This window comes from Elaeis guineensis, chromosome 6 (assembly GCF_000442705.2).
Source record: "Elaeis guineensis isolate ETL-2024a chromosome 6, EG11, whole genome shotgun sequence".
NCBI lineage: Eukaryota > Viridiplantae > Streptophyta > Magnoliopsida > Arecales > Arecaceae > Elaeis > Elaeis guineensis.
The window spans coordinates 68,208,565-68,280,653 of NC_025998.2; the positions used below are offsets into that span (position 1 = coordinate 68,208,565).

The 72,089-nt window shown below is 32.4% G+C and overlaps 1 protein-coding gene across 3 annotated transcripts; it reads left to right on the forward strand.

The window, feature by feature from the left end:
- The first annotated feature begins 29,132 nt into the window (after window positions 1-29,132).
- On the forward strand, window positions 29,133-34,490 carry LOC105035495 (uncharacterized). Of its 3 annotated transcripts, none has more exons than XM_010911066.4 (4): window positions 29,135-29,297; window positions 32,662-33,240; window positions 33,502-33,635; window positions 34,282-34,490. In XM_010911066.4, exons 2-3 carry the CDS (start codon window positions 32,846-32,848, stop codon window positions 33,632-33,634), a joined length of 528 nt encoding a protein of 175 aa, XP_010909368.1. In that variant the 5' UTR covers window positions 29,135-29,297; window positions 32,662-32,845; the 3' UTR covers window position 33,635; window positions 34,282-34,490. The 3 variants fall into 3 exon arrangements, with proteins under 3 accessions (XP_010909369.1, XP_010909368.1, XP_029117798.1); XM_029261965.2 differs by lacking the exon at window positions 29,135-29,297 and adding an exon at window positions 32,213-32,575; XM_010911067.4 differs by lacking the exon at window positions 33,502-33,635 and having other exon boundaries at window positions 29,133-29,297.
- The last annotated feature ends 37,599 nt before the right edge of the window (window positions 34,491-72,089 follow it).

Below are 72,089 nucleotides of genomic sequence, written 5' to 3' on the forward strand. Positions count from 1 at the left end.
ATTGTCTTCGATCATCTTCTTCGACATTTTCTCCTTCTTCTTCTGCCAGATCTCCACCTGATGCCTCCCCGAAAGGCATCTACCAGGCGATCCACGGCCTCCGCAGCCAGATCTCAGCGAGACCCGCAAGCTCCGACTTCGTCTTCAGTTTCCCAGGCTCCTCCTCCTCCGACAAAGACAGTCGGCATGGAGCAGTTTGACTTGCTGGTTCAGCAGGTCAGGGGCCTCACCGAAGTAGTGCAGGCCATGCAACAGTAGCCGCAACAGCCGCAGGCATCAGTGCGGCTGGAAAGAGCAACGTTGGAGTTCCAAAATTTGGTGATCGGACGGGCCACTTGGGCCAGTCGCCCTGTCTTCTCCGAAAAGGGGAAGCAGAAGGTGGAGAGCCCTCCGTCCGATCACGATTCCATCCCTGGAGGGTCTCTACCTCCATTTCACTAGAAGACCCTCGAGACTCACGATCGAGAGGACCTCCTAGATCAAAGATTCTAGAAGATGAACAGATGGATCGAAGAGCTCCATCATGCTCCTACTGCTTACGGTGAGGATATCTGTACTGACCCTCCTTTCTCTCAAATGATCATGCAGGAACCAATCCTGCCGAACTTCAAGCTCCCCCAATTCGAAAGCTATGACGGGACCTCGGATCCGATTGACCACCTGGAGGCCTCTCGAATCGAGGAGCTCATCAGATGAGGTCGGCTTGACAGATTCATTCGATGCCGGCCTGAAGGTAGAAAAGATCGGTCGAGGGCCCAGCCACAATCGAGCCGCCAAGGAGGGAGGAATAGCCTGAAGATCGGACTCCAATCGGGATCATCAACACCATCTCTAGAGGACCCCGACGGGAGAGCAGACCTTCCTCGACTATGGGATTCGAAAAATCTACGAATGTATTACCAATAACTTTGTCTTAAATAAAAATTTCTTTCATATTCACATATCTTTTCTTTTGGCATTAAGCATGTCAGGAATAGGAGGAAAATCTCATCCTGACACGAATGAAGGTCCGGTTATTTAGAGACCGGATGGGGGGAGAGGCCCTTGCAACGGCCCTTATGTGCCCCCACAGCTATGTTAGGAACAGGAGGAGAACCTCATCCTAACATGAGCAAAGTCGATGGCCCGATTATTTAGAGACCGGATGGGAGAAGAGGCCCTTGCAACGGCCCTTATGTGCCCCCACAGCCATGTTAGGAATAGGAGGAGAACCTCGTCCTAACATGAGCAAAGTCGAAGGCCCGATTATTTAGAGACCGGATGGGGGGAGAGGCCCTTGCAACGGCTCTTATGTGCCCCCACAGCCATGCTAGGAACAGGAGGAGAACCTCATCCTAACATGAGCAAAGTCGAAGGCTCGGTTATTTAGAGATCGGATGGGGGGAGAGGTCCTTGCAACGGCCCTTATGTGCCCCCATAGTCCTGTCAGGAACAGGAGGAGAACCTCATCCTAACATGAGCAAAATTGAAGGCCCGATTATTTAGAGATCGGATGGGGGGGAGAGGCCCTTACAACGGCCCTTATGTGCCCCCGCAGCCCAAACATGAGCTGAAATTGGTTGTGTTAGGAACAGGAGGAGAACCTCGTCCTGATACAAATGAAGACCTGGTCAGTCAAGACCGGATGAGGAGGGAAGTCTCTTCAATGGCTCCTCTACACCCCTACAACCCCATTAAGAGCAGAGGAAAAACCCTCACTCGAACACAAAAAAAAAAGGAGAAGAGAAAAGGGGAAAGCGACGAGCTACGTCGGTGATAAAGAAAAAATAAACTACATCAAAGACACAAGAAACCTCATCTCAACGAGGAAGGAGACCCTTGTCAAAAACCCTCAGTCTCTAAGAGGAAACTCGACACTGGCAGGAGAAAATCGACTTCCTCAAGATAACGAGAAGTTTGGGCTCCTAAGCTTGAGCACCGAGAGAAAGCGTCAAACTCGAGTGGCCTCGAAAAGATCTTCGGTTATGAACAAAAAAGGGCAAATCAACGTGGCGATGACCAGAAACCTTCAAACAATGTCAACATCGAACAAGACAAAAAATGAAAGAAGCTCGATAAACAACAACTCAAAGCAAGAATAGACAAGGTAATGAGAAAATTCCTTCTCATTTTATTAGTAAAGTGTGCATTGCAAAGCCTTTGAAGGCCAAAAAAGAAAAACGACAAGAAAAGAAAAGGAAGCTCTCGGTTCCAGTCATTGTCAGGGATTGCTTTAAGTTTTTGACTTCTTCTTCCAGTTCCTTCTTTCTTAAAAGCATCTCCCGATACATCTGGTGGAACCGCCGACTTTCACCCTCCAACTCCCGAAGCCTCTTCCTCTGAACCTCGGACTCCGCCTCGGCATCCTTGACCGCCTGCTGCTCGTAGGCCAGCTGAATCTTCAGTTGCTGCAGTTTGGCCTTCTCTTGCCCAAGGGCCACGGACAGTTCTTCCATGGTCTCCCTCAAGGAGCAGAGCTCGTTGGAGCCTTGTGCAGAGACGGCCTGGACTCTCTCAGACAACTACCTCTGAAGACGGACAACTTCGTCGGTCACCGTCCTGAGCTTCCTTCAGTAGTCATTTATTTGCCCGCACTAGCCCACTCAGTAGGTATTGTAGTTTGTCTCGACGTCCTGCAGCTGCTTCTGAAGGTCGGAGATTTTTTTCGACCAGTCTCGATCGTGGTCGGCTTGAGTTGCGAGCTAGGACGAGCTCCCTTCTAACTGCTGATCTTCTCCTGTGCAGCCGCCAGCTCGACTTCAAGGGAGCTGATCTTGGAGGCCTGAGTCCAAGATCGGTCGCTGGCACGTTTTCGGAGTTTCTCAAGCTCCGTCATGAAGTCAGCCTTCTTTCGGATGTAGTCCATGAAACCCTTTTTGTGGAGGTCCCGAAAGCGAGTAGCCTCCGCAGTGACTTCGAATGGCTCTTCCTCAGCTGGTGAAGTTCATCATCCAGCTTCTCCGGCATCGATGAAATTCTGCACCAACACTGACGATAATCTTTGGCAACCAAATAGGCTTTACAGGTCTCCACCTTCCCATCTGCGCCTCTCTTCCTCTTGAAGACCCACTTACACCTTATGGACTTTATCCCTTCAGGTGGGTCAACTAATATCCATACATCGCTGACCTTCATGGACTCTATTTCGGATCTCCTGACTTCAAGCTATTTATCAGAGTCGGATCTCTGCATTGCATCCATGTAGGTGATCGGATCCTCATCATTCTCATCGAGTTCGATAGGATCTCCATCTCGGATTAAGAAACCTAAGTATTTGTTCGACTGACGCAGTACTCTACTAGATTGCCTTAAAGATGTTTGTTCATTAGGCTCCAGGTTTGATCTCATCAAATTCGATTCAGATTCAATCATTGGTGTCGGTTCTTCTACCTGTCGAACTTCGTCAAGCTTGATTTTAGAGGCACTTATTCCTTCACTAAGGAATTTTTTTTTCAAAAAATGTGCCTTACTGCTGACAAACATCTTTTGTTCAGCAGACAGGTAAAAGTAATATCCTCTCATTTTCTTAGGGTACCCTATGAAATTATACTTATTGGACTTAGGACTGAGCTTGTTAGTTTGTAATCGTTTAACATAAGCTGGATACCCCCAGACCCTAAAGTAAGAGAGGTTCGGCCTACGTCCTGATCATATCTCATATGATGTCTTACTAACTGACTTGCTCGGAACATTATTGAGCACAAGATAGACTGTTTCAAGTGCATATCTCTAAAAAGAGATCGACAGAGTTACAAACTCCATCATGGATCGAGCCATGTCTAACAAGGTTCGATTCTTCCTTTCTAAGATGTCATTATACTGTGGTGTCCCTGGAGGGGTCCATTGGGAGAGAATCCCATTCTCTCTTAGATATGTCAGAAATTCACTAGAAAGGTATTCACCTCCTCGATCAGATTGAAGAATTTTAATATTTTTTTAGTTTGTTTCTTTACTTCATTACGAAACCATTTGAACATTTCAAACGATTTGGACTTGTGTTTCATTAAGTAGACGTACCCATATCTAGGTAGGTCGTCTGTGAATGTGATGAAATAGCTATACCCTTCTCTAGTACATGTGCTCATGGGTCCACATACATTGGTATGTATCAGACCCAGCACATCACTGTCTTGTTCACCTTTTCTAATAAAAGATAACTTGATCATCTTTCTAAGCAAACAAGACTCATAGGTAGGTAATGATTCATAATCATGTTTATCAAGAATTTCTTCTGTTCTTATTGATATGACCTAGCTTACAATACCAAAGGTAGGCATATGTGACATCATCTATTCTAGGATGTTTATTTGAAATATACATTACATTAGGTCTAGATACAATATAGATACCATTGTTCAACTGTCCTTGTAAAATTGTAACACCATTTAAAATGATATCACAAATTTTTTTTTTATTGATATTTCATAATTTGAATTGGCCAAAAGACCTACAGAAATAATATTTAAAAGAAAACTAGGATAGTAATGATACTCATTAAAAATTATATACTGAGACTCGAATACAAGCTTGATGATTCCTAAAGCTAGAACTGGAATTGATTTTCCATCTCCAACATTCAGAAATCTCTCACCTTCTCTAAATCTCTTAGTAACCTGAAGACCCTGCAACGAATTGCAAATATGAATAGAGCTTCAGTATCTAATACCGAGGTCATTGTATCTATAAGAGAGAAGTTACAAAGTGTAATCACATAAGTACCTTATCCAGCAACTGATCGCTTCTTCTTCTTTGGCCTGTTCAGATCAAGAGAAGCGATATACTGAGGATAATTCCTCTTTCAGTGATCCTATTTTTTGTAAAAGAAGCACTCTGCCTGACTTTGATCAGCTTTGAACTTGAATTTCTGAGACTGACTCCCAGCACCAGGCACCTTCTTATTCTTCTTCTTTTTTTCTTTCTTAAAGGGATGATGACTATCCGAAGAAGATCCTCCCACTAGATTTACTGTCTCCTTATGGAGCTAGTGATCTTTTTCAAAATTCTGTAGCAATCCCAACATTCCATGGTAGTTGACTATAGGCTTCGTCATTCTGAAATGACTGAGGAACGACAGGTAGGACTTGGGAAGAGAGTTCAGGATCGCATCTTTCCCCAGCTGTTCATGCAAAGGGAAGCCGAGTTTGCTCAATTTTCTAATATGCTCAATCATGTACAATACATGATCGATAACAGATGCACCCTCCCTCATCCGGGCATTAAAAATGATACAACTAGTCTTGTGCCGCTCAATGCCGTCAGGAGTACCAAAAGAATCCCTCAACACTTGAAGCATTTTCTCTGACTGAGCTTCTTCAAACTTTTAGCTAAACTCATTGTTTATGGAAGCCCGTATGAAGTAACAAACCATGGTGCGGTCATTGAGCCACTTCAAATAAGTATCTCGGACCGCTCCTCGAGCATTAGGAGCAGGCTTCTCAGGTGTCGAATGCGTTATCACATAAAGGATCAACTCGTGCTCTACGACAATCTTTAATTTTTGATATCAATTATCAAAATTCGATCCGATAAGCTTCTCACTATCCAACAGTGATCAGAGTGATAAGTTTGAGGCCATATCTGCACACACAAAGAAAGAATAAAGCCTAATTAGTATATAAATTTATTAATCATAAAGATTTGTACTTTAGTCTAAAAGTTCTCCTACTATTTTATATGAATTGATAGCCTCTACCTCTAATTCGAAGAATTATCTTAATTTTTTAGCAGGTACTAGAATCCACACAAACTACATATAAGCCTGAGGATGGCTCGGTCAACCCATATGCACCTATGGGTAGGTTCTCAATCAATTATTTCTCGAAACAACTTCTAATATTTAATTTAACTCCAGATTTTATTTCAGTAGGTGATGGGCCTCCACTGAAAGTTTTGGTTAGGTCAAACTATTAATATGAACCTACTCAGTGATTCTATCTAATGAGTGATCAGGTTCGAAGATGGTTCGGTCAACCTAACCATCATCAGATAGTTCATCAGAGTCATCATATAATGAATGATAATTTTATCATTTAGAGAGAACATCAGACAGATGGCGCCTGCAATGTCAATTAGAAATAATGGACCCATTATCACTCACCTTAATGGGAGGCTATGATCTAGTTATCACCATAACTAGCTCATTTTAAGGACCTAATAATTTAGAGGATTTAATCGATTTAGAGAAGAGAGAAGAGAAGAAAAGATCAATTAGTAGACTATAATCCTTCTACTGACTTCATCGAGTCACTGAATCTGATTAGGTCATGCTGATTGAACTAGCACGTAGATCAGTCACATTGATCAACTTTAATAGTATGGGCTAACTTGAATCACTTAGTGATCTAATCAAAATCTAGTTCACCAAATTGACCAGGTAAGTGAGATCGGTGGGAGGATCTACTAAGCTTGTCTTAGACACCATCGAAATGGTCAGGCAAGCCGCTTCCAATTAAAAACTACCAATCGAAATGCCAAACTTACCTTAGATACTAATTGGTTAACTAGTTTTGATTTGGTCAACTTAATAATTTGGGTTCAACCACTGAATCATAATCAAGGTCCATTTGGTCTAATCAAAGACATAAACTTGATCATCTATAACTATTGTACTAGAGAAACTCTGATTAATCTAATTCAATATTTGGTTAGACTTAATCAATTTCTCTGCATGATCAATCAATTCTTTGATTCTAACCTTTGGTCTAACCCAATTAAAGAGAAGGATCTAATTTGAGCTAACCCATGCCCCATATTTTATATAATGTCATTAGATCTAAATCACAATTCTAGATCCAATCAGCTTGATATTTAATTCTCAATTAAGTTTTACATCAACATGGTTAAGGTTTCGAAAATAATTTTCTATGTAAACTTTTTACATCAAGTCATAAAATCTTTTAGATCAAATCTAAATTTTTTATGATTTTAGATCAAAATAATTTTGACTAAACAAGATTAGATGTAACTAACTATCTTCGCAACTTGCATCACATACAACAATACCTAGGATTTCAAGATCTAAAATTTTGCAAGAAAGTAAGATTTCTCTTTTCACTTTCTTCTTCATGGGACCTCACAGTAGTACCTCTACATGCTATAAAGAGCACCCCATTGAATGGGAGGAGAGGGTCATGAAATCCTACTTGCTCCTATGATCGGACGCTTGGTGATTATCCAATCCGAGTACTTTGCTGCTCAAAATATCTAATCTAAATAAATAATAATTAGATCTGAAAATAAACTAATTTAGATCTAATTTAAATCATAAATAATCAGATCTAATAATAAAAAATCAGACCTACAGTCATATTAATTCATATCAAAACAACTTCGCTTGGATACAGTTGAAGAAAAATTTGCGGTAGTGTAGTACATGCAATTAAAAAATTTTATGCAGCAAAAATAATAGATTAAATAATTTAATCCTAATCATATGTATAAGATCTAATCTTAGACTACCACATCAGGATCTTTGATATGAAAAATATATACTTTAGAACTGAAAATAAAAATCACATCGATCTCATCGATGCTGAAATTTTAGATCTAACTATTAGATCTACCATAGGAATCAAAATAAGTTAGAGATCATTTTCAAATAAATTTTGATCTTGATCTCCTCTGATCCAATGGTTGGAGAGGATGTTCCTCAGGTCACTCGTAGCCACACAAAGTTGTCTAGTATGTATAGAAAAATTCATGCAAAGACTAGCGTAGATCAGAGGCTCGGAGATGCTAGTCTGCGAACAACTTCGACAGCTTATCTCTTCCTTCTTCTACAAGCACCTTAGACACTCCAAAGTGATAGGAGATTTGGAGGAGGAAGAGAGGAGGAAAAGAGGCTCTGGAAATAAAAAATCTATAAGAGAATTATGAGACATCCAAGAGAGGGGTCTCTTTTTTATAGACTAGGAATTAGGACTTTCCAAGAAAGGATGCCATGAATCAACACCAAAACCCCTTTTTGGCATCTCCAAAAATTCTAAAAAAATCATTAAGGTGTGGAGAAGAAGTCTAGAGTCTCACACACTAAAGAATTCCTTAAGAAAAATAAGAAAAAAAAATAATATGACTCCAACAATATACTATATATGAAAAATTCTTTTCTCAGTCTGCATCTTATTGCTAATTTGAATCGTATTCGAATTAGGTAAGAGATAATATTGTGACTCATTAGCTATAGCTAACCACCCTTATTAGATCCTCTCTCATGATGCCAAAAATCATAACCCAAATCCAATTAGATGTGGAGAACTTGGTATGGATCCAGATGTCGTGCAAAAGATAAGAACAGAGTCCTAGTCTGACTTGGACTCTTCATTTCTAATTCAATTTTAATCCAAATCAAATTTAGATTAAAACCACTAATAGAAATGAACCTTATATAATTAAAAATTTAAATATCTCATCAAATTTCTAACCTAATTAGAAATTAGCCGAGTTCAAATCCTGATCGAATTAGGATCAAATTTTTCTCGTAATCGGGTTTGATCATATCAATCCCAATCTGAGTCGAACTGAATCTAATTTAATTAGATTTATTCTAAAGTACTGTACTCAATCAAATTGAGTCAATTAGTAATCTAATTGCTAATTAATTCTCTATAAATGATAGAGTCTCAATCCCAATGGGACTCTCCCACAGAGTCCTAGTCCAAGTAGGACTCTTCACTAGAGTCACAATCCAATTGGACTTTTTAGCCATCAGATCTGATCAAATTTTCTAATACGTGTGACCCCATAGATTCAAACCTAAGTCAGTGGTATAGAAATAACTTTGTATACCAATCGATGTAACCATCTAGTAATGAGGATCCGACGACTGGATGGGTCGAAGTGTTGCAAAGCAACCTTCTAAAACCTACTAGTATATGGTTACTGTATAATTCATCCCTTTGACCCAAATGCTCAAGGTGACTTAGGGTTTAACTGACAACCCTGGTTTAACTGACAACCCTAATTAAGTTGACCACATTGTATTTCAATATTTCAAATCCATCTCATGGATTATCCTGGCCAAATTTTGCTAAATTAAAATACACTGATGCATATCTCGTACCAATTCAGAGGGGTCAATTCTATCTTGACCACACACTGACTTGATAAGTATTTGACTGCACCTAGTATCCTTTTATCACTAAGTTAGAAACTCAGATAGTCTGATACTAAAGTACAGTGAGTTGCATACAAGTCATCGTGGTGGTCTCAAGTCGGAGGGATACTTATACCCTTACCCTTCACAAGCTACTTTTGACAGTAGAGTGATCGGCACATGATCACGTTCGATGCAAATGTACTCCTACATTTCATCTACATGCCATAATAGTGTCTCCACACTCCTTGGTTAAGAGGGCAACCAACTCATATGGCACACAATGACCTACACTTGATATCGCTATTGTCATAGTAATGACGTATCATTTGATCGCGAACAATTTTAAGGACTTAACGATAAATCTTCCTTTGTCGATTAATATATATACAGAAATTCATTATAACATAGGAGTTCAAAGATGGTTAATTTGTAATGAAAATACCAAATAGCTTTTATTAATAAAAATTCATATACAATTTATAAGATGAGCACAATCATCTAACGATTGATTTTGGTACACATTTCCCAACAAAAGGACCCAGTGATGACTTTGCACCTGCTTATGAATGGTGGATCTAGCTTAACCAAAGAGTGAGGGCAATAACTGTTTAGTGAGCTCACATGACTTAGAGATCAAGTGGCTACAACATGCTTAGAGAAGCATCTGAACAAAGAGTTGTCTATGCATTGGTGTTTATTCATATTACCAATAACTATTAGGTGAGGTGCATGGCATCGATGGGACCGCATCACCTACTAGAAACCCAATTGTCACGTTAGAATTTTTGTTTCTCCATCTGAAGAGCGTGGGAGGTCTGATAAAATAGTAGGAGTCTCTTTTTGCATCTAAAAGTTCCTAGAGCAAATTATAATTTTAGTGTTAATCATTAGAAGTTTAATTTATCTTAATCAGTTAAAGTTTGTAGTTTATTAATTTATGTTCTAGTTTAGCTTGTGTAGCCTTCTGTTAGCTTATGTTTCAGTTTGTATTTTCTTATTTTAGTTTAGCTTGTGCTTTTTTAGTTCGTCTTAACCTTTCATTAGCTTGAGCCTTTGTTTAGATTTGTTTTCAACAGGTTGATAGTTTGCTTCCCTCAAACTGTTCATCGTGTCTGAGTTTATCCTTCTTCTCCCTTTCGTATGTCTATCTGTTCATCCTTTACCTTTGTTTCTTGTGTCTAAGTAAAATACTATCAGTAGATTTGACCTCATCTACTCAATTATAATCATTTTGCTGTCTTACTCCTGGTTTCAGGTTGTTTGTTATACGGTGCTATCAAAAAAGAACCTGATGGAACTCCTTCTGTGGGAAACCCTTCTGATGTGGTAGTTACTTAAATTTTAAATATCATTTTATCATTTTGTTGGAGACTGTGTGGACATATATGAAAAGACTAGGAAACAATTGATTAATCTTAAGTGCAAAACTATGTCTGATTTTAGATGGTACAAGGATACCTATTTTTCTAAACTTTATCAAGTTCTTGACCCAAATCAAGAGTTTTGGAAAGAAAACTTCATATCAGGGTTACCTCCTTTGTTTGCTGAAAAAGTTAGAAACAGATTAAGAAATGAAGGAGATGGTAGTATCAATTATAAGCAATTAGATATGAGAAAAATAGCTCAAAAGGTACAATTAGTAGGAGCAGAATTATATAATGATTTAAAGATTAGAGTTCAATTAAAGAAACAAAAATTACTTAGGAAAAAAGAATTAGAAAATTTTTGTTATCAGTTCGGATTTCAACTAGATCAATCATATAACAAGAAAACTAAAAAATTAAAAGAATATAAAAAGAAGTATTATGATAAAAAATCTTCAAAGAAATAGAAAAGTTCTTCTAAACCATATTCTAAAAGGAACAAAGTAAAGACTGAATACCCAAAAAGAAAACTTCTAGTTTGTTATAAATGCAATCAAGAAGGACACCTAGCAAATCGATGCTATAAAAATACTAAAGCAAAAATTAGAGAAATATCTGAAGAAAAAACTTTGAAAGATATGAAAGAAAAGTGAAAAGATTTGATCAACAACCTAGATCTAGAATCAGAATCTGAAACCAATAACTCTGAAGAATGTTCCTGTTGCGAAGAAACTCTCCATGATCATACCAGTGATAAAACTATTTTAGTGTTATCCAATGAAAAATAATTTATAACTGATATGTTCGATTTCTTTAAAAATCCTGAAGATAGACAGAATCAATTGGAGAAGTTTTTTACCTTAATCAAAACTCAAAAACCCAAGATCTCCAAAACCCCTGTAGAAATTGAAAATCTTTATACCATGGATGAAGTTTTTCAAAGACTCTGGCAAATCAAACAACAAGCTCAGAAACCTAGTCTAGATGAATTAAGTAAAGAACAAATCCTTATAAAGAATGAATTAGCCTTGCTTAAAGAAGAATTGAAAACCATTAAGAAAATTTTTATTGAAGAAATAACTGAAAGAGAAGCTCTATCTGAAATAAATAGAAAATTAAAAACTCCAATAATAGCGAAGAAAATATATCTGAAGACTTTTTAGGATCAATGGATAGATACATAAAACAGAAATGGTACTATGAAATCCTTTTCAAATTAAAAGGGGGCTATAGCTTTAAACATAAAGCTTTAATTGACTCTGGAGCTGATGTTAACTGTATAAAAGAAGATGTAATTCCTCTCATCTATTCTGAAAAATCAACTCAAAAAATTTAGACAGCGAATGGGATAAACTTGAGTGTACATTATAAGATTCCTGAAGTACATATTTGTGTAAAAAAGACTTGCGTCAAAACCTCTTTCTTATTAATTAAATCCTTAAAATAAGAAGTAATATTAGGAAATCCCTTTTTAACTCAAATCAAACCTTTCACAGTTACGAATGAAGGCATATCTACCTTTATAAAAGAAAAAAATATTATGTTTAAATGGTTAGGCTACGTGCGTACACATAGAAGTAATGAATGAATGGATATGCAAACTATGAGCTATACGATACTGCCCACATGCACCGTATAACAAACAGCCTAGAATCCAGGAGAATGATAGCAAAATGATTATAATTGAGGAGTAAAGGTCAAACCTATAGATAATACCTAAACAGATAATAGACAGACTACAGAAGGCAAAGGAGCGTATAGAGAAGAGGTAAAGGACAGACCTACAAACACTTAGATACTAGATGAATAGGTTAACAAAATAAAGGACTAACAAAACTCAAGCATATGGTCAATAGACTAACGAAAGTCTAAAGGCAGTCTAAGAAAATAAAAATTTGAACTAAGATAAACTCAAGCTAAACTAATTATAAACTGGAAAGTAAATTAATAAAATACAAATCTTAACCGATTAAGATAAACTAAACTTCTAATAGCTAAAACTATTCAGATTACAAGTAAGCATGCTAATATAAAAGCAAAGAACATAAATACTATAAATAAACTATAGAATAACTTATTAAATTACTGATAAAGTAAACTACAAACTATAAATTATGACCAAAAAGATAAACTAACTATAGTAAGGCTAACCAAAGAAACAAACTAGTTGTTAACTAACTGCAGTAAATAAAATAAAATAAGAGTAGAGCAAATCAAAATGGAAAAGACTGCTACCAGAAAAAAATAAGACTTAACTAAGAACAAAATAAAAGATAAAAAAAATCAAAATGAAATAAAGTACAATACAGTACTTAAACAATGAAGCAAAGAAATAAACAAAAGTTTAAAATAAAAGTATAACAGAGTACTCTAACTAATTAGATAGCATATAGTCGTTCCGTTGTTTACTTTATGACTGCACGATGGATTGTACTATGATTTTAGTACAACTTTATAACATATTACAAGTGGTATTTGGATTGTTTATCCTGATTGATCCGTTGTTTACTTCATAATCTCTTCCAACCTTAGGGTTGTTTATCCTTAAGAGACTGATTTATTGTTTACTTCACAGCCTCGGTAGCATTCTAATTATTTACCATCATGCTACGTAACATATTACAGTGTGTAACAGTACTGTACAGTGTTTCTGCTACAGTACTGCACAGTGCATATGCTATAATAATTAGCTACAGTACTAAACAGTAATTATGAATACTAATGAACATTAATGAATAGTAAACAAGCTTAAATGTAAAGAAAGCTTAAAATATAACTAACAATAGTAAAACAGAAAGAAAAATAGGCTTTATTTACAAAAGCACACTTACATAAAGTCTGATAAAATTGAAATGCACACCTTACAAGCTTTATGTACACTAATCAAACTTGAGCAAACTTAAATACAAACTATAAGTGCTAATATATGCTAATACATGACTAATCACATCATAAACACATTTATTTACAAAAAACTCACATGGATTAGCAGAGCTAAGACAGAGCTAGTGGGATATTTGTGGAGGAAATGATGGAAGAAGATGGAATGGAATTGTTTGAAGGAAAATGATGAGTGGAGAAGTAATGGAGATGGATTAGTAGATGATGAAGGAATAAAACTTCTCAAAAAATGAAAGAAAGCTTTTCTAGGAAGAAAGGCTCTCTTTACATACGAAAGAAGTCTCCCCTTAACCAAAGTAGTGAAGGATATTTATAGTGGAGGTTTAGTGGAAGGGAGAATAGAGTCTAATGGATGAAAATAAAAGAAGGTGTATGATGGAAGACTAACCAAAGAAAGTGGATGAGGTGATGGATGTAAATGATGGTGGAAGGAAAGAGGAAAAGAGACTTCACATTATGTGGTCTCTGATGAAAGAAGCAAGAGATTAAGAAGGAAGAAGACTAAGAGAAGAAGATTAGAAGAAGAGAAAAGAAGGATGGAGATAACTTAAGAGAGGAAAGAACTCTGCCACAGCACCGAACCCCTCTCTTGTTCTTGCCTCTCCGCGCTCGGCCTCCTCTTGAGTGAATGCCTTTCCCTTTATTTATAGACAAGGGAAGGAACTATGCGGACTTTAACTTGTTTGGAATCCAAACGGACTTCACTTGTTTTGAAATCCGAAAGCCTCTGGAAGTCAGATCCGAAGTTGAAACTTAATTGATTTTAAGTCTGATTTCTTATAGCGTACAGTATCAGAAATCTTCCTGTCGATGAATAGTGATAGGAGTCTTCCTGTAGCTTTTTTGTCGTTTCTGGATTTCGATGTAGACCAATTTTTGAAGTTGAACTGGCTTCAGGAATTGTAGTAGTAGTTTTTACAAAAAATAGTGATAATTATCTGGTTGTAGAAGTGGCTAAAAGAAATACCATTGGGTTGTACCTGCAAAAAAATTTCTCTACCAAGAGTCTAGTAGAAGGGTTAGTGAAAAATATTTTTCTTTTTCTTCTTCTTCTTCCTTTTTTTTTTTTTATTCTTCGATGTCGAAGAGTAAGGCAAGATTGAAGGAGTCATCAAATCCTTGGATAGTTTTATCTTCTTCTTTGTCTTGATGAGAGAGAATCATTCTATTTTAGGGATATTCTAGTTCATTCTTTATCTTTTCAGGATAATTTTCTAGATTCAGTAGAATATCTTAACTTTTTTCTTTCTTTGGTACTACTATGGGTAGGTCTGTGGTAACCCATATCCTTCCATCTGTCCAGTATTTTTCTGCTCGAAGACTCTTGCTCTTGGCTGTCCAATATACTTCTTTGTAGTTAGAGAGTATATAATCTTTCATATCAGTATTTTTTATAAATTCTTTCACTTCTATTCTGTTGATGAACTTGAATTGGTCACATCTGGAGAGATATTCAGTTTCTCTTTTTGAGAGTAGAGTAATATGATAAATCTGGAAAGGATATATAATTTTTTCAAATTTTTTTTCTTCAATATTGTTGCATATCAATATGTCTAATCTTCTTCTGCCTTTCTGAGCTTGCTTCAGAATAGTAGTAACAACATCTGGAAATGTGTCCATAGGATAGGAGTAGTCGACGATAACTCTTCTGACTAATTCTTTGTATAATGCTCTGATCATAGTTTGAGTGGCTTTGATGTTGAAGTTTGGTATGATAAGTATTGGCCAGTACCACTCCATTACAAGATAATGATATAATTCTCTGAATATTTCTTTAGCTTCATGAGGTTGCATTATTTTGTCAAAAATAATGCTTTGAAGATTAGGAGTTAAATCTTCTTCTTTCACTTCTTTTAAATAGCTCATCCTTTTTTTTTGGCTCATTGTATATTTTTTCTTTTGATTGCCCTTTTACAGAGATAAAGGATGAACGATGAGGAATTTTAGAATTAAGAATTTTACTTTCTTCAGATTTGTTCAAGCTAGATAGGTGTTCTCCTTCATTAATATTCCTATTAAAATAAAGAGGTGAATGTAATGATTTTAAATCTTTTTCTCTTGAAGTGGATACTACTTTCTTCCTGTCAAAAAAAAAATTATTAGATAATACATTTACAATTTCTACTTCTGCAGATCTTTTTAAAAGATCTAAAAAAGATTCTTTTGATTTTGAATAGAATCTAAACATAATATTTTTTTCTTTTATAAAGGTAGATATGCTTTCATTCGTAACTGTGAAAGGTTTGATTTGAGCTAAAAAGAAATTTCCTAATATTACTCCTTGTTTTAAGGATTTAATTATTAAGAAAGAGGTTTTGACGCAAGTCTTTTTTACACAAATATGTACTTCAGAAATCTTATAATGTACACTCAAGTTTCCCCCATTGCCCGTCTGAATTTTTTGAGTTGATTTTTCACAATAGATGAGAGGAATTAGATCTTCTCTTATACAGTTAACATCAGCTCCAGAGTCAATTAAAGCTTTATGTTTAAAGCTATAGCCCTCTTTTAGTTTGAAAAGGATTTCACAGTACCATTTCTGTTTTATGTATCTATCCATTGATCCTAAAAAGTCTTCAGATATATTTTCTTCACTGATTATTGGAGTTTTTAATTTTCTATTTATTTCAAATAGAGCTTCTCTTTCAGTTATTTCTTCAACAGGGATTTCCTTAATGGTTTTCAATTCTTCTTTAAGCAAGGCTAATTCATTCTTTATAAGGATTTGTTCTTTAATTAATTCGTCTAGACTAGGTTTCTAAGCTTTTTGTTTAATTTGCCTTAGTCTTCGAAAAACTTCATCCATGGTATAAAGATTTTCAATTTCTACAGGGGTTTTGGAGATCTTGGGTTTTTGAGTTTTGACTAAGGTAAAAAACTTCTCCAATTGATTCTGTCTATCTTCAGGATTTTTAAGGAAATCGATCATATCAGCTATAAATTGTTCTTCATTGGATAGCACTGAAATAGTTTTATCACTGGTATGATCATGGAGAGTTTCTTCACAACAAGAACATTCTTTAGAGTTATTGGTTTCAGATTCTGATTCTAGATCTAGGTTGTTGATCAAATCTTTTAGCTTTTCTTTCATATCTTTCAGAGTTTTTTCTTTAGATATTTCTCTAATTTTTGCTCTAGTATTTTTATAGCATTGATTTGCTAGGTGTCCTTCTTGATTGCATTTATATCAGACTAGAGGTTTTTTTTTTGGGTATTTAGTCTTTACTTTGTTCCTTTTAGAATATGGTTTAGAAGAACTTTTTTGTTTCTTTGAAGATTTTTTATCATAATACTTCTTTTTATATTATTTTAATTTTTTCATTTTCTTCTTATATGGTTGATCTAGTTGAAACCCGAACTGATAACAAAAATTTCCTAATTCTTTTTTCCCAAGTAATTTTTGTTTCTTTAATTGATCTCTAATCTTTAAATCATTACATAATTCAGCTCCTACTAATTGTACCTTTTGAGCTATTTTTTCCATATCTAATTGCTTATAATTGATACTACCATCTCCTTCATTTCTTAATCTATTTCTAACTTTTTTAGCAAACAAAAGAGGTAACCCTGATATGAAGTTTTCTTTCCAAAACTCTTGATTTGGGTCAGGAAGTTGATAAAATTTAGAAAAATATGTATCCTTATACCATCTAAAATCAGACATAGTTTTGCACTTAAGATTAATCAGTTGTTCCCTAGTCTTTTCATATATGTCCATATAGTCTCCTACAAAATGATAAAGGATATTTAAAATTAAAGTAACTACCGCATCAAAAGGGTTTCCTACCGAAGGAGTTCCATCAGGTTCTCTTTTGATAGCACCATATAACAAATAGCCCAGAACCCAAGAGTATAATAGCAAAATGATTATAATTGAGTAGATTAGGTCAAACCTATAGATAGTATTTTACTTGGACACAAGAAACAAAGGTAAAGGATAAACAAATAGACATACAAAAGGGAGAAGAAGGATAGACTCAGACATGATGAACAGTTTGAGGGAAGCAAACTATCAAACTGTTGAAAACAAATCTAAACTAAGGCTTAAGCTAATGAAAGGTTAAGACGAACTAAAGCACAAGCTAAGCTAAAATAAGAAAATACAAACTGAAACATAAGCTAACAGAAGGCTACAAGCAGAACACAAGCTAAACTAGAACATAAATTAATAAACTACAAACTTTAACTGATTAAGATAAATTAAACTTCTAATGATTAACACTAAAATGATAATTTGCTCTAAGGACTTTTAGATACAAAAAGAGACTCCCACTATTTTATCAGATCTTCCACACTCTTCGGATGGAGAAACAAAAATTCTAACGTGACAATTAGGTTTCTAGTGGATGCTGCGGTCCCACTGATGCCGTGCACCTCACCTAACAGTTATTGGTAATACGAATAAACATTGATGCATGGACAACTCTTTATCCAGATGCTTCTCTAAGTATATTGCAGCCACTTGATTTTTAAGTCATGTGAGCTCACCAAAGAGTTATTGTCCGCACTCCTTAGAAGCTAGACACAAGCAGGTGCAAAGCCGTCATTGGATCCTTCGGTTGGAAAATGTATCCCAAAATCAATCGTTAGATGATTGTGCTCATCTTGTAAACTATATATGAATTTTTATTAATAAAAGTTATTTGACATTTTCATTACAAATTGACCATCTTTGAACTTCTGTGTTGTAATGAACTCCTGTATATATATATTAATCGACACCAATGCTAATATATGCTAATACCAACCACAAGTGCTAATATATGCTAATACATTACTAATCACACCATAAACATACTTATTTACAAAAAACTCACATGGGTTAACGGAGCTAAGATAGAGCTTGTGGGATATCTGTGGAGGAAATGATGGACAAAGATGGAATGGAATTGTTTGAAGGAGAAATGATGAATGGAGAAGTAATGGAGATGGATTAGTAGATGATGAAGGAAGAAAACTTCTCAAAAAATGAAAGAAAGCTTTTTCAGGAAGAAATGCTCTCTTTGCATATGAAAGAAGTCTCTCCTTAATCAAAATAGTGAAGGATATTTATAGTGGAGGTTTAGTGGAAGGGAGAATGAAGTCTGGTGGATGACAATAAAAGAAGGTGTATGAAGTGGTTTTTGATGGAGGAAAGCAACCCAAGATGAGATTAAACAAAGATAAGTGGAAGAAGAAAAGAGACTTCACATTGTGTGGTCTCTGATGAAAGAAGAAGAAGACTAAGAAGGAAGAAGACTAAGAGAAGAAGATTAAAAGAGGAGAAAAGAAGGATAGAGATAACTTAAGAGAGGAAAGAACTCTGCCATAGCACCGAACCCCTCTCTTGGCCTTGCCTCTCCGTGCTCGGCCCTCTCTTGAGCGGATGCCTTCTCCTTTATTTATAGGCAAGGGAAAGAACTATGCAGACTTCAACTTGTTTGGAATCCGGGCAGACTTCATTTGTTTTAAAATTCGAAAGTCTCTAGAAGTCGGACCTGAAGTCGGAACTTAATTGATTTTAAGTTCAATTTCTTATAGCGTACAATATGTCAGAAATCTTCCTGTAGATGAATCGTGACAATATCAGCAGTCTTCCTGTAACTTTCTTGTCGTCTCTGGATCCTGGTGTAGATCGGCTTTTTTGGATGAACTGTTTATAAGAATTGAACCGGCTTTAATAGTAGTTGATATTGCTTTCAGAGAATAGTAGTAGTGGTTGTCTTCTAAAAATAGTAGTAATCATCTAGTTGTAGAAGTGGCTAATAGAAGAGCCACTAGATTGTACCTGAAAAGAAAAATTTTATCTACCAAGAGATTGGTAGAAGGGTTAGTAGAAAATAATTTTCTTTTTTTTTTTTTTACAAAGCTCAACCTTCTAGAGTGAGATGGTTGAGTAATGACAAAAATTATCTTGCTCAACTTTTTGGGCCATAATATAGATAGATGTCTATTTGCTTGCAGTTGTATCCAAATTCTTCTTCAATTGTTAGGCATAATATGACACCTTCTTTGAATAGTTTTTGGCTTCGAATTTTTTCAGAATAATTTTCTAAGTTGAGAAGAGTACTCTATTTTGGATATGAATTTTCTCGACACAGAAGATCTTGAAGGTCCTCTTGAATTAGTATTCTTGTTGGAAGATCAGTAGTTACCCAAATTCGTCCATTAGTCTAGTATTTTTATTGTTGTAATTTTTTGGCTGTCCAATAAACTTCTAAATATGATAATACTTCATAGACTTTGAGATCAAATTCTTCAGCAGATGGAGCAAAGCCTTTGACAGATTTTTTCTTTTCTTTTATCAATTTTGGCCAAAATCTCACTTGATTATCCACATCCTCAAGAGCAGTGATATTGTAGATTTGAAAAGGATACTCAATGTCTTCTTTTCTTCTATACCACTATATATCTTTACTTTAAGATATTTTTTATTTTTTCCACTTCTCTTAGTATAGTGACAACAATTGAAGAAAATATATCATATGACATGGCACAGTCTTTTGATATCAGCTTCACAAGCTCTTTACATAAAGCTTTGATTTCTTCTGGTTTAGTCAGTATATTTATCAGGGATAGAAAGAGCTTGGGATAGGTTCAATTGTCTAAGAATAATTGTGTATCCTCAAGGAGCTTCTTTGACTCATTCTGCTGAGTTGCTTTTTTATAGATATTTTCTTGGAGTTCAGAATTTAAAACCTCTTGTGCCTTTTTTTAATAATCAAGTCTTTTGAACTTAATCATTGTTGGCGTCTCTGGTATTTCACAGAGATTATGAGTTCAGAGGTAGGTTGTGTTACCTATCTTCCAACTTTATAAATATATTCTTTGATGGCTTTCAAAGAACGTTCTTTTTTTGCTAAGTGATTGATTAGACTGGTCATATGGTAGAGCAACTCTTTTTCAGATCGGAATAGATGAGCATCCCATGCTTTATAAATTATAGAGCATATTTCTTAAGGAAGATCAGAGTAGAAGAATTCTAAAGTTTTTAAATCTTTATTTAGTTTGTCATATAAAAGAGTTTTTCTCTTTTTCTTCTTCTTTGAGTCTCTGAAAAAATAAAGATGTGAGTATATTAAAAGTATTAAGGGCTAGCTTTTAGGAAAATTCCTTGTCTTGACAGCATCTCTATTTTTGTTATTCAGAAGAGTTTATGCAAGTATTTATGACAACAGTTCAAAATATTCTTCTGATTTTGAACAAATAAAATTTTATTTTCATATTTAAAGAGTTTAGTTCTAATTTTATAAAATCAGTTATGTTATACATATTTTCTATTGGTTTTATAAGATCTTTCTTAAGCTTTACTTTGTATGAATAGTTATTTTCAAATAAGGACCTGAGTTTCATGACTTGGTAGAGACTTTATTTTAGGATTTTAAAGTTATAGATAAAATTTCTCAATCTAATTTTATAGATCTTCTAGTTTCAGAGAATTGATTAAATTAGTCATTATTGGATTTCTTCCTAAATCTATTGATATTACTAAGGGTTAGATATTTATAGTGTTAGCAGTCTAGTGATACTTATTTATAGTCTCGAAAGATTTTTGTTTTTCCTTTTGGGGATCTTTCGAGCTCTCTTATCAAACTTTCTTTTAAATTATATATATTTATATATATATATTTTATTTATTTGAAATTTAAATTGATAATATAGATTTGCTGAGATATAGAGATCATTTATTTTTTCTCTACTAGGCATCTTTCTAAATTGATCTCTAATCTTCGAGTTGTTATTTAATTCAGATTCATCAAAAAGAATTACTCTATCTAATTTACTATTACTACATATATATTCTATCCTAGTTCTATCTTTTTCTAAGAATAAAAGAATAATTTTTAAATCAATTTCTAAGCTTAAAAATTGGTTTAAAGAAGATAATTTTAAATAAAATCTTTTTAGACCTAAAGAAGATCCTAATATAGCAGAATAAGTATCTCTATACCATCTAAACTCAATTAAATTACTACTCCTAAAGTTACTTAATTTATTATTATTATCTATATAAAATTTATCTACTGTGTTCAAAAAATAATCTAAAAGATTGTGGCCTTTAGAATTCTTTTGAACAATATTCACAATTTCTGAGTTAATGGAGGGGTTTTTCCACCAACATTTCAATTACCTCAACAAGTAATTTACCATTGTCTTAGCAATTGGAATTTGTGAATAGTCATGGATCTTATTGGCTTTCAAATGTATCATTATCAATTGATGACAACTGTTAACCATTTGAAATTCAGTAAATCCATTAGAGTTCCATTCAAGAGATCTTTTCTTGGAATGGATAGTGGATAAGTTATCAAAAGGTTTTGATAACTGTATATCCACCCAGGTTGGTCTAAGATAATAATTTATTATCCTAGAGATCTTAACTATAAGTTTATAGTTAGAAATTTATTTATCTTCAGTACTTTTCGAGATAAACAATTTACTAACTATATTCTTCCTATCAACTATTCTCTTATCCTCAAAGTTTTCTGAGATTAAGAGATTACTAGATCCTAAAGAATTACTAATTCCTAAGGGACTACTAGTTCCTAAGACTAAAGGAACATTAGTTCCTAAAGAATTATTAATTTCTTTATCCTTAGAGAAACATGAGGTTTCATGAATTCCTTCAGATAAAGGAATTAAACTAGCCCTACTAGATGAGGAGGATAAGTTTAAGATAGGATGGTTCAAAGCTTTGAATTTAGATATAGAGTCTGGCCATAAATCAAATGTAGAAGCTGTTTCTTCAAGATTTTCATAAGAAAGAATTCTATCAAATTGATTTAGTATAATTTCATCTAATTCTCCTGAGAATTTCTTATCAATTATTCTTCATAGAAATCAAATATTGGAGGTATCTCAGTGATTTCAGTGTAGTTTTCGATTAGTACCTTCAATTGATTGATGCCTGGACTCGACTCAGAGGATTCAGCTTCAGAATCAGTATCAATATTGGGACTATGAGTAGCCTCAATGATTTTATCAGAAGAGTTTTCTTTAATCAGGATTTTATCAAATTTTTCAGATGAATCATTTTTAATTTCAACTTTCAAGAGATTGGATAGAGTATCGATCTTTATGAAAAAATCATCAATTTTAACTAATGAATTATCAGAGTTATCTCGATCAACTTCAGATTCCTTATCATCCTTTAAAAGACTATCAGTCTGAGTTTCTTTAAAATTGAGAGGATAATCTATACAATTTTGTTATTCCTTAACCTGATCTAGAGGTTCAAAGATTTTATCAGAATGAGTTTCTATTTTAGGGATTTGATCAAGATTATTGGTAGAAACCTCAAGTTGACCTCTATTTTTCTTCTTTTGAACCTGAGAAGGTTCAGCTTTACAGCTTTTACAATTTTTTCATGATTCAGCCATCATCCTTTTAATTACAGTCTTTTGTATTTCAGGACTAGCTTCCTCAAGACCTTGAATATAATATTTATTGAACCAGTCAAAGAATAAAATATGTCTCTCTTTAGTCCTCATATGAGTAAATCATATTTCTCTTATAAATTCTCTCTCTTTTACTATAGGTATCTAAGAACCACTCTTTTCTATCTTTGTTTTTATAAGAATCGAAGTCTTCTCTAAGTAGTTCTATGTCTATAGGGAATTCAGCTACTTCTATGATTTTAGAGTCAATATAAGAGCTATATGGAGTATTTAAAACTAATCTAGCTAATTTTTTTATTTTTATTTTTATTTTTTCATTTAAATCATATGAAATATCTATAGTAGGTTCTACACTATAATCTTTAGTATTATTTTCTATTTCTCTCCAAGTAATAGAAGATTTGTTTGAAGATATAATTGAACAATAGGTAGGTTTTTGAAGCCTAGTATCTTTCAATTTAGAAGGAGAAGATTTTCTACTCTTAGAGGGTGAGGTTTTCCTCGGCTTGAAGAGTTTCTTTATCCCAAAATCTTTAAGTCTAAGTTCTGTTCTTTTAAGATTCTGAGGATAATAATCAAAGGACTGTTCTTCAACTTCTCTATCTGATTCTTTAAGTACTTCTGGAGAGAACATTTCTATATTAGTTTTTTCTAGATAGAATTCATCATCTATTAATTCATTTTCTTTTATTTCTTCAAGGTAGATGGATTCTATATCATCTTGAATATCATTTTGATCCCAGTCCTCAACATCAAAAGCTTCGATATCCTCATAGACTTCAATATCTTCATCCATTTTAAAATATAGAGAGAATCAGCTAGTTATTATCTAAGTATATACTAAATATATATATCTCTAACTTAACTAGTCTACCTAAAGAATCATAAAAGTGTTAACTCTAATTTCTATTTTTATCTAGCTCCTCAAAAGTTACTAGAGTTTTAATCATTTTGCTGATTAGAAATATAGATCAAGATTAATTCTAATATAGATAAATATTTTACCCATTTCAAATATAGTAAGATACAGAATATAATCAGTCATCAATTGTTCGGCAAGAGATTTAAGGATACCAACCATAGAGACTATATCAATAGACTATTTGCGACTTACTACCCTAATGCCTTTCCTCGGCTAAGTGGGATTTATCGCACTCGCTATACGAAATGGCTCTAAACGGCTAAGAAAATCGCTGGATCCCCTCCCTGACACGAAAAATGGTGGCTACTTGGCTCTGATACCAATTTGACCTGGGCCAATGCGCGTATGCATGGAAGCAGCGGTATGTGTGTGTGAGAGTGGGTCAACACCATAGGTATATTGTCACAGCAGTGTGATTTATGTTCGTACATGTAGAAGCAGTAAAATGGTTAGGCTATGTGCGTACACGTAGAAGCAGTAAATGGGTAGGCTACGTACGTACACGTAGAAGCAGTAAATAGATACGCATACTATGAGTTATATGATATTGCCCACATGCACTGTATAACAAACAGTCCAGAACCTAGGAGAATGACAGCAAAATGATTATGATTGAGGAGTATAAGAGATCAAACCTACAGATAAAATCTACAAAGGTAAAGGGACTAACAAGACTCAAATATATAGAGTGGAGATGAAGGAAAAACTAGAATAGACCTACAAACATACAGACATATGATGAGCAAACTAATGGAAGTAGACTAATGGAGGCAAATCTAAACTAAGGCTCAAACTAATGGAAGGTTAAGATGAGCTAAAGCACAAGCTAAGCTAAAATAAGAAAATACAAACTGAAATATAAGCTAATAGAAAGCTAAAAGAATACAAGTAGAACACAAGCTAAACTAGAACATAAATTAATAAACTATAAATCTTAACCGATTAAGATAAACTAAACTTCTAATAGCTAAAAATATCCAGATTATAAGTAAACAGGCTAATATAAAAGCAAAGAATATAAATACCATAAATAAACTATAGAATAACTTATTAAACTACTGATAAAAGTAAACTACAAACTATAAATTATGATCAAAAAGATAAACTAACTACAGAGTAAGACTAACCAAAGAAACAAACTAACTGTTAACTAACTGCAGTAAATAAAAGAAAATAAGAGTAGAGCAAACCAAAATGAAAAAGACTACTACCAGAAAGAAATAATACTTAACTAAGAACAAAATAAAAGATAAATAAAATCAAAATGAAACAAAGTACAAAATAGTACTTCAACAAGGAAGCAAAGAAATAAATAAAAGCTTAAAATAAAAGCATAACAGAATATTCTAACTAATTAGATAGCATATAGTTGCTCTGTTGTTTACTTTGTGACGGCATAAGAGATTGCACTATGATTTTAGTACAACCTTATAGCATGTTACAGGTGGTTTTTGGGTTGTTTACCCTGATTGATCCGTTGTTTACTTCACAATCTCTACCAATCTTAGGGTTATTTACCTTTAGGAGACTGATCCGTTGTTTACTTCACAGTTTCGGTAGCATTCTAGTTGTTTACCGACGTGCTACAGTAACATGCTACAGTGTGCAACAATACTGCACAGTATTTCTGCTACAGTACTGCATAGTGCATATACTACAGTAATTAGTTACAGTACTAAACAGTAACTATAAACAGTAATGAATAGTAAACAAGCTTAAATGTAAAGAAAGCTTAAAACATAACTAACAATAGTAAAATGAAAAGGAAAATAGGCTTTATTTACAAAAGCACACTTACATAGAGTCTGATGAAATTGAAATACATACCTTACAAGCTTTATGTACACTAATCAAACTTGAGCAAACTTAAATATAAACCACAAGTGATAATATATACTAATACATGACTAATCATACCATAAACATACTTATTTACAAAAAACTCACATGGGTTAGCGGAGCTAACACAGAGATTGTAGGATATCTGTGGAGGAAATGATGGGAGGAGATAGAATAAAATTGTTTGAAGAAAGAATGATGAGTGGAGAAGTAATGGAGATGGATTAGTAGATGATGAAGGAAGAAAACTTCTCAAAAAATGAAAGAAAACTTTCTCAGGAAGAAAGGCTCTCTTTGCATACGAAAGAAGTCTCCCCTTAACCAAAGTAGTGAAGGATATTTATGGTGGAGGTTTAGTGGAAGGGAGAATGGAGTCTGGTGGATGAAAACAAAAGAAGGTGTATGAAGTGGTATTTGATGGAGGAAAGCAACCCAAGATGAGATTAAACAAAGATAAGTGGAAGAGGAAAAGAGACTTCACATTATGTGATCTCTGATGAAAGAAGAAGAAGACTAAGAAGGAAGAAGACTAAGAGAAGAAGATTAGAAGAGGAGAAAAGAAGGATGGAGATAACTTAAGAGAGGAAAGAATTCTGCCATAGCACCGAACCCCTCTCTTGGCCTTGCCTCTCCGTGCTTGGCCTCTCCCTAAGCAGATGCCTTCCCCTTTATTTATAGACGAGGAGGGAACTATTTAGTCGAACTATGCGGACTTCAATTAGTTTGAAGTCCGGGCGGACTTCATTTGGTTTGGAGTCCGAAAGCCTCTAGAAGTCAGAACCGAAGTTGGAACTTAATTGATTTTAAATTTGAGTTCCTGTAGCTTTTTGTCTTTTGCTTGCAGTATCAAAAATCTTCTTATAGATGAATAGTAGTGATGAACAGTAGTAATGTCAGGAATCTTTCTGTAGCTTGCTTGTTGCCTTTTCGATCCTGGTATAGTCCTCAATGTAGATTGAGTTTTGAAGATGAATTGCCTCTGAGAATTGAACCGGCCTTGAAAATAGTAGTAGTGGTTGTCTTTAGAAAATAGTAATAATTATCTGATTGTAGAAGTGGCTAACAGGAGAGCTACTAGATTGTACTGGCAAAAAAAAATTTTATCTACCAAGAGATTGGTAGAAGGGTTAGTAGAAAATAATTTTTTTTTTTTTTTTACAAAGCTCAATCTTCTAGAGTGAGATGGTTCAGTACTGACAAAAATTATCTTACTCAACTTTCTGGGCCATAATATAGTTGGATGTCTATTTGCCTGCAGTTGTACCCACAAATTCTTCTTCAATTTATAGGCATGATATGACACCTTCTTTGAATAGTCTTCGACTTCGAATTTTTTTAGGATAATTTTTTAAGTTAAGAAGAGTACTCCATTCTAGGTATGAATTTTCTCTGCACAGAAGATCTTGAAGGTCCTCTTGAATTGGTATTCTTATTAGAAGATCAATAGTTACCCAAATTCATCCATCAGTCCAGCATTTTTATTGTGGCAATTTTCTGGTTGCCCAATAGACTTCTAAATATGATATTACTTCATAGACTTTGAGATCAAATTCTTCAGCAGATGGAGTAAAGTCTTTGACAGATTTTTCCTTTTCTTTTATCAATTTTGGCCGAAATCCTACTTGATTATCCACATCCTCAAGAGTAGTGATATTGTAGATTTCAAAAGGATACTCAATGCCTCCTATCTTCTTTTCTTCTATACCACTATATATCTTTACTTCAAGATATTCTCGATTTTTTCCCACATTTCTTAGTATAGTGACAACAATAGAAGAAAATATATCATATGGCATGGCACAGTTTATTGATATCAGCTTCACAAGCCCTTTATATAAAGCTCTGATTTCTTCTGGTCTAGTCAGTATATTTATCAGTGGTAGAAAGAGCTTGGGATAGATCCAGTTGTCTAAGAATAATTGTATATCTTCAAGGAGTTTCTTTGACTCATCAGGCTGAGTAGCTTTTTTTATAGATATCTTCTTGGAGTTCAGAATTTAAAACCTCTTGTGCCTTTTTTCAATAATCAAGTCTTTTGAACTTAATCATTGTTAGCATCTCTGGTATTTCACAGAGATTATAGAGAGAGATGAGTTCAGGGGTAGGTTGTGTTATCTATCTTCCAACTTTGTAAATATGTTCTTTGATGGCTTTCAAAGAACATTTTTTTCTGCTAAGTGGTTGATTAGACTGGTCATATGGTGGAGAAACTCTTTTTCAGGTCGGAATAGATGAGCATCCTATGCTTTATAAATTATAGAGCATGTTTTTTGAGGAAGGTCAGAATGAAAGGATTCCAAAGATTTTAAATCTTTATTTAGTTCATCATATAAAAGGACTTTTTCTTTTTTCTTCTTCTTTGAGTCCCTGAAAAATAAAGATGTATCTTAAAAGTATTAAGGATTAATTTTAGGACTCTAAGAAATTCTTTGTCTTGACTGCATCCTTGTTCCTGAAATTTAGAAGAGTTAAAATGACAAAATGTAAGTATTTATGATAATAGTTCAAAGCATTCTTCTGATTCTGAACAAATAAAATTTTAATTTTTATATTTAAAGAACTTAGTACTAATTTCAAAATGTATAAGATTTTATAAAACTAGTTATGTTTTATATATTTTCTATTGGTCTTATAAGATCTAATTCAAGTTTAGTTTGTATGAATAAGGATATGAGTTTTAGGTAGAGACTTTATCTTGTTTTAAGATTTTAAAGTTATAGATAAAATCTTCTCAATCTAATTTTGTTGACCTTCTATGGTTTACAGAGAAGCGATCAGTTCTTATTAAATATCTATTGTTATTTTATTAAGGGTTAGATATTTTTTATAGTATTATTTCAAGTACTATTTGTTAGTAACTTATTTATTAGTTTAATATAGTCTAGGAAGATTTTTAGGAATCTTTCTAGCCCTCTTATCAAACTTTCTTTTGGACTTTTTATACTTCTTTGTATATGATTTATTTGGTTGAAATCTAAATTGATAACATAAGTCTTTTAAGTTGCAGAGATCATATAATATTTTAAATTGATCTCCAATCTTTAAGCCGCTATTCAATTCAGGTTCATCAAAAAAAATTACTTTATCTAAATTACTAATATTACTTAGGTATTCTAATCTAGTTCTATCTTTTTCTAAGATTAAAAAAATTATTCCTAAATTAATTTTTAAACTTAGAGATAATAACTTTAAGAATCTTTTTAAACCTAATATAATAGAATAAGTATTTCTGTACCATCTAAACTCAACTAAATTTCTACTCCTAAGACTATCTAACTTATTATCTATATAAAATTTATCTACTATGTTCAAAGGATAATCTAAAGGATTATCACCTTTAGAATTTTTTTACAATTTCTGAGTTAGTGGAAGGGATTTTCCACCGACCTTTCAATTACCTTAACATCTAACATATAGGGGGTGTTTGGTTGGAAGAATAAAAGTATGGAATAGAAATGGGAATGGATGACTCCGATTCTAACTGTTTGATTGGAGAGAATCTCACTCCGATTTTCAGAAATGGGAATGGTCTAATCCCCCTGAAGTCCATTCCATAACCTCCTCTGCAGATTCAAAGCCCATTCCGGTATTTAAAATTGGTTTCCTAAAGTGTCCCTCAAGTTTGGTTATTTTACCAAAAAAAAATTCTCTCCCTGGATAACCCGATGGACTCCCCTCTCTCTCTCTCTTTCTCTGCTACTTATCACCGTTTCTTCTCCCGCAAGCCGCCTTCCTCACCTGCTCCCTTCCCTCAGATCGTCCAACAATCGTGCAGGAGCTGTAATCTGCCCTCAAAATCTTCTTCTTGATCCAAAAAAAAGGTCAGCTCTTGTCCAATCTCCTTAACTTTGGTCAAGATTTGCTATGTATCTGTTGTATTTTGCTTTTGAATTTGATTCATATTGATGCTTCAAGATCGATCTTCTTCTTGCTTAGCTTTGGAGGGTTTTTTTTCTTTTTTTCTCTCTTTGGGTTAGGTGTGATGTTCTTTTGTTTGTTTTTTCTTTTTCGCTGTTGTTGATGCCCTAGGGGTTAAAGGGTGTTTGGATCATGCGGATTGGAGATTTGACTTGCTTTGGGGGATTTGATTAGTATGAGGGATATCATGCCCATCAAAGTTTTGATTTATATATTTCCACAAAAACTACCAAGAAAAATTGGCAAGAACATATATGTAGATTTGCCAGGTTGAAATGCTTAACGCAATAGCGCTTCCTGTAAGCTTACTCTTAGTTAGGCAGTGGTTGACCATGGTAAACATGAACATATATGTAGATTTGCCTTGTTGCATTTGTATATTTTGTTGATGTATTCAACGTTTGATGTTAAAAATCTGGTTGTATATATTGAACCAGTATCTGCGAGATTTTCTGAGGTTGTTATTTGAATCATCAAAAAGTGGCAAGTTTCTGCTAGAAGAGAATTTTTGTTATCCTCTGCTATTTATTATTGAGATGTCAAGTAAAAACAGAAATTTCAGAATGTCATGGAATGCTGCATGCAAAAATGACTATATACCATTTTTCAATCTAAGCATTCTCTTGAGCACTATATGCCGCATTTGCTATCTACTGCTTGAATCCTTTTGACTCAAGGCAGTTCAAAGAATAAAGTCATTTTTATTGAATGCAGTAAAATTGGTTACATTTTCAAATGAAACAATTAAATTTTCACTTGACCATCATATATTCCATTTCCTGACTAAACTAATAGAGGCTCAGATTTTACAAAATATATGCACAGAAAGTGGTGAGATCTTCTAATTCACAGCTAACTGTGGATCATAAAGTTAAATTTTCATCATAGTTAGATGTCAATGATAAATACATACTTGCATTTTTCTTCTTCATTCAACAAAAAATTTATGCAATATTAAAAATATTTATTTTATTGCTGTACTAGTTTGCCTTTCTACTTCTTTGTTCCTTCTGATATACATATGTTACTTCCACTACTTATATCTATATCTTGTAATCAGGTGCTTTTTCATTTTATAATAAAACTTTGGGCTCTTATTTATCAATTTTATTTTATTGGTTATCAATATTTTTGCTTAAAGATAATACTATGGATAACTGTGTACACAGGAAATGGCTCGTCGTCCTATGGATTTGAGAAGGAGAAGAATGCGTTACATTAGCATTATGTGTATGATGTTTGTGGTAATATTTGTGGTATATATGACTTGATATTTCACGAGATTGATCTATCTTAAGAGGCGTCAGTTAATCACAAAAAAGAAAGAGAGAAATTGTTAAGAAATAAAAATCTAGGTAAGCTTATTAATGGGAATGACAGAATATGTGTGAGTCAACTCCGAATGGATAGAAGAACATTTGGTATACTTTGTGAGATGCTTAGAGATATTGGGGGATTGAGAGATTTCCGAAACATATCCTTGTAAGAAATTGTTGCTATGTTTCTTTACACAGTAGCCCACCATCAGAAAAATAGGACAATTGAAACTTATTTTGATAAAAATGGAGAAATCGTGAGTCGACAGTTTCACTTATGTCTTAAAGCCATATTGGAATTATATAGAGTTTTGTTCAAAACCCCTGAGCCTATTACAGAGGACTGCACGGATGATGCATGGAGATGTTTCAAAGTATATAATAATACGCCTTATTCTATTTTTTTATTACTTAGATATTGTTATAAATTTTTTTTGATGTTTTAGAATTGCTTAGGAGCATTAGATGGTACATTCATTAGAGTGATTGTTTCTGTCGAGGACAAATCAAGGTATCAAACAAGAAAAAGTGATATTGCAACTAATGTCTTGGACGTTTGTTCGCCTGACATGCAATTTATATATGTGCTGTCCGGTTGGGAGGGTTCTACACATGATGCCCGTGTGCTTCGAGATGCTATAAGTAGGCCAAATAGTTTAAGAGTGCCTCAAGATATGTATATATATATTGATGAACACAAATATATAAATAAAGCTCATTTTAATTTTTTTATCTTATAATTATAATATATAATACTTTTTTATTTTATATGTCAAGGTTGCTATTACCTGGTTGATTCCGGATACACCAATGGAGAGGAATTTCTTGCCCCGTATAGAGGGCAACGTTACCATCTCAATGAGTGGAGAAATGGACGACGACCACAATTTGTGAAAGAATATTTCAACAAGAAATATGCTCAAGCTAGGAATGTGATTGAGAGATGTTTTGGATTGCTCAAGGGACGATGGGCAATTCTTAGGAGCCCTTCATTTTTTCTGTACAGACCCAATGTCGCATTATTATAGCTTGCTATCTCCTTCACAACTTAATAAGGAGGTATATGCATAGAGACCCTATAGAAGAGAAAGAAGAGGAAGAGAATGAAGAGGAAGAGGAAAGAGAGGAAGAACAGGGAGAGGATGAAGTTGAGTTCATCACCACTCTTGAGACATCTGACCATTGAACTAATTTCAGCAACACTCTAGCTCAACAAATGTTTAACAATTGGAGATCTACATCTTTTAGGAGTTGATTATGTTTTATGTTTTATTATTTTTGTTCAAGTATTTTAGTTGAATATCAGAATATTGGACCTAGCATATTATGGACTTGTTATGGAATTATTTACTTGTTATAAAACTGTTTATTACATGGTTCTACTTGTTTGTGTACTTCATATTTGAATTTTAACAATATTATTGTTATATATTTGTAATATATGTTATTTTTAAGATAATGGCTATATTTGTTATGACCATTAAAGTCATAATTTATAATTATTATAGGATGGAATCTGATGAATGTAGTCAAGTTATAATCATGGTAGAGAAAAGAACAAGCATTCGTGGAAAAATAATGAGGATGCGGTGTTAGTGGAATGCCTTCAGGAGTTGTCTACTGATCCCATATGGAAAGGAGAGAGTAGTTTTAAAAATGGATATATGAACAAATTGGAGAAAATGATTGAAGAAAAACTATCTGATTGTAGTTTGAAGGCTACTCCACATATTGAATCCAGGATAAAATATCTAAAGCAAAAGTATAGTGCTATTGTAGAGATATTATCACAAATAGGATGCACATGGAATGACCAAAAGAAGATGATCTCTTGTGATAAAATATGGTACATGGAGTGGTGCAAGGTATATTTTATAAATATTATTTTTGTTACTCAAATAATATTTTGTTTATTGTTCATCTCTTAATATATATGATTTTCTAATGACAGGTGCATGAGTCCGCCAAAGGTTTATGGGAAGTAGTTTTTCCTCATCTAGATATACTTGAAGAGATCTATGGGAAGGACAGGGCGACAGAAAAGGGTGCTGAAACATTTGCAGAGACTATTGAAAATATAGAGAGAGAGGAGGCAGCTATTTTGAGTGATAAAGATCCAGTGGACTTTAGCATGGATGAGGATGATGACGATGGAGGCCACTCGGTTACACCCTCCTTCGATAGAGAAGACATTTGGTAGCAGTTCGAGAAAGGCAAAGAAGCAGAAAGTTATCCAACAGAAGGAAGCAAGGGTGGCGAGAGAATATGATCTTATGAAGGAGATTTTAGAGGCCATGTCTACGATCCTCGAGACATTTATGTCGCACATAGATATGCATTTTGGTACCATAGCTGAAGCAATGGCACGTGAGCAAGACATGGCTGAGAAGAATGCAGTGAGAGTAATGGAGGAGCTACTTACATTAGAGGCATTGACTAGTGGTGAAGTGATAAAAGTGGCTGATATTCTTGTAGCAGAGCCTAGCAAGAGTGCAGTGTTCTTCTCCCTTCCACCACAGTTGAAGAGGCAGTACGTGTTTAGCCTTCTTGACTCGGCTATTGGTGCATTAGGTTTTAGACACTAGTATTTCATGTGATGTTATTGTTGGAGTACTTGGCTTTTTGTTATGAAAATGTGAGAATCTTTTGGTTAGATTTTTATGATCATGATGATGTTGGATCAGTAAATTGGATAATGTTTGTTTTGTTTGGACTGTGAGATTTGATCAAATTTGGAGGTTGCTGGCATATCTGTTCTCCTATATTTGACTATGATATATATCATTTGCAGGATTGTCATGATTTATTTGAATCTTGATAATTTTGATATGACAAATGATTGGCGGTTTAGGTTTTGGAATGATATAAAATTATGGCATCATCTGCTTTCATATCTTCAGACTTCAAAATGCGTGTTTGGATGAGGTAAGGGCTAAATTTATTTTGAGTAGATCAATTTAGAATTATTTTTAACTTCAGTACTCTAATATGATGTTGATAAATAAATATAGAAAATAGATTTATTTTCCTTCTTGTTCTTGTTGCTTGATTACACTGATGGAACAAGATTGGACAAACCAATCCTTTACTTGAAACATTTATTATTGTTGGCTTGCATGTTTCATTCAAAATTGTTATTCTCGAATATACTGATTTTTCAAGGAAGTAATGTTATTGGCTGCAATAACCTTGCTATATCTGACAAAAGAGTTATCTGCAAGCATGTCAGTTTGCATACAACAGTCGATGGCTCTGCCAAAGTTGTTGTGGTATGCCCTCTATTTTTTTTTAGTGTATTATCTTAAATTGCTTCTTTGCTTCCATGACTTGTGATGGGAAAAGATTGGTGGCCCAGCTACGTTTAATAATTATGGCCTTACTACAGGTTGTGATATGAGGCATATAATTTGGAACACATTGTATCATTCTATCAGAGTTTATTTTTCTGATACTTATGTCTATTTGCTAATCATTTGTTATTTCATTTACCTGGGTATTAAAAGTGAAGAGATTCAGATTGTGTTTATTTATTCATATATTTAATATCTTGGTATTTTAAATGATCTTGCAGGAAGGACCAAATCCTGTTATTGCAAAATCTGGTAACCAAATAAAGAAGCTCTCTATTCAAGACAAAGATCTGATTGTTGAGGGTGACATTATTGATTTGAATCCTGATAATTATTTATTTATTTTTGTAACTGTTGGCAATGTGCATGTGCATCTTTGTCAAAAAGAGATTCTAGCTTCTTAAGAAAAGAGACGCCTTTTATTGTTTAAGATATTGGTTCTGGCAAATCTGGTTGTCATATTTTGTAAGTTTTTTTTTTTTTTTTTTAAATTAAACTAATGTTGATGGTGCAGGTTGCCTTTATAAAAATTCAGCATGTATTAACCTCTTCATTGTATCTTTACATGTGATGGTCTGTAATCCATGTAACAGAAAGTAAATTTTAACTTTTTTTTTCTTTTGTGTTCAGTTTAATGTCTATGATTATACGTTGACAATGATTGTTATGCGTATCTATGCTAGATACAGTTTGATATTTGTGATTGTAGATTTTGTTATTGCCATGCTTATTCATGCAACTGGTCAGAAATTTATGACGAAATGTCATCAAAGTTTGTAATTTCTGAACTTTTTAAAACTGAAGGTTTCAAAACTCAACTCATAAGTACGTTTCGTTTATGTATTTAGAGTTGAGAGAGGCTATTTTTTTTTTTTTCACTAAGCTGTAGATAAACAGATGTAAGCATGCTTTTGTTATCCATTTGTCAAAGTTTCGATAATAGTTGATTTGTTATCTATTTGTTATTTTAAAAATTTTAATTTTTGAAGATTTTTAGTTCAAGGGTAAACATGAAAATTTGAGTTGATTTCGATTCCTATATTTAGATGAACCAAACAACAACAATGGAAATCATCCATTTCGATTTCGATCATGAACCAAATGCTTTGGGGGATTTGGCCATTCCGATTCTGATTCCAAGCCATTCCGATTTCTATTTCCATTTCGATTTTGGTTACGAACCAAATACCTCCGTAATTTATCATTATCTTAGCAATTGGAATTTGTGAATAATTATAGGTTTTACAGTCTTTCAAATGTATCATTGTCAGTTAATAACAACTATTAACCATTTGAAATTTAGTAAATCCATCAGGATTCCAACCAAGAGATCTCTCTTCTTGGATTGGATAGTGGATAAGTTGTCAGATGTTTCTGATAACTGTGAATCCACTAAGGTCGGTCTAAGATAATAATTTATTATCTTAGGGATCTGAATTGCTAAATTATAGTTAGAAATTGGTTTATATTTGGTACTTTTCGAAATAAATAATTTACTAACTATATTCTTTCTATTAACTATTTTCTTGCTCTCAGAATTTTCTAAGACCAAGAGATCACTTAGATCTAAAGAATTACTAATTCCTAGGGGAATACTAGTTCCTAAGATTAAGAGAATATTAGTTTTTAAAGAATTATTAATTTCTTTATCCTTAGAGAAATATGAAGTTTCATGAATTTTTTTAGATAAAGAAATTAAACTAGACCTACTAGATGAGGAGAATGTGTTTAAGATAGGCTGGTTCAAAGCTTCGAATTCAGATAAAGAGTTTGGCTATAAATCAGATGTAGAAGCATTTTCTTCAATATTTTCATAAGAAGGAATTCTATCAAATTGATTCAGTAGAATTTTATCTAATTCTCCTGAGAATTCCTTATCAGATTGTTCTTCATCAAATATTGGAGGTACCTCAGTTAGATCTATATAATCTTCCTAAGTGATTTCAACATAGTTTTTGATTGGTACCTTCAATTGACTAATGTCTGGACTTAACTCAGAGGATTCTAGTAAAGATATAGAATTCAAATTAACTTTAGTAGTCAATTTAGTATCAATATCGGGACTATGAACAGCCTTAATGATTTCATCAGAAGGATTTTTCTCAATCAGAATTTTATCAGATTCTTCAGATGAATCATTTTCAGTTTCAACTTCTATGAGATTAGGTATAGTATCGATCTTTATAGATAAATCACCAATCTTTACTAATGAGTTATCAGAATTATCCCGATCAACTTCAAATTCTTTTAGAAGGCTATCAGTTTGAGTTTCTTCAAGGTTGAGAGAATGATCTGTACAGTTTTGTTGTTCCTCAACCTGGTCTAAAAGTTCAATAATTTTATCAGGAAGAGTTTCTACCTTAGGAATTTGATCATTGGTAGAAACCTGAGTTAGACTCTTACTTCTTTTATTTTGAACCTAAGAAGATTCAGCTTTAGAGCTTCTACAATTTTTCCATGATTCAGCCATCATCCTTTTAATTACAGTTTCTTGTATTTCAGGACTAGCTTTCTCAAGGCCTTGGATATAATATTTATCGAATTAGTCAAAAAATAAAATATATCTTTCTTCAGTCCTCATCTGGTTAAACCATATTTCTCTTATAAATTCTCTTTCCCTTTTATTATATATACCCAAGAACTACTCTTTTCTATCTTTGTTTTTATTAGAATCAAAGTCTTCTTTTAGTAGTTTTTTATTTATAGAGAATTCAGTCTTTTCTATGATTTTAGAATCAATATAAGAGCCATATGGAGTTCTTAGAACTAACCTAACTAATTTCTTAATCTTTATTTTTATTTTTTTACATCAATCATTCGGTAAGAGATCTAAGGATATCAACCATAGAGACTATCTCAACAGACTATTTACGACTTACTATCCTAACGCCTTCCCTCGGCTAAGCGAGATTTACAGCGCTCACTATACGGACTTCGCTCTAAATGGCAAAGAAAATCGCCAGATCCCCTTCTCGGCATGAAAAATGGTGGCTACTTGGCTCTGATACTAATTTTGACCTGGCCAACGTGCGTATGCTTGGAAGCAGCGGTATGTGTGTGTGTGAGTGGGTCAACACCACAGGTATAAGCTATGTGCGTACACATAGAAGCAGTAAATGGATAGGCTACGTTCGTATACATAGAACCAATAAATAGGTAGGCTACGTGCATACACGTAGAAGCAGCAAATGGATATGCAAACTATGAGTTATACGATACTGCCTGCATGCACCGTATAACAAATAATCCGAAACCTAGGAGTAAAAGTAAAATGATTATAATTGAGGAGTAAAGGAAGTCAGACCTATAGGTAATATCTAGGCAAATAAAAAATAAGGTAAAGGTAAAAGATGGATAAAATGGAGATGAAGAACGGACTAACAAAGCTCAGACATACGATCAATAGACTAACAAAGTCTAAAGCCAGTCTAAGAAAATAAAAATCTAAACTAAGATACAAGCTAATGAAATACTAAAATGAACCAAAGTGCAAGCTAGGTTATTATAAGAGACTAAAAGTACAAACTTTAAGGAGAACTAAAGCAAATAAACACCATCAAGAGAACTAAATTTTCTAATAACTAAGATCACCCAGATTGCAAGTAAACAAACTAATATAAGGATAAAAAGCATAAATGCAAAAATTAGATTATTGACAAAAGGCATAAATAAATTATTGCAAAAAGATAAATTAACTACAAAATAAACTATACTATTGAGTTAACTATTAGTAAAAATAAACTACAAACTACGAACTATAATCAAAAAGATAAAATAACTACAGAATAAATAAAATTAACAAAAGAACAAACTGATTACCAAAAAGAAAAGACTAACTAATAACTAACAGTAGTAAATAAAAATAAACCAAAATAAAAAGACTGCTACTAGAAAGAAATAAGACTTAACTAAAAACAAAATAAGATAAATAAAACTAACAAAATGAAACAAAGTACAACAGAACAAAGAGATAAACAAAAGCTTAAAATAAAAGCATAACAAAATACTCTAACTAATTAGATAGCATATAGTCGCTCTGTTGTTTATTTTACGACTGCACAAGAGATTGCACTATGGTTTTAGTACAACCTTATAGCATGTTACAGATAGTATTTGGGTTGTTTATCCTGATTGATCCGTTATTTACTTCACAATCTTTATCAATCTTAGGGTTGTTTACCCTTAGGAGACTGATCCATTGTTTACTTCGCAGCCTCGGTAGCATTCCAAATATTTACTGTTATGCTACAGTAACATGTTATAGTGTGCAATAGTACTGCACAGTATTTCTACTACAGTACTGCACAGTGCATATGCTACAGTAATTAGCTATAGTACTAAACAGTAACTATGAATAGTAATGAACAGTAATGAATAAGTAAACAAGCTTAAACGTAAAGAAAGTTTAAAACATAACTAACAATAGTAAAATGAAAAGAAAAATGGGTTTTATTTATAAAAGCACACTTAGAGTCTGATTAAATGAAAATACACAACGTACAAGCTTTACGTGTACTAATCAAACTTGAGCAAACTTAAATAGAAACCACGAGCGCTAATATATGTTAATACATGTCTAATCACACCATAAACATATTTATTTAGAAAAAACTCACATGGGTTAGCAGAGCTAAGACAGAGCTTGTGGGATATCTGTGGAGGAAATGATGGAAGAAGATGGAATGGAATTGTTTGAAGGAGAAACAATAAATGGAAAAGTAATGGAGATGGATTAGTAGATGATGAAGGAAGAAAACTTCTCAAAAAATGAAAGAAAGCTTTCTCAAGAAGAAAGGCTCTCTTTGCATATGAAAGAAGTCTCTTGGAGATGTGGAGAGAAGTGGAGTTTTTTAGTGGAATGGGTGGATGAGGTGGTGTTGGTGGAAGGAAAGAAGATGCCTTCACATGATGTTGTCGGCATGGAGGAAACAAATGGGAAGATTAGTGGAAGTTTATATGGAGAAGATGAAAGCTTTGTGGAGGAAATGAAGGGATGAAGGAGTTAAATGAAGGCTTGGGAGGAAGAAGATGAAAGAACAAAGAAGATTAGAAATGAAGAGAAAGAAGGATGGAGATAACAAAGAGCGGAAAGAACTCTGCCATAGCACCGAACCACTCTCTTGGCCTTGCCTCTCCATGCTCGGCCTCCCCCTGAGTGGATGCCTTCTCTTTTATTTATAGACGAGGGAAAGAACTATCTGAACTCAACTTGTTTGGAATCTGGGTGGACTTCATTTGTTTTGAAATTCGAAAGTCTCTGGAAGTTGGACCTGAAGTTGAAATTTAATTGATTTTAAGTCCGATTTTCTGTAGCGTATAGTGTGTCAGGAATCTTCCTTTAAATGAATAGCGACAATATCAGGAGTCTTTCTGTAGCTTTCTTGTCGTCTCTGGATCCTGGTGTAGATCGACTTTTGAGGATGAACTGTTTATAAGAATTGAACCGGCTTCAATATTAGTTGATATTGCTTTCAGAGAATAGTAGTAGTGGTTGTCTTCTAAAAATAGTAGTAATCATCTAGTTGTAGAAGTGGCTAATAGAAGAGCCACTGGATTATACCTGCAAAAAAAAATTTATCTACTAAGAGATTGGTAGAAGGGTTAGTAGAAATTTTTTTTTTTACAAAGCTCAACCTTCTGGAGTGAGGTGGTTGAGTACTGGCAAAAATTATTTTGCTTAACTTTTTGGACCATAATATAGATGGATGTCTATTTGTTTGTAGTTGTATCCAAATTCTTCTTCAATTTTTAGGTATGATATGACACCTTCTTTGAATAGTCTTTGGCTTCGAATTCTTTTAGGATAATTTTCTAAGTTGAGAAGAGTACTCCATTCTAGATATGAATTTTCTCTGCACAGAAGATCTTGAGAGTCTTCTTGAATTGGTATTCTTGTTGGAAGATCAGTAGTTACCCAAATTCATCCATCGGTCTAGCATTTTTGTTGTTGTAATTTTCTGGCTACCTAATAAACTTCTAAATATGATATTACATTATAGACTTTGAGATCAAATTCTTTAGCAGATGGAGCAAAGTCTTTGACAGATTTTTCTTTTCTTTTGTCAATTTTGATCGAAATCTCACTTGATTATCCACATCTTCAAGAGCACTGATATTGTAGATTTGAAAAGGATACTCAATGCCTCCTATCTTCTTTTCTTCTATACAACTATATATCTTTACTTCAAGATATTCTTGATTTTTTTCCACATCTCTTAGTATAGTGGCAACAATGCAAGAAAATATATCATATGGCATGGCACAGTCTATTGATATCAGCTTCACAAGTCCTTTATATAAAGCCCTGATTTTTTCTGGTCTAGTCAGTATATTTATCAGTGGTAGAAAGAGCTTAGGATAGGTCCAATTGTCTAAGAATAATTGTATATCTTCAAGGAGCTTCTTTGACTCATCAGTCTGACTAGTTTTTTTATAGATATCTTCTTGGAGTTCAGAATTTAAAACCTCTTGTGCCTTTTTTCAATAATCAAGTTTTTTGAACTTAATCATTGTTGGCATCTCTGGTATTTCACAGAGATTATAGAGAGAGATGAGTTCAGAGATAGGTTGTGTTATCTGTCTTCCAACTTTATAAATATTTTCTTTGATGGCTTTCAAAGAATATTCTTTTTCTACTAAGTCGTTGATTAGACTGGTCATATAGTGGAGAAACTCCTTTTCAGATCGGAATAGATGAGCATCCCATGCTTTATAAATTATAGAGCATATTTCTTGAGGAAGATCAAAATGAAAGGATTCCAAAGATTTTAAATCTTTATTTAGTTCATCATATAAAAGGATTTTTTCCTTTTTTTTCTTCTTTGAGTCTCTGAAAAATAAAGATGTGAGTATCTTAAAAGTATTAAGGATTAATTTTAGGACTCTAAGAAATTCTTTGTCTTGACTGCATCCTTGTTCTTGAAATTCAGAAGAGTTAAAATGACATAATGTAAGTATTTATGATAACAGTTCAAAGCATTCTTTTGATTTTGAATAAATAAAATTTTAATTTTCATATTTAAAGAACTTAGTACTAATTTCAAAATGTATAAGATTTTATAAAATCAATTATGTTTTAAATATTTTCTATTGGTCTTATATGATCTTTCTTAAGCTTTTCTCATTAATTCAAGTTTAGTTTGTATGAATAAGGATCTGAGTTTCAGGTAAAGACTTTATCTTGTTTTAAGATTTTAAAGTTATAGATAAAATCTCTCAATCTAATAGATCTTCTAATTTTAGAGAATCGATCAGTTATCAAAAATCTATTACTATTACTAAGGGTTAGATATTTTTCTATCTATCTATATATATATATATATATATATATATATATTTGTTAGTACTTATTTTAACCTCGAAAGATTTTGCTTTCTTCTTTTTAGGAATCTTTCGAGCTCTCTTATCAAACTTTCTTTTAAATTTTATATATTTTCTTATATGTAGATTATCTATTTGGAATCTATATTGATAATAGAAGTCTATTGAGATATAGAGATCATTTATTTTTTCTTTACTAGATAGCTTAAATTGATCTCTAATCTTTGAGCTACTATTCAATTTAGATTTATCAGAAAGAATTACTCTATCTAATTTGCTAATATTACCTATGTATTCTAATCTAGTTCTATCTTTTTCTAGGAGTAAAGAAGTTATTCCTAAATTAATTTCTAAATCTAGAGATGATAACTTTAAGAAAAATCCTTTTAAACCTAATATAGCAGAGTAAATATCTCTATATCATCTAAACTCATCTAAACAGCTACTCCTAAGATTACTTAATTTATTATTAATATCTATATCTAACTTATCTATAGTGTTCAGAGGATAATTTAAAGGATTGTTGTCTTTAGAATTCTTCTGAACAATATTCACAATTTCTGAGCTAGTAGAAGAGATTTTCCACCAACTTTTCAATTGCCTTAACAAATAATTTACCATTGTCTTAGCAATTAAAATTTATGGATAATTATGGATTTTACGGTCCTTCAAATGTATCATTGTCAGTTGATGATAACTATTAACCATTTGGAATTCGATAAGTCCATCAGGGTTCCAACCAAGAGATCTTCTCTTGGAATGGATAGTGGATAAGTTATAAAAAGGTTTTGATAACTGTATATCCATCCAAGTTGATCTAAGATAATAATTTATTATCCTAAGGACCTTAACTACAAATTTATAATTAGAAATTAATTTATCTTCAGTACTTTTCGAGATAAATAATTTACTAACTATATTCTTCCTATTAATTATTTTCTTATTTTCAAAGTTTTTTGAGATTAAGAGATTATTAGATCCTAAAGAATTACTAATTCCTAAGGGACTACTAGTTCCTAAGACTAAAAGAATATTAGTTTCTAAAAAATTATTAATCTCTTTATCCTTAGAGAAACATGAAGTTTCATGAATTTCTTCAGATAAAGGAATTAAACTAGACCTACAGAAGCAGTTTCTTCAAGATTTTCATAAGAAGGAATTCTATCAAATTGATTCAATATAATTTTATCTAAGTCTTTTGAGAATTTTTTATCTGATTGTACTTTATAGAGGTCAAATATAGGAGGTACCTTAGTTAGATCCATATTATCTTCTTCAGTAATAATTTTAATGATTTCATCATGTTCTTTGCTTGGTACCTTCAATTGACTTACGCCTGGACTCAACTCAGAGGATTCTAATATAGAATTCAGATTAACTTCAGTATCAGTATCAATATTGGGACTATGAACAGTCTTAATGATTTTATCAAAAGGATTTTCTTCAATCAGGATTTTATCAGATTCTTCAGATGAATTATTTTCAGTTTCAATTTTCAAGAGATTGGGTAGAGTATCGATCTTTATGAAAAAATCACCAATCTTTTACTAATGAGTTATCAGAATTATTCCGATCAACTTTAGATTTCTTATCATCCTTTAAAAGGCTATCAGTCTGAGTTTCTTTAAGGTTGAGAGGATAGTCAATACAATTTTGTTGTTGCTCAACCTGATCTAGAGGTTCAGAGATTATATCAGAATGAGTTTCTACTTGAGATATTTGATCAGGATTATTGATGATAGAAACCTCAAGTTGACCTCTATTTTTCTTCTTTTGAACCTGAGAAGATTCAGCTTTAGAGCTTCTACAATTTTTCAATGATTCAACCATCATCTTTTTAATTACAGTTTCTTGTATTTCAGAACTAGCTTCCTCAAGGCCTTGGATATAATATTTATCGAACCAGTCAAAGAATAAAATATATATTTCTTCAGCCCTCATTTGGCTAAACTATATTTCTTTTATAAATTTTCTTTTCTTTTTATTATATGTATCCAAGAACCACTCTTTTCTATCTTTCTTTTTATTAGAATCAAAGTCTTCTTTTAGTAGTTCTTTATTTATAGGAAATTCAGCCTTTTCTATGATTTTAGAATCAATAATAAGAGCCATATGGAGTTCTTAGAACTAACCTAACTAATTTTTTAATCTTTATTTTTATTTTTTCATTTAAATATGAAATATCTATAGTAGGATTTACACTATAATCTTTAGAATTATTTATTAATTTTCTTTAATTAATAGAAGATTTGTTTGAAGATATAGTTGGATAATAGGCAGGTTTTTGAAGCCTAGTATTTTTTAAGCTAGAAGATGAGGTTTTTTTTTATCTTAGAAGGTGAGGTTTTTCTTGGCTTGAAGAGTCTTTTTATCTCAAAATCTTTAAGTCTAAGTTCTGTTCCTTCAAGATTCTGAGGATAATAATTAAAGGACTGTTCTTCAACTTCTCCATCAGATTTTTCAAGTACTTCTGGAGAGAACGTTTCTATATTAGTTTCTTCTGGATAGAATTCATCTTCTCTTAATTCATTTTCTTCTATTTCTTCAAGGTAGATGGATTCTATATCATCTTGTATATCGTTTTGATCCCAGTCCTCAACATCATAGGCTTCGATATTTTCATAGACTTCAACATCTTCATTCATTTTAATATATAGAGAGAATCAACTAGCTATTATCTAAGTGTATATATTTTTAACCAAAAGAATCATAGAAAGTGTTCACTCTAATTTCTATTTTAAACTAAGTTTTATCTTAAATTCTATGAAATATACATCTATACTACTAATTAATTCTTATAAATGTCTAAACTACTAATCTAGCTCTTACTAATTAACTATTATCTAGCTCCTCAAAAGTTACTAAAGTTTTAGTCATTTTGCTGATTAGAAACATTTTATAAACATAGATTAAGATTAGTTCTAATACAGATAAATATTTTACCCATTTCGAATACAGTAAAAGACAGAGCAGAATCAGTCATCAATCGTTCGGCAAGAGATCTAAGGATACCAGCTATAGAGACTATACCTATAGATTATTTGTGACTTATCACCCTAACGCCTTCCCTCGGCTAAGCAGGATTTACAGTGCTAGCTGTACAGACTTCACTCTGAACAGCTAAAGAAATCACAAGATCCCCTCTTCAGCACGAAAAATGGTGGCTACTTAGTTCTGATACCAATTTTGACTCGAGCCAACGTGCGTACGTGTGGAAGTAGCGGTGTATGTGTGTGAGAGTGGGTTAATGCCACAAGTATATTGTCACAGCAGTGTGACCTACGTGCGTATACGTAGAAGTAGTAAATGGGTAGGCTATGTGCGTATACGTAGAAGCAGTGAATGGATACACAAACTATGAGCTATACGATACTGTCCACATGCACCGTATAACAAACAGCCTGGAACCCAGGAGAATGACAGTAAAATGATTATTATTGAAGAGCAGATGAGGTCAAACCAACAGATAGTGTTTACTTAGACACAAGAAACAAAGGTAAAGGATGAACAAATAGACATACGAAATCGAGAAGAAGGATAGAGTCAGACACGATGAACAGTTTGAGGGAAGCAAACTATCAAACTATTGAAAACAAATCTAAACTAAGGCTCAAGCTAATGGAAGGTTAAGACGAACTAAAGCACAAGCTAAGCTAAAATAAGAAAATACAAACTGAAACATAAATTAACGAAAAGAGAAAACAAACAGAACACAAGCTAGTGAGAACATAGACTGAATGAGCTATAAACTATACTTCAAAAAATTAAAATGATTAAAACTAGAACTATCCAATACAAAGTAAATAGACTAACCTGAAGGCTACGAAGGATTAAGACTATAAATAAGCTAACAAAGTAAATGAACATAAATGTAATAAATAAACTACTGAGTATCCTATACTACTGGTAAAAGTAAACTGCAAACTATGAACTATTACTAAAAAGGTAAATAAACTACAGAATAAATAAAATTAACAAAAGAACAAACTGATTACCAGAAAGAACAGACTAACTAGTAACTAGCAGTAGTAAATAAATAAGAGCAAATAAAAATGGAAAAGACTACTAACAGAAAGAGATAGAACCTAACTAAGGACAAAATAAAAGACAAAGTACAGTACAATACTTAAACAATAGAACAAAGACATAAACAAAAACTTAAAAGTAAACAAAGTACTCTAACTAATCTGTTAGCATATAGTCACTTCGTTGTTTACTTTACGACTGTACAAGAGATTGAACTATGGTTTTAGTACAACCTTATAGCATATTACAGATGGTATTTGGGTTGTTTACTCTGATTGATCTATTGTTTATTTCACAATCTCTATCAACCTTAGGGTTGTTTACCTTTAGGAGATTGATCCATTGTTTACTTCACAGCTTTGGTAGCATTCCAGTTGTTTACCGTCATGCTATAGTATATAACAGTACTGCACAGTGCATATACTATAGTAGTTAGCTATAGTACTAAACTGTAACTATGAACAGTAATGAATAGTAAACAAGCTTAAATGTAAAGAAAGTTTAAAACATAACTAACAATAGTAAAACAAAAAAGAAAATAGACTTTATTTACAAAAATACACTTACATAGAGTCTGATGAAATTGAAATACACAACGTACAAGCTTTACGTATACTAATAAAGCTTAAACAAACTTAAATACAAATCACGAGTGCTAATATATGCTAATACATAACTAATCATACCATAAATATTCTTATTTACAAAAAACTCACATGGGTTAACAGAGCTAAGACAGAGCTTATGGGATATCTGTAGAGGAAATGATGGAAGGAGATGGAATGAAATTGTTTGAAGGAAGAATGATGAGTGGAGAAGTAATGGAGAAGAGTATGGAAGAGGAGAAGTGATGAAGATGTTATGGTGGAAGAGATAAATGAAGGAAAGCTTCTTCTCAAAAAGCAAAACTTCTTAAGAAGTTTTATAAACAAAGAAAGCTCTCTCTCCAAAGAAGGATGAGAGGGGTTTTATAGTAGATGGGAAGTGGAGGTTTAGTGGAAGGGAGAATGGAGTCTCATGGATGAGAATAAAAGAAGGTGTATGATGAAAGTATAACCAAAGAAAGTGGATGAGCTGATGTCTTAGTGGATGTAAATGATGGTGGAAGGAAAGAGGAAAGAGACTTCACATTGTGTGGTCTCTGATGAAAGAAACAAGAGATTGAGAAGGAAGAAGAGGAGAAGATTAGAAGAAAAAGGAAAGGAAGATGCATATAACATAGAGAAACTCTGTCATAGCACTCGCAGAACCCCTCTTAGCCTTGCCTCTCCACACTCGGCCTCCTCCTGAGCAGATGCCTTCCCCTTTATTTATAGGCGAAAGGGGAACTATCCAATCGGACTATGTAGACTTCAATTAGTTTGGAGTCCGAGCGAACTTCACTTGGTTTGAAGTTTGGAAGCCTCTAGAAGTCGGAACCAAAGTCAGAACTTAATTGATTTTAAGTTCGAGTTCCTGTAGCTTTTTATCTTTTGCTTGCAGTGTCAAGAATCTTCCTATAAATGAACAGTAATGATTTAGGAATCTTCCTGTAGCTTGCTTGTTGTCTTTTTGATCATGGTGTAGTTCTCAATGTAGACCAGATTTTGAAGATGAATCATCTCTGAGAATCAAATCGGCTTTGAGAATAGTAGTAGTGATCTCCAAAAGATAGTAGTAATCATCTGATTGTAGAAGTGGTTAATAAAAGAGCCACTGGATTATACCTGCAAAGAAAAATTTTATCTACCAAGAGATTGGTAGAAGAGTTAGTAGAAAGTAATTTTCTTTTCTTTTCTTTCTTTCTTTCTGTTTTATTTTTAATAAAACTCAACCTTCTAGAGTGAGGTGGTTGAGTACTGGTAAAAATTATCTTGCTCAACTTTCTGGGCCATAATATAGATGGATGTCTATTTACCTGTAGTTGTATCCAAATTCTTCTTCAATTTTTAGGCATGATATGACACCTTCTTTGAATAGTCTTTGGCTTCAAATTCTTTTAGGATAATTTTCTAAGTTGAGAAGAGTACTCCATTCTGGATATAAATTTTCTCTGCACAGAAGATCTTGAGGGTCCTCTTGAATTGGTATTTTTGTTGGAAGATCAGTAGTTACCCAAATTCATCCATCGATCCAGCATTTTTGTTGTTGCAATTTTTTGGCTACCCAATAAACTTCTAAATATGATATTACATCATAGACTTTGAGATCAAATTCTTCAGCAGATGGAGCAAAGTCTTTGACAGATTTTTTTTTTTTATCAATTTTGGTCGAAATCTCATTTGATTATCCACATCCTCAAGAGCAGTGATATTATAGATTTGAAAAGGATACTCAATGCCTCCTATCTTCTTTTCTTCTATACTACTATATATCTTTACTTCAAGATATTCTTGATTTTTTTCTACATATCTTAGTGTGGTAACAACAATGGAAAGAAACATATCATATGGCATGGCACAGTCTATTAATATCAGCTTCACAAGCCCTTTATATAAAGCTCTGATTTCTTCTGGTCTAGTCAGTATATTTATCAGTGGTAGAAAGAGCTTGGGATAGGTCTAGTTGTCTAAGAATAATTGTATATCTTCAAAGAGTTTCTTTGACTCATCAGGCTGAGTAGCTTTTTTATAGATATGTTCTTGGAGTTTAGAATTTAAAATTTCTTGTGCCTTTTTTCAATAATAAGTCTTTTGAACTTAATCATTGTTGGCGTCTCTGATATTTCACAGAGATTATAGAGAGAGATGAGTTCAGAGATAGGTTGTGTTATCTGTCTTCCAACTTTGTAAATATATTCTTTGATGGCTTTCAAAGAACGTTTCTTTTCTACTAAGTGGTTAATTAGACTAGTCATATAGTGGAGAAACTCCTTTTCAGGTCAGAATAGATAAGCATCCCATGCTTTATAAATTATAGAGCATATTTCTTGAGGAAGATCAGAATGGAAGGATTCCAAAGATTTTAAATCTTCATTTAGTTCATAATATAAAAAGGCTTTTCCCTTTTTCTTCTTCTTTGAGTCCCTGAAAAATAAAGATGTAAGTATCTTAAAAGTATTAAGGATTAATTTTAGGACTCTTTTAAAAGAAATTCTTTATCTTGACTGCATTCTTGTTCCTATAATTTAGAAGAGTTTATAAAATAATTAGATGGTAAGTTTATAATAACAGTTTAAAGTATTCTTCTAATCTTAGATAAATGGAATGTTACCCTCATATTTAAGGAGTTTAATAGTTAGAGAGATATATCTTAGCATAATACTTCACCTTAGGTCAATACAGATTTTATAATTTTCTTTAGCGAGTGATAGTTCAGCCATAATTTTATTTTGTTTAAGGAAGCTTTAAGATCCTAAGGGTATAGGCAAAATCTCTCAATCTAATTTTGTTGATTTTCTAAAGTTTACAGAGAATCTATTAAATCAACAATTATTGAATTTCCTTTCTAAGGGTTAGATATTTTCTTATATATACTATAGTATTATTTTAAAACTTATTAAATATTATTTGTTAGTAATCTAATGGTACTTATTTATAGTCTCAAAAGATTTTTTCTTTTTGGGGATCTTTCGAGCTTTTTTATCAAACTTTCTTTTGAAATTTTTATATTTCTTTGTATATGATTTATCCAATCTAAATTTAGATTGATAATAAAAATCGATAGAAATGTAAAGATTATTTATTCTTTTCTTAGTTTTTTATTTTATATTATTTTTACAAAATATTTTTTGTACAAATTTTGGAAATTTTTTAGAATTATTGTAAGACTTAAATAATATTCTCTGATTGTATGATGTATTGATTTCTTTTGATGTATCGGTGAAAAATTTAAAATAGGTTAAGAAAAGGTTTCTCAATATGACTCCTTATTTTAAGATTTTAACTAATAAAAATAATATTTTAATACAAAATTTTTCTATGCATATTTGAACTTTAAAGACCTTATGGTTTACTTTTAGATTTCTTCCTTCAATAGTTTGGAGATTTTGATTGAATTTTTCAAAGTATCTTAAAGGAATTAGGTCTTATCTAATACAATTTATTTCAACTCCAGAATCTAACAAGGCTTCACAGATCCATTTTTTATTCAGTTTCTTAAAAATCTTTTTAACTATTTTATATAATTTATCTATTTGAGATCCAAATTTATAGTCAAAATTTTTAAAGTCATAGAGATAGTTTTTCCTTTTCCTTTTATGTGACTTTATAAATGGATCTCTGGTCAATTCAGATTTATCAAAAAGAATTACTCTATTTATCTTACTGATAATATCTATGTATTCTATCCTAGTTCTATCTTTTTCTAAGAGTAAAAGAATAATTTCTAAATCAATTCCTAAGCTTAAAAATTGGTTTAAAGAAGATAATTTTAAATAAATTTTTTTTAAACCTAGAGAAGATCCTAATATAGCAGAATAAGTATTTCTATACCATCTAAACTCAATTAAATTTTTACTCCTAAGACTACTTAACTGATCATTAATATCTACATATAACTTATCTATAGTGTTCAGAGGATAATCTAAAAGATTGTTGCCTTTAGAATTCTTCTGAACAATATTCATAATTTCTGAGCTACTGGAAGAGATTTTTCACCAACCTTTCAATTACCTTAATAATAATTTACCATTGTCTTAGCAATTGAAATTTATGAATAATTATGGATTTTACAGTCCTTCAAATATATCATTGTCAGTTAATGACAACTATTAATCATTTGAAATTCTGTAAGTCTATCAGGATTCCAACCAAGAGATCTTCTCTTGGATTGGATAGTGGATAAGTTATCAAAAAGTTTTGATAACTATTTTTTCACTCAGATCGGTCTAAGATAATAATTTATTATCCTAGGAACCTTAACTACAAGTTTATAATTAGAAATTAATTTATCTTCAGTATTTTTTGAGATAAATAATTCACTAACTATATTTTTTCTACTAACTATTCTTTTATCCTCAAAGATTTTTGAGTCTAAGAGATTACTATATCCTAAAGAATTACTAATCCTTAAGGGACTGCAAGTTTCTAAGATTAAAAGATTATTAGTTTCTAAAGGATTGCTAATTCCTTTATTCTCTGAGAAATATGAATTTTTATGAACTTCTTCGGACAAAGGGATTGAACTAGACCTATTAAATGAGAGTGACGGGTTTAAAGTAGAGTGATTTAAAGATTTCAAATCAAATAAAGAGATTGGTTTGACATTTGAATCATATATAGAAGCACACGGATTGATTATAGAAGTATTTTCTTCAAGTATTTCATCAGAAAGAGTTTTATCAGCTTGGTTCAATATGATTTCATTTATTTCTTTCAAGAACTCCTTTTCTAATTATGCTTCTGAAAGGTCAGGTGTTGGAGGTTCTTTAATCAGATCTAAATATTCTTCCTTAGTAATCTCCCTTATAATTTCATTTTCAATCAGTACCTTTGATTGACTGATGCTTAATCTTGACTCAACAGGTATAGGGTTTAGATTAACTTTAGTATCAGGATCATAAATAGTTTTAATGATTTCATCAGAAGGATTTTCTTTAGTCAAGATTCTATCGGATTCTTTAGATAAATTATTTTCAGTTTCTGCTTCTAAGAGATTGGGTATAGTATCGATCTTTATAGTAAAGTCACTAATCTTAAATGATGAATTGTCATAATGATTCAGATCAAGTTCAGATTCTCTCTTTTCCTCTAAAAGGCAATCCATCTGTGTCTCTTTAAGGGAGTAATCTCTACAATCCTATTGTTCTTGTTCTAAATGCTCAGAGATTATCTCAAAAAGTGTTTCTTTATGATTCTCAGTTATAATCTTTTGCAGACTAGTACTTATTTTCAGTAATTTGGGTTTTATTTTTTCTACGGTAGTGACCAAAACTTACTAGGTTTTAGAGTAACCTCTAGATCATCGGTAGAATTTCCAACAGACTTTTGATATCTCATTGGTTGAATATGTACCTTATCTTTTCTAGATGGAGATATCACCCAATTTTGGGAAAGAACTTTAATTCCAAACTCTTGATATTTAGGATTTATATTTTCAAGACCTTTAGGATAATACTTAATAAACCAGTCAAAGAAAAGAATATTTCTCTCTTCAGCTCTCATTTGGGCAGACCATACTTCTCTTATGAAATATCATTTTTTCTTATTATAAATTCTATAAAACATGTTTTTCTTTTTTGATTTTTAATAGAATTAATGTCTGCACTAAGTAGTTTCCTATCTATCTAAAAATTAGCTATTTTAATATATCTATCATCTAAATAATTATCAAATTTATCTCTAAATACTACTCTAGCTATTCGTTTAACATCTATACTTATATTACCTAAGGGATCAAATGAAGTTTTTATTTTAAGGTCTATGCTATAATGATCTAAACTATTTTCTAAACCATTTTCTAACTCCGCAATTGTTACTTTTTTTCTATTTATTTTGCTATTTCAAGTTATTTTAATAATAGAATTATTTTCGAAGCGATTGGATTTTTTATCCATTTTAGATTTTAGTATAGGTAAGACAGAACATAATCAGTCATTAATCGTTTGGCAAGAGATCTAATGATATCAGCCATAGAGAGCTCGCTATACGGACTTCACTCTAAATGGCTAAGAAAATCGCCAGATCCCCTTCATTAGTTAAGATTGGTGACTTTACTATACATATTATATCCAATCTCTTAGAATCTGAGATTGAAAAGATTGGTGACTCTATCATAAAGCTAGACACTACACCCAATCTATTAAATACTAAAATTGAAAATAATACATCTGAAGAATCTGACAAAATTTTGATCGAAGAAAACCTCTCTGATGAGATTATTGATGATACTGATACTATTACTGAATCTCACTTACTAGATCAAAATAGTAGTTACGAGAGAGGAGCAAGTGAAGATTATGATGAAATTATTGAGTTTGTTTATGATCCTAATACAGAAACTAATCTGAACCCTATATACTTATCTGATCTAGGCATCAGTCACTTAAATGTATCGATTGAAAATAAAATTATAAAGGAGATTACTGAAGAAGAACATTTAGATCTGATTAAAGAACCTCCAACACCTGACCTTTTGGAAGCACAATTAGAAAAGGAGTTCTTTGAAGAATCAAATAAAATCATATTGAATCAAGCTGATAAAACTCCTTCTGATGAAACACTTGAAAAAAATACTTCTATATTTGATTCTTGTGCTTTTACTTATGATTTGTTCAAGCCAGACTCTTTACTTGATTTGAAATCTTTAAATCAGTTTACTTTAAATCCGTCACTCTCATCTAATAGGTCTAGTTCAAACTATCCATCACCCTCATCTAGTAAATCTAGTTTAATTTCTTTATCTGAAGAAATTCATGAAACCTCATGTTTCTCTAAGGATAAAGAAATTAATAATTCTTTAGGAACTAGTATTCCCTTAGGAATTAGTAATTCTTTAGATCTTAGTGATCTCTTGGTCTCAGAAGACACTAAGGATAAGAGAATAGTTAGTAGGAAAAATATAGTTAGTGAATTATTTATCTCAAAAAATATTGAAGATAAATTAATTTTTAATTATAAACTTATAGTTAAGGTCCCTAGGATAATAAATTATTATGTTAGACCGATCTGGATGAAAATATAGTTATCAAAACCTTTTGATAACTTATCCACTATCCATTCCAAGAGAAGATCTCTTGGTTGGAATCCTGATAGACTTACAGAATTTCAAATAGTTAATAGTTGTCATCAACTGACAATGATACATTTGAAGAACTGTAAAATCTATAATTATTCACAAATTTCAATTGCTAAGACAATGGTAAATTATTTGTTAAGACAATTAAAAGGTTGGTGAAAAACCTCTTCCATTAGCTCAGAAATTGTGAATATTATTTAGAAGAATTCTAAAGGCGAATTCTAAAGGCAACAATCCTTTAGATTATCCTCTGGACACTATAGATAAGTTATATGTAGATATTAATGATCAATTAGTAGTCTTAGGAGTAGAAATTTAATTGAGTTTAGATGGTATAGAGATACTTATTCTGCTATATTAGGATCTTCTTTAGGTTTCAAAAGATTTTATTTAAAATTATCTTCTTTAAATTTAAATCAATTTTTAAGCTTAGGAATTGATTTAAAAAATATTCATTTACTCTTAGAAAAAGATAGATCTAGAATAGAATACATAGGTATTATCAGTAACATAAATAGTGTCATTCTTTTTGATAAATCTGAATTGTCTAGATCCATCTATAAAGTCACATAAAAGAAAAAGGAAAAACTATCTCTATGACTTTAAAAATCTTGACTATAAATTTAGATCTTGGATAGATAAGAAATATAAAAGATCCAAAATTCAAAAGATTTCTAAGAAATTGAATAAAAAATAGATCTGTGATGCTTCATTTAAACTAAAAGATGGATATCATTTTAGATATGAAGCTTTGTTAGATTCTGGAGCTGAAATAAATTGTATTAGGCAAGACCTAATTTTTTCAAGATACTTTGAAAAATTTAATCAAAATTTTCAATCTACTGAAGATAGAAATCTAAAAGTAAATCATAAGGTCTTTAAAGTTCAAATATGCATAGGAGAATTTTGTATTAAAATGTCATTTTTATTAGTTGAAATCTTAAAACAAGAAGTCATTTTGAGAAACTTTTTCTTAACCTATTTTAAACTTTTTACCATTACATCAAAAGAAATCAATACATTAGACAATCAAAAGATATTATTTAAGTCTTACTATAATTCTAAAAAATTTCTAAAAATTATACAAAAAATATTTGGTAAAAATAATATAAGATCAAAAACTAAGAAAAGAATAAATAATCTTTACATTTCTATTGATTTTTATTATCAATCTAAATTTAGACCGGATAAATCATATATAAAGAAGTATAAAAAATCTAAAAGGAAGTTTGATAAGAGAGCTAGAAAGATCCTTAAAAGATAGAATGAAATGAATCATCTAATGCTTTATTTATATCTAATTTATTATAAAAGCAATAAAGAAGGTCATCTTTGATAAACTTTAGGATAAATTATAAGATCTCTGAGCTTCTCATTTATTTAAGAAGATATTACTTTTTAAAACAAAGAGTTACACTTAAAGATTACAAGGGAAGAAGAAAATTGAGTTTACAAAATTACAAAGACTTTTTGACTATGGAAGATCCCATTACAATAATATTTTGGGCAACATATAAGCTTTTACTTTCATATACTAATATAGTGTTCATCTCAGGAGATATACTTCATCAAGACAACTCCAAAAAGGAAGAAATGCAGATATTTGATACAAGCCGTCTGAATCAACATATAAAGAGAAAAGGTAAATTAAAAGGAGATGATCAAAGATTATATTCTAACCTTTTATCTCTAAGATTTTGCAGAAAAATAGACTTTGAAAAGAAGATACAAAATAGAAGAACTGCTCTTGAGAAAGAAAAAATTTTCTCAAAATTATAAGCCAGAACTTTCTCAAAAAACTTATGACTTGGTCAACAAGGTATGGGAAACTCATCTTTTGAATCAGAAAGGAGACTTTAGAAAGGCTATGATAGCTCTTGTTGATCATTTATCTAAAAAGAAATTATCTTTGATGGTACTAAGAGAAAAGTTAAGATTATTTGATGAACACTCAAATCAAATTACACCTGATTTGGCTACTCTCCTTAAAGTGAAGACTCCTATGGCAAATAAGCAAAAGAGACTTAATTATTGGAAAAAAGCTCAAAAAGTTTTAACTAATGAACTTCTAGAAGACATTCATCAAAAGGTCATTCAGCCCAATGAAACAAAAGAACTACTTGAAGAATTGCAAATCTTCTTGATAGACGGAAATGAATTGTTTGTAGATTTGCAATTTTTCCTGATAGATGGATGGAGTTATCCTAAGTTATATCTTCCATTGATCAATGAGTATGCTAAAGAAGAACTCAGAGCTTTATATAAAGGATTGGTATGAGTAATGTCAGTTGATCCTTTTACCAACCTATATATGTTTCCAGCTGTGGTCAGTGAAGTTCTATATGAAGTGGGAAAGATATATAAAGAAATATTAAAGGTTGTAGTTTTTAGTGGTATTGAAACCAGAGATATTGAAGTAGTAAATTATCCTTTTCAAATCTATGAAGTCAGTATTTTTTAAGAAAAAGACTATATTACAATATGTGATGCAGAAGAAGAAGAGCTTCTAGACAATTTTAATTTTAAAGAATATCAAGAAAAAGGTCTCTTAGAAGTCTACTGGAGAGCTCAAGAAAAGAAGACTCAACGATGCTAGTCTGATGGAAGAATCTGAGTAACTACTGTGCTCGATATAAATCTTAAAGTAGTAGAAGCTTGGAAAAAGATATGTGATCCTTTATTAGATGAAGAAAATTATCCAAAAGAGATACAATTCAAAATAAGACAAATTAAGCAATCTCTGGAGCATGCAGATCCTCAACAAGCAACACAAATTTGGAAGACTTAGCTACTCTATCACTCAACCAATATCATTTAGAAAAATGACCAAGACAATTTACTTTAGTACTCAACCACCTCACTCTAGAAGGTTGAGCTTTGTAAAAAAAAAAGAAAAAAAAAAGAAAATTATTTTCTACTAACCCTTCTACCAATCTCTTGGTAGATAAAATTTTTCTTTGCAGGTACAATCCAGTGGCTCTTCTATTAGCCACTTCTATAATCAGATGATTACTTCTATTTTCTGAAGACGACTACTACTACTTTCGAAGCCGATTCAATTCTCAGAGACAATTCATCTTCAAAATTTGGTCTACATTGAGGTCTACACCAGGATCGAAAGACAACAAATAAGCTACAGAAAGATTCCTAACATCATTACTGTTCATCACTACTGTTCATTTACAGGAAGATTCCTAACACTGCAAGTAAAAGACAAAAAGCTACAAGAACTCAGACTTAAAATCAATTAAGTTTCGATTTCGATTATGACTTCTAAAGGCTTTTCGGACTCCAAACCAAGTGAAGTCCGTCCGGACTCCAAACCAAGTGAAGTCCGTCCAGACTCCAAACCAAGTGAAGTCTGCATAGTTCGACTGCATAATTTCCTCTATCGCCTATAAATAAAGGGGAAGGCATCTACTCAGAGGAGGCCGAACATGGAGAGGCAAGGCCAAGAGAGGGGTTTGGTGCTATGACAGAGTTCTTTCCTCTCTTAAGTTATCTCCATCCATCTTTTCTCCTCTTCTAATCTTCTTCTCTTAGTCTTCTTCCTTCTTAGCCTTATTCTTTTTTCATCAGAGATCACACAATGTGAAGTCTCTTTTCCTCTTCCACTTATCTTTGTTTAATCTCATCTTGGGTTGCTTTCCTCCATCAAATACCACTTCATACACCTTTTGTTTTCATCCACCAGACTCCATTTTCCCTTCCATTAAACCTCCACTATAAATACCCTTCACTACTTTGGTTAAGGGGAGATTTCTTTCATATGAAAAGAGAGCCTTTCTTTCTAAGAAAGCTTTCTTTCATTTTTTGAGAAGTTTTCTTCCTTCATCATCTACTAATCCATCTCTATTACTTCTCCACTCATCATTCTTCTTTCAAACAATTCCATTCCATCTCCTTCCATCATTTCCTCTATAGATATCCCACAAGCTCTATCTTACCTCCGCTAACCCATGTAAGTTTTTTGTAAATAAATGTATTTATGGTGTGATTAGTCATGTATTAGCATATATTAGCACTTGTGATTTGTATTTAAGTTTGCTCAAGTTTGATTAGTGTACATAAAGCTTGTAAGGTGTGTATTTCAATTTCATTAGACTCTATGTAAGTGTGCTTTTGTAAACAAAACTCATTTTCCTTTCCATTTTACTATTGTTAGTTATGTTTTAAGCTTTCTTTACATTTAAGCTTGTTTACTATTTATTACTGTTCATTACTATTCATAGTTACTGTTTAGTACTATAGCTAATTACTGTAGTATATGCACTGTGCATTACTGTAGCAGAAATACTGTGCAGTACTGTTGCGCACTGTAGTATATTACTGTAGCACGATGGTAAACAACTAGAATGCTATCGAGACTATGAAGTAAACAACGGATTAGTCTCCTAAGGATAAACAACCTTAAGATTGATAGATATTGTGAAGTAAACAACGGATCAATCATGGTAAACAACCCAAATACCATTTGTAACATGCTATAAGGTTGTACTAAAATCATAGTGCAATCTCTTGTGCAGTTGCAAAGTAAACAACGGAGCGACTATATGCTATCTAATTAGTTAGAGTATTCTGTTATGCTTTTATTTTAAGCTTTTGTTTATTTCTTTGCTTCATTGTTTAAGTACTATATTGTACTTTATTTTATTTTGATTTTATTTATCTTTTATTTTATTCTTAGTTAAGTCTTATTTCTTTCTGATAGCAGTCTTTTTCAATTTGGTTTGCTCTACTCTTATTTTATTTTATTTACTGCAGTTAGTTAACAGTTAGTTTGTTTCTTTGGTTAGCCTTACTCTGTAGTTAGTTTATCTTTTTGATCATAATTTATAGTTTGTAGTTTACTTTTATCAGTAGTTTAATATGTTATTCTACAGTTTATTTATGGTATTTATGTTTTTTGCTTTTATATTAGCCTGTTTACGTATAATCTAGATAGTTTTAGCTCTTAGAAGTTTAGTTTATCTTAATCGGTTAAGATTTGTAGTTTATTAATTTATGTTCTAGTTTAGCTTGTGTTCTGCTTATATTTTTTTAGCTTTCTGTTAGCTTATGTTTCAGTTTGTATTTTCTTATTTTAGCTTAGCTTGTGCTTTAGCTCATCTTAACCTTCCATTAGCTTGAGCCTTAGTTTAGTTTTGCCTCCATTAGTTTGCTCATCATATATCTGTATATTTGTAGGTCTATTCTAGTTTTTTCTTCATCCCCACTCTGTATATTTGAGTCTTGTTAGTCCCTTTACCTTTGTAGATCCTATTTATAGGTTTGATCTCTTATACTCCTCAATCATAATCATTTTGCTGTCATTCTCCTAGGTTCCGGGCTGTTTGTTATACGGTGCATGCGGGCAGTATCGTATAACTCATAGTTTGCGTATCCATTTACTGCTTCTACGTGTACGCATGTAGCCTACTCATTTACTGCTTCTACGTGTACACACGTAGCCTAATCATTTTACTGCTTCTACATGTACGCACGTAGGTCACACTGCTGTGACAACATACTTGTGGCATTGACCCACTCTCTCTCTCTCACACACACACCGTTGCTTCCATGTGTCACACGTTGGCCTGGGTCAAATTGGTATCAGAGCCAAGTAGCCATCATTTTTCATGCTAGAGAGGGGATCTGGCGATTTCTTTAGCCATTTAGAGTGAAGTCCGTACAGCGAGTGCTGTAAATCCCACTTAGCCGAGGGAAGGCATTAGGGTGGTAAGTCGCAAATAGTCTGTTGAGATAGTCTCTATGGCTGGTATCCTTAGATCTCTGGCTGAATGATTGATGACTGATTATGTTCTGTATCTTACTGTATTTGAAATGGATAAAATATCTATCTACATTAGAATTAATCTTGATTTATATTTCTAATCAGCAAAATGACTAAAACTCCAGTAACTTTTGGGGAGCTAGATAATAGTTAATTAGTACTATAGATGTATATTTTATATAATTTAGTTTAAAATAGAAATTAGAGTTAACACTTTTATGATTCTTTAGGTAAACTAGTTAAGTTAGAGATATATATATTTAGTATACACAGATAATAACTAGCTGATTCTCTCTATATTTTAAAATGGATGAAGATATTGAGGTCTATGAGGATATCGAAGCCTTTGATGTTGAAGACTGGGATCAAAATGATATTTAAGATGATATAGAATTCATTTACCCTGAAGAAATAAAAGAAAATGAATTAATAGAAGATGAATTCTATCCAGAAGAAATTAATATAGAAACGTTCTCCTCAGAAGTACTTGAAGAATCTGATAGAGAAGTTGAAGAACAGTCCTTTGATTATTATCCTCAGAATCTTGAAAGAACAGAACTTAGACTTAAAGATTTTGGGATAAAGAAACTCTTCAAGCCAAGAAAAAGCTCACCCTCTAAGAATAGAATATCCTCACCTTCTAAATTGAAAGATACTAAGCTTCAAAAATCTGCCTATTGTTCAACTATATATTCAAACAGATCTTCTATTACTTGGAGAGAAATAGAAAATAATACTAAAGATTATAGTGTAGAATCTACTATAGATATTTCATATGATTTAAATGAAAGAATAAAAATAAAAATAAAAAAATAGTTAGATTAGTTTTAGATACTCCATATGGCTCTTATATTGACTCTAAAATCATAGAAGTAGCTGAATTTTCTATAGAAAATTTAAAGACTTCGATTCTTATAAAAACAAAGATAGAAAAGAGTGGTTCTTAGATACCTATAGTAAAAGGGAAAGAGAATTTATAAGAGAAATATGGTTTAGTCAGATGAAGACTGAAGAGAGACATATTTTATTCTTTGACTGATTCGATAAATATTATATTGAAGGCCTTGAGGAAGCTAGTCCTGAAATACAAAAGACTGTAATTAAAAGGATGATGACTGAATCATGAAAAAATTGTAGAAGCTCTAAAGCTGAACCTTCTCAGGTTAATAGAGGTCAACTTGAGGTTTCTACCAATAATTCTGATCAAATCCCTAAAGTAGAAATTTATTCTAATAAAATCTTTGAACCTCTAGATCAGGTTGAGGAACAACAAAATTATATAGATTATCCTCTCAACCTTAAAGGACTCAGACCAATAGCTTTTTAAAGGATGATAAGGAATCTGAAGTTAATTGGGATAACTTTGATAATTCATTAGTCAAGATTGGTGATTTTTTCATAAAGATTGATACTCTATCCAATCTCTTGAAAGTTGAAATTGAAAATGATTTATCTGAAGAATCTGATAAAATCCTGATTAAAGAAAATCCTTCTGATGAAATCATTGAAGCTGTTCATAGTCTCGATATTGATACTGATTCTGAAGCTGATCCTCTGAGTCGAGTCCAGGCATCAGTCAATTGAAGGTACCAATCAAAAATTGCATTGAAATTACTGAGGTACCTCCAATATTTGATTTCTATGAAGAATAATTTAATAAGAAATTTTTAGAAGAATTAGATAAAATTATATTGAATCAATTTGATAGAATTCATGAAAATCTTGAAGAAACTGCTTCTATATCTGATTTATGTCCAAACTCTTTATCTGAATTCGAAGCTTTGAACCAGCCATCTTAAACTCATCCTCCTCATCTAGTAGGTCTAGTTTAATTCCTTTATCTAAAGAAATTCATGAAACTTTATGTTTCTCTAAGGATAAAGAGATTAATAATTCTTTAGGAACTAATATTCTTTTAGCTTTAGAAACTAGTATTCCCTTAGGGATTAGTAATTCTTTAGATCTTAGTGATCTCTTGGTCTTAAAAAATTCCGAGAGCAAGAGAATAGTTAATAGGAAGAATATATAGTTAGTAAATTGTTTATTTCAAAAAGTGCCGAAGATAAATCAATTTCTAACTATAATCTAGCAATTCAAGTCCCTAGGATAATAAATTATTATCTTAGACCGATCTTTATAGATTCATAGTTGACAGAAATCTCTGACAATTTATTCACTATCCATACCAAGAGAAGAACTCTTGGTTGGAACCCTAATGGATTTACTGAATTTCAAATGGTTAATAGTTGTCATCAACTAACAATGATACATTTGAAAGCTAATAAAACCCATGATTATTCACAAATTCTAATTGCTAAGATAATGATAAATTACTTGTTGAGGCAATTGAAAGATTGGTGAAAAACTTCTTCCACTAGCTCAGAAATTGTGAATATTGTTCAAAAGAATTCTAAAGGTGATAATCCTTTAGATTATCCTTTGAACACAGTAGATAAATTTTATATAGATGATAAGTTAGATAGTCTTAGGAGTAGCAATTTAATTGACTTTAGATGGTATAGAGATACTTACTCTGCTATATTAGGATCTTCTTTAAGATTAAAAAAAATTTATTTAAAATTATCTTCTTTCAATTTAAATCAATTTTTAAGCTTAGAAATTGCTCCTTTACTCTTAGAAAAGGATAAAATTAGATTAGAATATATAAGTAATAATAGTAAATTAGATAGAGTAATTCTTTTTGATGAATCTGAATTGAATAATAACTCGAAGATTAGAGATCAATTTAGAAAGATGCCTAGTAGAGAAAAAATAAATAATCTCTATATCTCAACAAATCTATGTTATCAATTTAGATTTCAAATAAATAAAATATACATAAAATTAAAAAAAAAATTGATAAGAGATCTTGAAAGATCCCCAAAAGAAAAACAAAAATCTTTCAAGACTATAAATAAGTATCACTAGACTGCTAACAAATAATACTAAAAATATCTAACCCTTAATAATATACATAGAATTAAGAAGAAATTCAATAATAGTCGATTTAATCGATTCTCTATAAACTTTAGAAGATCAATAGAATTAGATTGAGAGATTTTACCCTTAGGATCTTAAAACTTCCTTAAACGAAATAAAATTATGACTGAACTATCACTCGCTAAAGAAAATTATAAAATCTATATTGACCTAAGGTGAAGTATTATGCCAAGACATATCTCTCTAACTATTAAACTCTTTAAATATGAAGGTATCATTCTATTAAACTATTTGTCCAAAATTAGAAGAATCCTTTAAACTATTATTATAAACTTACTATCTAATTATTCTTCTGAATTACAGGGACAAAGATGCAGTCAAGATAAAGAATTTTTTTTAAAAGAGTCCTAGAATTAATCCTTAATACTTTTAAGATACTCACATTTTTATTTTTCAGGGACTCAAAGAAGAAACAAAAGAGAAAAGCCCTTTTATATGACGAACTAAATAAAGATTTAAAATCTTTGGAATCTTTCCATTCTGATCTTCCTCAAAAAACATGCTCTATAATTTATAAAGCATGGGATGCTCATTTATTCCGACTTGAAAAAGAGTTTCTCCACCATATGACCAGTCTAATCAACTACTTAGTAGAAAAAGAATATTCTTTGAAAGTTATCAAAGAATATATTTACAAAGTTGAAAGACAAGTAACACAACCTATCTCTGAACTCATCTCTCTTTATAATCTCTGTGAAATACCAGAGATGCCAATAATGATTAAGTTTAAAAGACTTGATTATTGAAAAAAGGCACAAGAGGTTTTAAATTCTGAACTCCAAGAAGATATCTATAAAAAAGCTACTTAGCCTGATGAGTCAAAGAAGCTCCTTGAAGATGTATAGTTATTTCTAGATAATTGGACTTATTCTAAGCTCTTTCTACTATTGATCAATATACTTATCAGACCAGAAGAGATCAGAGCTTTATATAAAGGGCTTGTGAAGCTTATCTTAATAGACCGTGCTATGCCATATGATATGTCTCCTTCCATTGTTGCCACTATACTAGGAGATGTGGAAAAAAATTGAGAATATCTTGAAGTAAAGATATATAGTGGTATAGAAGAAAAGAAGATAGGAGGCATTGAGTATCCTTTTCAAATCTACAATTTCCCTGCTCTTGAGGATGTGGATAATCAAGTGGGATTTCGGCCAAAATTGACAAAAGAAAAGGAAAAATCTATCAAAGACTTTGCTCCATCTGCTAAAGAATTTGATCTCAAAGTCTACGAAGTAATATCATATTTAGAAGTTTATTGGGCCGCTAGAAAATTACAACAACAAAAATGCTAGATCGATGGACGAATTTGGGTAACTACTAATCTTCCAACAAGAATACCAATTCAAAAGGACCCTCAAGATCTTCTATGCAGAGAAAATTCATAATGGAATACTCTTCTCAACTGAGAAAATTATCCTGAAAAAATTTGAAGCCAAAGACTATTCAAAGAAGGTACCATATCATGCCTAAAAATTGAAGAAGAATTTGGATACAACTGCAGGCAAATAGACATCCATCTATATTATGGCCCAGAAAGTTGAGCAAGATAATTTTTGCCAGTACTTAACCACCTCACTCTAGAAGGTTGAGTTTTGTAAAAAAAAAAAAAGGAAAGAAAGAAAAGAAAATTGTTTTCTACTAACCCTTCTACCAATCTCTTGGTAAATAAATTTTTTCTTTACAGGTACAATCTAGTGGCTCTTTTATTAGCCACTTCTACGACCAGATGATTACTACTATCTTCTGAAGACAACCGCTACTACTATTCTCAAAGCCGATTTAATTCTCAGAAATGATTCATCTTCAAAATCCGGTCTTCATTGAGGACTACACCATGATCAAAAAGACAACAAGCAAGCTACAGAAAAATTTCTGACATGACTACTGTTTATCACTACTGTTCATCTACAGGAAGATTTCTGACACTGCAAGCAAAAGATAAAAAGCTATAGGAACTCGGACTTAAAATCAATTAAGTTTCAACTTCGGTTCTAACTTCTAGAGACTTCCGAACTCCAAACCAAGTGAAGTTCGCCCGGACTCCAAACTAATTGAAGTCCACATAGTTCGACTGGATAGTTCCCCCCTCGCCTATAAATAAAGGGGAAGGCATCTGCTCAGAGGGGGCCGAGCGTGAAGAGGCAAGGCCAAGAGAGGGGTTCGGTGCTATGGCAAAGTTCTTTCCTCTCTTAAGTTATCTCCTTCCTTCTTTTCTCCTCTTCTAATCTTCTTCTCTTAGTCTTCTTCCTTCTTAGTCTTCTTCTTCTTTCATTAGAGACCACACAATATGAAGTCTCTTTTCCTCTTCCACTTATCTTTGTTTAATCTCATCTTGAGTTGCTTTGCTCCATCAAATATCACTTCATACACCTTCTTTTGTTTTCATCCATGAGACTTCATTCTCCCTTCCACTAAACCTCCACTATAAATATCCTTCACTGCTTTGGTTAAGGAGAGACTTCTTTCAGATGCAAAGAGAGCCTTTTTTTTCTGAGAAAGCTTTCTTTCATTTTTTGAGAAGTTTTCTTCCTTCATCATCTACTAATCCATCTCTATTACTTCTCCATTCATCATTTCTCCTTCAAACAATTTCATTCCATCTCCTTCCATCATTTCCTCCACAGATATCCCATAAGCTCTATCTTAGCTCCGTTAACCCATGTGAGTTTTTTTGTAAATAAGTGTGTTTATGGTGTGATTAGTTAGTATTAGCATATATTAGCACTTGTGGTTTGTATTTAAGTTTGCTCAAGTTTGATTAGTGTACATAAAGCTTGTAAGGTGTGTATTTCAATTTCATCAGACTCTATGTAAGTGTGCTTTTGTAAATAAAGCTCATTTTTCTTTTCGTTTTACTATTGTTAGTTATGTTTTAAGTTTTCTTTATATTTAAACTTGTTTACTATTTATTACTGTTCATTACTATTCATAGTTACTATTTAGTACTGTAGCTAATTACTGTAGCATATGCACTATGTAGTACTGTAGCAGAAGCACTGTGCATTACTGTTGCGCACTGTAGCATGTTACTGTAGCACGATGGTAAACAATCGGAATGCTATCGAAACTATAAAGTAAACAACGGATCAGTCTCCTAAGGATAAACAACCCTAAGATTGGTAGAGATTGTGAAGTAAACAACAGATCAATCAGGATAAACAACCCAAATACCACCTGTAACATGCTATAAGGTTGTACTAAAACCATAGTACAATCTCTTGTGTAGTCGCAAAGTAAATAACGGAGCAACTATATGCTATCTATTTAGTTAGAGTATTCTGTTATGCTTTTATTTTATGCTTTTGTTTATTTCTTTGCTCTATTGTTTAAGTTTTGTACTGTACTTTATTTTATTTTATTAGTTTTATTTATCTTTTATTTTGTTAAGTTCTATCTCTTTCTATTAGTAGTCTTTTCCATTTTTGTTTGCTCTTATTTATTTATTACTGCTAGTTATTAGTTAGTCTATTCTTTCTAGTAATCAGTTTGTTCTTTTGTTAATTTTATTTATTCTATAGTTAATTTACTTTTTTAGTTATAGTTCATAGTTTGCAGTAGTAGTACAGTGTACTTAGTAGTTTATTTATTATGTCTATGTTCATTTACTTTGTTAGCTTATTTATAGTCTTAATCCTTCGTAGCCTTCAGCTTTGTCTATTTACTTTAGGTTGGATATCTTTAGTTCTAATTATTTTAATTATTCAAAGTTTAGATATAATTTTAGTGTTAATCATTAGAAGTTTGATTTATCTTAATTGGTTAAAGTTTGTAGTTTATTAATTTATGTTCTAGTTTAGCTTGTATTCTGCTTGTAGCCTTCTATTAGCTTATGTTTCAGTCTGTATTTTCTTATTTTAGCTTAGCTTGTGCTTTAGTTTGTCTTAACCTTCCATTAGCTTGATCCTTAGTTTATATTTATTTTCAAAAGTTTGATAGTTTGCTTCCCTCAAACTGTTCATCGTGTCTGAGTCTATCCTTCTTCTCCCTTTCGTATGGCTATCTGTTCATCCTTTACGTTTGTTTCTTGTGTCTAAGTAAAATACTATCTGTAGGTTTGACCTCATCTACTCCTCAATTATAATCATTTTGCTATCATACTCGGGTTCCGGGCTGTTTGTTATACTGTGCATGCGGGTAGTATCGTATAGCTCATAGTTTGCATATCTATTCACTACTTCTACGTGTATGCACATAGCCTATCCATTTATTGCTTCTACGTGTACACACGTAGCCTAACCATTTTACTGCTTCTATGTGTATACACGTAGGTCACACTGCTGTGACAATATACCTATGGCATATACCTACTCTCTCTCTCACACACACAGCGCTGCTTCCATACGTATGCGCGTTGGTTCGAATTCCTAATTAGACTAGGATATATAAATTTTTATTTGGACTAGGAATCCTCATTTTTTTGGGTGCATCAAATTCTAATTGGATTAGAATTAAAAATTGAGTTTGACTCAAGCACTAAGAAAGAGCCAATAGGATTAGGACTCCTCCAACTAGGAGACATCTAATCTAAATTAATTTAGCTCTAAATCAAATTTGAATTTCTATTTATTTGAGTCTAATCTGGTCCTAATATGATTAGGATTAAGTAGTATTTTAATTAAATTTAAAATAATAATTTAAATAAGAGTCCCATGATTATGAAATTCCTTCATTCCATGCACCAAAACACACCACGCCCACCTTGTTTTTGTGCACAGACCAAAACAGATTGGACGCCCCTTTTATTCTCCCTTCTAGCATGTAAGAAGGAGTATTAAACTCCCTTATTCCCATGTAAAAGTTGTGTGTGAGATTAGATTATGGGTGGCACAAAATTAGGAAGAGTCCTAACTAGTTTGGACTCTTGATTCCTATCCAAATTAGAACTCCATCTTATGTCTATTTAAACCCAACACCATAGGATGGTGAGAAGTGGATAAGCACTAGGTTTTGACATCAAAAGGGTGAGGACGTGCATGGAGAAAAATTCAAGAGAGAAGGGGTGGCGTGCATGGTCCTAGGCGTGAGGTTTGTTGATAATCCATATCTCTTCATTCTTACACAACCAATGGTTGGTTGTTAGGACAATCTCCTCTCTCCCTCTTGTCCATGTTTAGACATGGATATCTCTTTTTTTTTCTTTATCCAAAAATTGAACAAAATTTCTACATCTCTATTGTAGAGATTTGGTGCATGGACCTTAAGAAGAAAAAAGAAAAAAGGGTTCTTCTCATGATCTCTAACGTAGAGATCAAGATCCTCCTACATCTTCTTGTTCTCTATCTTAAGAGAAAAAAAGATTTTCAACCATCAAGATACAATCTCTGTAAGGAAACTAGCATTCCAATGAGATCAAAAGGCTTCTGATCAGATCAGAGTCTCATGTTTATACTTGTATAGGTCGGATGCTTGTGCGGCTACAAGGGACCTTTGAAAGACATCTATGATCATCAGTTTGTATTGAAGATTGATTCATGTTCAGGTATGTTTTATATTTATTTTTTTCTATTTGATTTCTATATCTGAATCTTATCTCACATAGGATGATCCTGTTTATGGTTTGAAGATTTGATCTTATGCATGCTTAGATTAAATTAAATTTAATTTAAAAAAATTTAAAATTCCACTGCATACTTATTTTGTAAAATATGCATGCATAAAACCATAAAACTCCCACATTAATGAAGGGGTTGGCTAGGTTCTCCTTTTCATCGATCTTCTGAAGCTCGACGTCACCTTGGTTCACGATCTCTCGCACCAGGTGAGAGCGACGTAGAACATGCTTGGTGCGATGGTGCGACTTTGGTTCTTTTGCCTAAGCTATAACACTGGAGTTATTACAATACAGTAGAACAGGGCCATCAATAGAAGGTGTAACTCCCAGCTCGATGATGAACTTCCGCAACCACACCGCCTCCTTTGCAGCATCGGATGCAGCATTGTATTCTGCTTCTTATATAGAATCGACCATAGTATGTTGCTTGAAACTCTTTCAGCAAATAGCTCAATTATTTAGAGTAAATACATAGCTCGACACGCTTCTGCTATCATCACAATCTGACTGAAAATTAGAATCAGTATACCCCACAAGTTTCAGGTCAGTATTTCCATAGATAAGCCATTGGTCTTTAGTATTTCTCAAATACTTAAGAATTACTTTTGCAATCTTTCAATGCTTCTCACCTAGATCAGACTAGTGAATAGGCCACATCTGGTCTCGTACATGTCATAGCGTACATGATAGATCCCACTACCGAAGTATATGGTATTCTACTCATATGCTCTCTCCCCTCAGGAGTTGTCGGATAATCCTTCTTGAAAAGAGTAATTCTATGACTTATCGGAAGATAGTCTTTCTTGAAATTTACCATGTTGAACTGTTTCAATAAGATATCGATGTATGTGGATTGGGACAATTCAAGCAATCTTCCTGATCTATCCCTATAGATCTTTATCCCTAAGATGTAGGATGCTTTATCCAAATCCTTTATGGAGAACTACGATGATAACCACCATTTCACACTCTGCAAAGTCGGGATGTCATTTTCTAGTAACAGTATATCATCCACATATAGTACAAGAAAGATGATCACAGAATCAGAAGTCCACTTATAGATGCAAGGCTCTTCTCCATTCCTAACGAAGCTATACATTTTGATCACCTTGTCAAAATGCATGTTCCAACTCCTAGATATTTGCTTAAGTCCATAAATAAACCTATTCAGTTTGCACACTTTTGACTCATCTGTGGATGTGAATCCTTCAGGTTGTATCATGTACACCTCTTTTTCCAGCTCTCCATTAAGGAAAGTAGTTTTGATATCCATTTATCAGATCTCATAATCTAAGTGTGCAGCGATAGCAAGCATAATTCGGATGGACTTGAGCATTACCACAGGAGAGAATGTCTTGTCATAGTCAATATCATAACATTGATGGTAACCCTTGGCAACTAGATAGGCTTTATAGGTCTCTACCTTTTCATCTATTCTTTTTTTTTCTCTTAAAAATTTATTTACACCATATGAGTTTTATCCCTTCGAATGGATCAACTAGTGTCCATACACCATTAATCTCCATGGACTCCATCTTGGACTTCATGGCCTCAAGCCATTTCTGAGAGTCAGGCCTTTGCATGGCCTCCATATAGGTGATCGGATCCTCATCATTCTCATCAAGTTCAATAGGATCACCATCTTGGACTAAGAAATCATAGTATCTGTCTGACTGATACGGTACTCTACCAGATCTTCTTAATGGTGTCTCACTGGCTCTGAATTCAATTCTTCAATCAAATCTAATTCTGTATATGTCGATCTTTTTGTTGGAAATTATGTCCTAAAGCCAATTGTTTGACGATTGCGCTAATTATAAATGTATATGAATTGATAAATAAAAAAAATTATTTGGTATTTTTCATCACAAGGATACATCTTCTAACGAACTCCTATGTTGTGATGAAGTCCTTAGGACTACTTTGATCGATAAAGGAAGATTTATTGCATGGTCCTTAAGCTGGTTCATGACCAAATAATACACTATTACTAGGACGATAGCGATATCAAGTGTAGGTCGTTGTGTGCCATATGCATTAGTTGTCCTTATAACCAAATGGTATGAAGAAACTGGTATGTCATGCAGGTAAGATGTAGGGGTACATCATCACTAAACGTGACCAACTGTGGAGTACTCTACTGTCAAGGATAGCTTGCGAAGGGTTTGGGTATAAGTGTCCCTCTGATCTGAGATCACCATGGTGACTTACAAGCAACTCACGAAAGTTTCTAGGTATAGTCAAGTACTTGTCAAGTCGGTGCGTGAGTCAAGATGAGATTGACCCCTCCGAATTAGTAGAAAATATGCATTAGTGTATTTCAATTTAGCAAAATTTGGATCCGGATAATCCATGTGATGGATTTGAAAAAGATTAAAATTCAATGTGAATGATTTATTTAGGATTAACAGTTAAATCCTAAGTCATCCTCGAGCATTAGGGTCAAAGAGATGAATTATACGGTAACTATACATCAATAGGTTCTTGAATGTTACTTCGCCTTCATTCGACTTATTCGGATGTCGGGTCATCATTGCTAGATGGTTATATCGATTGGTTTAGGAAGATATTTTTGTGCTACCAACTTAGGTTTGAACCTATGAGGTCACACTTAAAAAAAGTTTCTAACTGATCATGTGGCTGATCAATGATTGAGAATCGTTCAAGGGCTTAATTTTCAATTCGATTGCAAAAATTGTAATAAATTAATTCATCAAGTGTTAGTGAATTAATAGATGATTAATTAGTAATTAAATTATTGATTAGCTTAATTTGATTGAACAAAGAAAATTAAATAAAATCTAATTGAATTAGATTCAATTAGGTTTGACCCGATTAGGTTATGAGATGATCTAATCCTAAGGGAGAATTGTTCCTGATTTGATTAGGACTTTAGTTCAATCAATTTCTAATTTAATTAAAATTTGATTAAAAATTTATGAACCTAATTAGATTAAATTTTATATATTTTATTTGGACTAAATCAGATGTGTTTTGGTTTGGATTCAAATAAGGAAATTAAGAGTCCTTATTGGAATATGACTCTTCTCCCTTGCGCCAATCCAGTTTGCACGCCATATATCTCCATGCACAAAATTATTTTGTATGAGATTTTTTTCACACCAAAGAGATCTTTTTTTTTTCTATCTCACATGCAAATCTAATTTAGTTTTGATAAAAGAAAGATTCTAAACTTGGATTTTAAAATATTTCTTATCAGAAGAATCTGTTCTTATCTAGATCAACCTCTCTACGCCAATAAATTTCTTTTTCTTTATATGTGTGACATTTTGAGAAGATTTTTTGTGAAAGATTAGTTGGACAACTAATTTATAATAAAAAAATATGGGAAGGGATGTCCCATATTTTTTTGATATGTTTTGGGATGTAAAATTATGAAGAGAGGCAGATCATGTAAGAGTCTATGATCACTAGGACTCTTCATCCCATCTCCTTACATACCTATAAAGGGGCTTTTGTAGTTTCTTTTATGTGTGTAAGATATTAGAAGAGAGGTCTTCATGTGAAGAAAGTTTGGGCATGGTTCATGGTATAAAATATAGAGAGGAGGGTTCTCTCTCTTGGGGTGTGCACAAAAATCTGAATTTCAGATTTTTGATTGTAAAGATTTGGGAAGAGAGGATAAATTAGAAAAAAATTATTTTCTTCTCTATCTTTCTTTTACTTTTTTATTTTCTCTAGAAGTCTATCTTCAACTTCTGAAAAAATTTCAAAAATTTGAAGAAAGGATCCAGATCAGTCAAGAAGAAGGTTTTCACGCGAGCTAGCACTCTCAAGAAGACCGATCAGTTCGGAGCTTCAAGTAAATTTCTCATAGAGGCTGGACGCGTGTGTAGTTATGAGCAATCAGCGAGGATCTCTTTCACTATATCTCTCAGCAGTGGTGATCATCGATCTATGCTCAGATATTGAGTTCTGAACTCAGATTAGAAGTAGTTATGATCTGCTACTCTCATGCATGCATGCTGATTTTATCTTCAGTATCTTTCAGATTTATATACAACATAACATGTATTAGATCCTAGAGTAGGTTGATTTGATGATTAGATCATATGCATGTTAGATTAATTTGATTAATATCTAGTTATCTTTCGCTGTAATTTTTTTGAAAAAATTTCAAAATACATGCATGAAATCGCTTATGCATCCCAACAGTGGTATCGGAGCCAGATTCGTTATGACATATTTTATATGCATATTAAATCTAAATTTTAATTTTATATAGATATGATATGTGATATTTTGATCTAAATTTAATTAATAGTTGATCACACAAACTGACATAAGATTATCCTGCTGTAGGGTTTATCTTTTAAAGTGAAAAGGTTATCCTAGTTTGTGCTGATCTTTGATAAAATTTAATTTTATGTCATGTATGTAATGTTTATAATCTGATTTAGATGTGATCTAAAATTATAATCAGATTTGATATAATTTAGATTAGATCTAAATTCAAGCATATATGATATATGATTAGATTAGATGATCTGATTAGCAAGTACTTGGATTGGGTTGATCACCAGGCCGTCCGATCATAGGAGCAAGAAGGGTTTAAAAGTCTTCTCTTTCCATTCGATGGGGTGCCTTTATGACGTGTAGGGGTGCCATGTGATTAGATCCCATGAAGAAGAATGTGAAAGGAAGAACTTATTTTTCTGCAAAACCCTAGATCTTGAAAC

What these genes read in the sequence shown, in the direction of transcription:
- LOC105035495 (XM_010911066.4), top strand. Translation starts at nt 32,846, where the DNA reads ATGAGGATGATGACGATGGAGGCCACTCGGTTACACCCTCCTTCGATA. An exon ending in CCACCACAGTTGAAGAGGCA is followed by an intron (nt 33,241 to 33,501) that starts GTACGTGTTTAG and finishes TATCATTTGCAG; the next exon opens with GATTGTCATGATTTATTTGA.